The sequence below is a fragment of the Aegilops tauschii genome, chromosome 2 (assembly GCF_002575655.3).
Source record: "Aegilops tauschii subsp. strangulata cultivar AL8/78 chromosome 2, Aet v6.0, whole genome shotgun sequence".
NCBI lineage: Eukaryota > Viridiplantae > Streptophyta > Magnoliopsida > Poales > Poaceae > Aegilops > Aegilops tauschii.
In genome coordinates, this window is record NC_053036.3 from 193,383,943 (window position 1) to 193,455,023 (window position 71,081).

Here is a 71,081-nt window from a genome sequence, read left to right on the forward strand (position 1 = left end):
GTTTTGCTTTGAGCTGGATAGTACTTCGCTTAGATAATATACCGGCCTCTGGACTAGTTGGGCTCGGCCTTCTTCCGGGCGCTGGACCACGATAACTGTACTGACCACTCGGCTAGTTGCGGCAATGTAAAGAAGCATGGGCTCCTTCTCAGTCGGCGCCGCCAGGACAGGTGGAGTAGTCAGCATCTTCTTCAACTCATGGAAGGCTTGGTCTGCTTGGTCATTCCACTCGAAATGAGTGGATTTCTTCATGAGTCAGTATAGGGGGAGAGCCTTCTCTCCTAGCCGGCTGATAAGCGGTTTAAGGAGGCCAGGCACCCGGTGAACTTCTGCACGTCCCGCAACTTGGTGGGAATCTCCATTCTCTCAATGGTCTTGACCTTCACAGGGTTGCACTCAATGCCGCGTTCGGAGACCAGAAAACCTAGAAGCTGGCCGGCTGGTACTCCGAACACGCATTTTTCGGGGTTGAGCTTGATCTGGAATTGGCGCAAGTTGGCAAATGTTTCTTTGAGGTCCTCCAGCAGGGCACCGCGCTTCTCTGTCTTCACCACAATATCGTCTATGTAGACGTGGGCATTTCTGCCGAGTTGCTTGAGGAGGCATTTCTGCATGCAACGCTGAAAAGTGGCACCGGCATTCCTCAAGCCGAATGTCATAGTCAGGTAACAGAAAGCTCCGAATGGTGTGATGAAGGCAGTCTTCAGGCGGTCTGCTGGGTCCAACTTGATCTGGTGGTATCCTGAGTAGGCATCCAAAAAACTCAACAGCTCGCATCCGGCCGTGGAGTCTATCACTTGATCAATCCGTGGCAAAGCAAACGGATCTTTGGGGCAGGCCTTGTTAAGGCTGGTGTAGTCTATGCACATACGCCATTTGTTGTTCTTCTTCAACACCAAGACTGGGTTGGCAAGCCACTCTGGGAAAAATACTTCCATAATAAAGCCGGCGGCGAGGAGCCGGGCTATCTCTTCTCCTACGATTATTCGCTTCTCTTCTGACAGTCTGCGGAGGGGCTGCTTGACCGGCTTCGCGTCGGCTCGGACGTGCAATTTGTGCTCGGCGAAATCCTTCGGAACACCCGACATGTCCTTTGGGGACCATGCAAAGATGTCTCGATTCTCATGGAGGAAGTCGACGAGCTCGCCTTCCTATTTACTGTCCAGGTTTGCACCAATGACTGCAAACCTTTCCGGGTTCTCCGGGTCCAGAGGTATCATCTTCGTCTCCTTGGCCTGCTGGAAGGAGCCCTGCGCATCATAATCCTTGGGGTTGGGAGGCAAGGCCGGCTGCTTGCCGGCCATGGCCACAACTCGCTCCAGCATCTTCTTCTCTTCTGCCACTACGAGGGACTCGGCCAACCGACTGCTGGCTGCGGCGCACTCGATGGACTTCTTATAGTCGCCAGCTACAGTGATGATCCACTTCGATCTCGGCATCTTCATCTTCAGGTAGGCATAGTGGGGCACAGCCATGAACTTGGCCAGAGCAGGTCGGCCAAGCAAGGCGTGGTAAGGGCTCTCCAGATCTACTACCTCGAACCAGATTGCTTCTCGGCGAAAGTGATCCTTGTCTCCGAAGAGAACATCCATCTTGATCTTGCCGATCGGGGAACAGGACAGGCCGGGTATGATGCCATGGAACACGGTCCGGCTTGGCATGAGCTGCTTTGCCTTGAGGTTCAGCTTCTCCATGGTATCGCGGTACAGTATGTTGATACTGCTTCCGCCATCAATTAGAACGCGGGAGAATCGGGCAGCTCGCCTCTCCGTCGCGAGGGTGACATCCAATACTAATGCGTAGGAGCCAGGGGACGGCATCACCTCTGGGTGGTCGGCCCGGCTCCAATTGATTGGCTTTTTGGACCAATGCATGAACTCGGGGTTGCTGGAGGCGACTGCGCTGACCTCTTGGTGCTGTCGGCGCCGGCTGCGCTTGTCTTCAACTTGGCTCGTGAAGACGACGTAGGCGGCGTGCTCTTCAGGGAACTCATCTTGAATGGCTCCGACTGCTGGTCGAGGAGCCGGCTGCTGGGGGGCTGGAGGCGGCGGGCCGGGAGGTGGAGGCGGCACCAGCCCCTCGCCCTTGGAGATCCGTGTAAGCCAGTGGCACTTTCGGGTCGTGTGGTTGGACGGCTTCGCGCCGCTATGGAACTTGCAGGGGGCATCGAGAGTCTGCTCGTAGGAGAAGGCCGGCTGCCAAGCCGGCCTGCCGCCCTTCTTATTGGGAGCGGGCCGTTCTTCGGGCTGCTCATCTTCGACTGTGGCCACCTGCCGACTGGTGGAAGGCGGCATAGGGGCCTTGCGCTTGTGGTCGTTCTGGTAGGGGTGCCGATTGGGGTCGCCAGCCGGCGTCTTGGGAGCCGGAGCGAGCACCTTCCCAGGGGCGTCCACTCAGAGCTCGGTCTTCATCGAGGAGTCGGCCGTGGCGTACTTGTCCGCAATGATCAACAGCTCGTCGAGGGTAGCCGGCTCGTCGCAGAGGAGTCGATGCTTGAGGAGGGTGCCCTCTCGGCACCCGGCGGTGAAGTATTCGATGGCCTGAACCTCGTGCACCCCCTCGCAGGAGTTGCGGAGCTCGGCCCACCGCGTGAGGTAGTCGCGGGTCGACTCGTTGGGCCCTTGGACGCATAGGGAGAGCTGGCGGGGCTTGGGAGGCCGCTTGTACGTGCTGGTGAAGTTGCGGACGAAGACTTCCGTGAAGTCCAGCCAGCTGTTGACGCTGTAGGGCTTGAGGCTGTTGAGCCAGGTGCGTGACGTGCCTTGCAGCATGAGGGGGACGTACTTCACGGCTAAACGCCTGTTGCCGTTTGCTATGCTGACAGCAGTAGAGTAGTCGATGAGCCAATCTTCCGGCTTCACAGAGCCGTTGTACTTGGGCGTGTCTCTGGGGAGCGAGAACCCTTTGGGGAAGGGCTCGTCGCGGATGCGGGGGCCAAAGCATGGCGGGCCGACATCGTCTTCTTCTTCTAGCGCCAGGGATCGAGCTAGGCGGTTGATCCGGTGGCGGGCGTCATTCTCGCCGACTCCTTCGCGGTGGCCTAGTCGGCCACCAAGAGTCGGATGCGTGACAGGTGGCGGGGTGGGATATCTCTCCCCTCGAGGCGGGGGAGGAGGCGGAGTTCCTTGGCGCGTCACTCCTCGAGGGCGGCCTTCCGCGTCGCGCTCGATGGTGATCCGAATCCGGCTGCGGCTAGCAGCCGGCTCCTTGTCTTTCCTTGCGCGGGCGCCGCTCGCAGTCGGCGACCGGGATGTCGTGGCGTGCTCTCGGCGCAGGGGAGGACCCTCAGCGCGGGCGCCGGCTTCATGCCGTTCTGTGGCCGCATCGATCAGCTGCTGGATTCGCCTTGTCATGTAGGGGAGCTCATCAGCTGCCAGCCCATTTAGCTCTTCAGCGGCCGCCTGAGCAGCTCGCAGATTCTCGAGCGGGGTGGCATAGACGGGGCGGTCTGCCCCCAGCATGCTGGCGATGGCCGCGCCGCGCTTCTTGACGAGGTCGGCTCGGCTCGGCCCGCAATAAGGCGGCGTGCCAAAGGCGGCGCGGTCGACTTCGCGCTGGTGAGCCTCGGTGAGGCGTCTCATGGAGGCTATCTTCTGGCCTTCCGCGATGAGGGCAAGGCGGCGTGCCTCCAGGGTCTCGACGTCGGCGTCGGCCGGGATGGGGACTGATAAGTCATGCATCGCCGCTTGCAGGGCGTCGTGGGCGTTCTCGCCCAAGTTGGCGACGTGGCTGATAACCAGCACCTCAGTGACAGCTGCTGCCGCTGTCAGCTCGAGGGAGAGGGTCGTTGAAGACTACCACGTCGGAGGGGTAGGCGTCGAGCGATGCCGTATTGGAGTCGACAAGCATCGGGTCGGTGGAGCCGACCGACTCTAAGTCTACAGCAGGCTCGCTGGAGACGTGAAGTTGGTCGAGGAGGCTGACGAGGCGGCTCTCGGGGTAGTCCGCGCCTGCGTCGGACGCGGGCTCGTCGGAGATGCGAGCCTCGCCAAGAAGATCGGCGAGGCAGCTCGTTGCGCAGGCGCCGTCAACGCCTTGCAGCGCGTCGGGGCAAGCGCCATCGGGTGCAGCGGGCTGGCTGCGCTCGCGGGGGAGGAAAAGGGTTCCCATCCAGAACAGGTCTCTGGACGACGGTGCACCTGGCCCCACGGTGGACGCCAAATGTCGGGTGGTAGGTGCGACATATGCCAACGGGTGGCTTATCATTGTGGGAGCCAGTAAGACGTCGCCGGTGCCTGGAAACGGGATGAGGCGAAGACATGCACGCCGGTGAATCTTACCCAGGTTCGGGGCTCTCCGTGGAGATAACACCCCTAGTCCTGCTCTGCGGGGTTTCCGCATGATCACTAGATCAATACAAGTAGCTACAAGTGCTCCTTGAGCTGTTTGGCTAGAGGAAGAAGAAGGGCAAGGCTAGCTCTCCTTTTCTCTCTATGTGGTGTGTGAAACTCTATCAGACCAACCCTTTGCATGGGTGCCCCGGGGGTTTATATAGGCCTACCCCCCGGGGTACAACGGTAATCCGGCTGGGTGCGGGTCCCAGCCGTCAGTGTCTATGCTCGCCGGCTTCTTCGCCGGTCATTGGGGCCCGCCGACTGGTGGGTCCCGCCGGCTGCCGGCCTCTTGGCCGGTGGGCCGGCCCCACCGCTTGGGGGCTTTGTCGGCGGCTGGTTACTGTTGCCTCGCCTCTGATGACGAGGGCTTTGTTGTGGGAAGCGTGGCTACAGTGTCACCGCCTTGCGGGCTCTCACTGTAGCATCACCTCGTCTTGTCTCCTTAATGAGGCGCATGGTTCGAGGGAGGGAGGTAGCCGGCTATTGGAAGCCGGCTACGCCTCTGGCCGACTAGGGGAGGCCAGGCCGCCTTCGAGTGTCTCTCTGGCTAAAGGGGCCCACCGCCCGCGGGCCGTACTGGCGCCTGTCTTGGGTGACATCGTGGTCAACATGGCTACAGTGCCGCGCCGGACGGGAGATGGCTGACCTGTACGACGCCCTGTGGTCATGCCTGCTTCGGGATTCGGGGGTAGTGGGCTGTACTGCGGCCACGCCCCATCCTATCACCGTTATGTGGGTACAGTCTTAGTGGGTGCAGTCTTGGCCGGCTCCTGGGAGCCGGCTTTCTTCATGGCCGGCTTCTGGGAGTCGGTCCTCTTGGGGCCGGCTTTCTGGAGTCGGCTATCTCGTATCCTTTTTGGGGGAGGTTTCTGAGGCTGGGTCGCCTTTTGGGAGTCGGCCATGGGGATAGCCGGCCGGGGGAAGGCTACGCTTTGATGTTTGAAGGCTTGAATGGCCTGATAATTTTTCAAAGAGCCAGGGGCAGTCAGTTAGGCTACCCGTGGCCATTTACTCCGACAGTTGCTCAAGAAAAATATCTTGCTTGCAGCAGGCAAAGTAGTCCGCCTCGCCGACAAGGAGATGTGTTGGGCCTGGCCCAAGAAGCATGTGTGTTTTCTCTCACGGGGATAGCAGGCCACGGCTTTCTCCTAGGAAGAACACTCGGTTTTCTTCTATGAAACATTTTTTGTTTTCTCAATTCTACATATATTTCAAACATATTGAAAAAATATGAACATTATTTTATTTCACTATTTTTTTGAACGTATCATTTATTTACAACGTTCATCGGGTATTTTAAGAAGTTCAACTTGTATTAAAAATATCATCGTGTATATAAAGTTGAAAAAATGCTCACATGTATATAAAAATGTTCATGCATTTTTAAAAAAGAATTCACATGTTATTTAAAATACACAGTGAACTTTTCTAAAATACACAATGAATATTGTTGAAACAAGAAAACTGTACCCCCCTCTGCCCCCCGCGTCGCTCCGCTCGGGGCGACGCGGTGGGCGACGAAAACCCTAGCCACCGGCCCCCTCCCCCCCTCGTCGCCGCCCGAGGTGGCCTCCGGCGAAGCCCGCGTGGTCGCCCAGGCAGGCGGCGGCGAGGATCTGGCCGCTTCGCTCCTCGCGGAGGGCTTAGGGCGCTGAGGCAGCGGCCTCGGGTTGTGCGGCGGCGCCGTTTCTGCGGCGAGCGGCGTCGCGGGTGTTGTCCCCCGTCTACCTGGTCACGCGGGCGGCGAGTGACGACAGGCGCTGGCGCCGGTCGCAGCGGGGGCGCGGCCTCCCTGTACGCGTCTTGATCTGAAGGCGGCTTCCACTTTCCCTCAAAGCGCTCCTCCTCGCCGGATCTGGTCGCTGGCGGCCTCTGGACGCCAGATCCGTGGTAGGTGGGGATGCCCAGAGCTGCGGAACAGGACCGGGAGAAATCCTTGGCTGGTTCTCCGGCCACGGCGTCGGCGACACAGGCAGGTGTCGTTTCCCTCCTCGGAGGCTTCGTCGAGGTTCGTTTACTCTCCCTCCCACTCCATGACCCGGGTGAAAAGCCTTGTCTTTTCAAGATTGGACGGCAACGGCACGACTTGCGTCGCCACCTTCTTGAAGGTGTTGTCGGGCATGGTAGGAGAGTGCAGAGTGTTGTGAGGTGGTTGTGGGGTTGGCTGCGTCATCAGCGAGGGAGATGTAGCAGTGATGTTCCACTCTGGCTTGCTCGTTGGATCCTTGTTTTGCTTGCTCGCTGGATTTGGCGCCATTCTTGGGCAGGGAGGGGATAGGGCTCCTCTCTTTTGCTAGCAGCAACTTGATGTGGTGGCTTGGGCACGGTGCCTATCCATACGGGCTTGATCTGCTTCCAGTAAGGTTGCTTCAACTTGCTCGTTGTTCGTTTGTTTAGTGTCAGTGCTTTTGTGCAGTTTTTTCCTCTTGGTGGTTGTAGCAGTGATCTGCGGTGTGGCAATTCGTCTGGTTATCCTCGTGCAGCGCTGTGTCGGGTTGAGAATCTCCCATGGTGCCCGGAATCGTGTCCAGTCCTTGCTCTAGGGTGAGCTTTTCCATCTTCCAGCGGTCCGGCGCCTTTCGAGCCAAGGCGAGGGGCAGGGGTCCCCTCTGGATTTGGAGAGGAGCGGATCGAACAAGGTGTCACCTTTCGGTGTAGATGAGGGCACGACCATCGCTGGACTTTGTCTCCGTATGAAGAACCCCTCGTTTTGCTCTTCTTGATCTACTTCACATGGAGGACTCCATCGACTTCTAGCTAGTGCGTAGTTTGCTTATCTTTATAGGGCTTGTAGTCTTTGGTGCTTGTAAGCTGCTTTGGCAACACCGTGTATCTGCTGTTTTTTTTTCTTTTCTGTTCTTGTTAGCGACTGTTCGCAGCTGTTAAGTGGTTGTAATGATGGCCTTGTGTAATCCCTGGCCGGTTGATGGCTTTGTTAATTCAAAGCCGGGCTCTCCTTAGGCCTTCGTTCTGAAATAAAAAGAAATTGTCGAAACAAACGATGAATAATTTCTAGATACACCATGTAAAAAATTAATACACGATGAACAATTTTGAAAAACAACGAACATTTAAATACAAGATGATGAACATTGATTAGTACGCAATGAGCATTTTTAAAGTATGCCGAGTAAAAATTTAAATATGCAACGTTTTAAAACTGCATGATGAGCATTTCTTAATAAATGGTAAAAAAATATAAATACATGTTGCACATTTTTTAAATACGCTATGAACCTTTCTAGAATACATGATGACCATATTGTAAAAACACTATGAATATTGTGAACCAACCTGTGGTTCAAGTTCTAGATTTGACACTTATGCTCGCATTTTCCTAGATTTATTTCAGACCTTCCGGCGATATGCGTTCAGTGGAAGAAGACGTTCCTGTCGACTAAGAATACGTCTATGACAACTTCATCAATCATCTCATGTGTCAGTTCAGTCTCTTAAGAGTGCTCGTATAGGTATACATTTGTATGAGCGTATGCATCTGTACAATATTTTCTATATGTGTTGAACGAAAAAGATAAAAACTAAAAATAATAATAAAGAACAGAACAGAAAGCGAAGGAAACAAATGAAATGGAAAAAATACCTGAGACTGCTGTCCAGTAGGAGCAACCGAGAAAATCAGAGTTATTAGTTTTAGAGGTTTTTTTTGTTGTTCCTTGTTGCTGTGTTATTTATGGAAGCTTAGATGTGACATCCTTAGAAAACATCTAGATGTGAATTAGACAAAGTATTAGTTTTACTAGACTTGAAAAGGCTTGCATCCTCATATATCTCTATCTCTACTTATATTACTTAAAAAATAGCAAGTTCCCTTTTAGGTAGAACTCGCGTCGTTCAACTCTACATATGTTCCCCGCCTTCTCTTCGTTTTGAATTTTTTTTCATCTTTACGTATGTCCCCGCCTTCTCTTCGTTTTGAATTTTTTCTTCCTATCGCTGGTTTTTCACCGGTTTTTCTTGAAAACGTCTTAACTGTCCTGCATTTTATTGACTTATACCAAATAAAATTATGGTTCTTATCAAATAAAATTCTAAATTTATTTAGGTAGGTAAATCACGTGCAAGATTTGATAAATATTTATTTACACAGTCACATTAATATGGGCAGATAAATCACAGACTAAAGTACTAGAATATGTATATCCCGTTGTAAGGCCCGGGCAATGATTTAGTTGAACAGAAAAATTGGCATTCTTTATAATCTATCACGCTATACATGAGCTTTACCATGACTTCTGTTGCCCACTCTTGCCAGTTGCAATCACTATTAATAGCATCTTAGCAGTTCTACTTACATCCACAGTGCAAAGATTCAGTAATAGACACCGATACAGCAGGGCCTCTTCCTCCTCCCAAGATCATTTCCAGCAACTTAAGATACTGGCATACTGTACGGTAAGAAGCACTATACACAGCTGGTTCAGTTAACTGCTTCAAGCTAGACTCATCTTGGCGAAAGCTCCGTGATGGACACTTGGTTCGAAGACATCACAGTTGAATTTTCTGTGAGCGGATATGCTTCCGAATAGGCAGTCGAGGTTCCACTGACACTGACCTCCTGGATGCAGAATGCCGGCCTGGACAGAGAAGGGAGACGGACGGTGTGGCTGCTGAACATGATATTCACCGACGACATCGTCGGCCTGCTCGCCGGTTTCCTCTGCACGCACAGGAGCCCGACGTGGATGCACTTGAGCACCTGGTCGACGGGAGGATGGTTGCTCAGGGATGGATCCATCAACTCGACGACGTTTCCCCGGGTCCAGTGCTCCCATACCTGCAGCAAATTTTGCAAGGGTATTCAGACATTGTTACCAGAAGTTAGCTGCGTGCAGAGTTTATGGACAGGCTTCAGGTGCTCACAAGATTCAGGAGATCCACGTCTTGCTCGGTGTTATATGAGCCACTGTTTCTTCTCCCTGTGACGATCTCCAGGACCAAGACGCCGAAGCTGAACACGTCCGACTTGCTGGAATACTGCCCGCGCATGGCGTATTCCGGCGCCATGTATCCGCTGTGACAGAAACAGAACTTTACAACCCGACTAAAAACTTGGTGTTTTGTCAGACAAAATGTACTCGACATGCTTACTATGTGCCGGCGATACGACGAGTCACATCTTCTGATTGATCACCTCCGAATATCTTCGCTAAGCCGAAGTCGGAAATTTTAGGATTGTAGTCGACATCTAGTAGTATATTGCTCGCTTTAAGGTCACGGTGAACTATCTTCAATTGAGAATCTTCGTGGAGGTATTGCAAGCCTCGAGCGATTCCATTGATTATCTTGAACCTCTTTCCCCAGTCCAGCTCTTTGTTTTTTTCAGAATCTGTGGTTCAAACAAGTGTATCATTGTAGCAAAGATTTTACTAGTATTAGTCAAGTGAATAAAATTTCAAAGCAAAAAAGAAAAATTATTAGCGAGAAAATCTTACCAAAAAGAATCATATCAAGGCTTCTATTGGGCATATATTCATAAACAAGTATTTTCTCTTGTTCTTCCAGGCAAACACCAACAAGTCTCACAAGATTCTTGTGGTGAAGCTTGGCAACCAGAACCAGTTCACTCTTCAGCTCTCCTATTCCTTGTCTGGAAGTCTGACCAAGCCTTTTCACGGCTATTTCTTCACCGTCAGGTAGGACTCCCTGTCAAAGTAAAGATACTTAGCCCTCTGCAAAAAACATTAACTGACAAAGCTACGTCCCCCCCCCCCCCCCCCCTAAAACATAAGCTATAAATGGTGTATTTCTGTACCTTATAAACCATACCAAATCCTCCTTTACCAAGCATTTTGCTGTTGTCAAAGTCATCGGTGGCAATTCTCAGTGTTGCTAGATCGAGAAGAAGCGAATCGATGTGTTGAATATCATCTGAGGCAGCTGAATATGTTGAAGAATAAGTAGACAATGATGAAAAACAAGGTTTTGAGCTCTTTACGAAATATATGCTTCTGCTCCAATGTACGGATAACCTTTGGTACTAAGATTTAAGAAAGTGGTAACCTACTAAACAAGTTCTACTGGTCTAATCACCATCTGATGGATAATCAATTGAGTCATCACTTGACTGGCTATTATTCCATAATTTAAAGTGCTTAAGAGGCCTTACAAGGTAGATACGCATCTTCTTCAGGTCTTCTCTTCCTCCAACAGAAAAAGTATACCACAGCGATGGCCAATATCACAGCAATTGTAGGCATCAGAATAGCTAGAACTTTACCTGCACTATTTCTCTTTTTCTCTGCAAGTAAATATATACCTTGTGAGTTTCAGAGCACACAAACCATTTGCAAGATTGACTGTATTCAAGGATCATGTTCTTTCTGTATTTGCATCACACTGACAAATAGTTAGCTAGTTTGCAAATGTATATAAATATAGTTCTTTCCAGTCGAGCAATTCTATGACTGACACCTCAAGTACTCTGACGAAGCCATGATTCATGTCTTACGATGAGCAGGAATGGAACAAGCCGGTGTTGTTAACTGATTCAGAAGCTATATCAGGATAATTCTGATTAAATCCTTTTTTTTCCACAGAAAGTCGAGAGGGATTCCCCCTTATTCCTAAACGTAATCATTTGTTGTTGCATGTTGCACGCAATTGCATATCAAATAACCAATAAAATTCAGATTGCATAAGCAGACAAAACCACGAGTAAATGATTTCCCTTCGTACAGCCAACTCACCTTCTCCTCCGGTCACCGGTGGCGCGGAAGCAGGCGGCCTCTCTACGAACCGGGGAAGCTGCACCAGCGGACGGCCGGGGAAGAAAGGGTACACCTCGTACCGGAAGTTGCACCACACCCCGAACATGCCCCCTCCTGTCCTGCCTCTGAACGAGTTCGGCAGCTGCCCAATTATGACGTTGAGGCAGCTCCGGCAGACGTCCGCCGTCTTTTCCGGCGCGCACTGCGCCAGCGCGTAAATCTTGGGGTTCCTCCTGTCGTCGAAGCCCTCTTCCCCCGTGCCGAACCGCCTGGAGGAGTCCTCCACCGCGTGGTCCGCGGTGGCGTTGAGGAGCAGCCCGACGGCGGCGTCGAACGCCGGCGTGCCCACGACCCGCGAGCGCAGGAGCGTGTAGGTGGTGACGAGGTAGTCGTCGTCGAGGAAGAAGTTGCGGTTGGAGAAGCGGAGCTGGCAGAGGTCGTAGAAGATGATGACGTCCTTGTAGAGCGGGCACGCCCGCCGCGCGCCGCGGAAGGCGGCCGCGACGCAGGCCTCGCAGGCGGAGGCGTTGGCGACGTCGCCGCGGCAGAGCGCCTGGCCGTAGACGATGTCCGGCACGTCGCCGACGTCTCCGGTGGCGTAGAGCGCGGGAGACAAGGAGGCGTTCCTGGGGAGGGTGGCGGAGAGAAGATCGATGTTGGCCCGGTAGGTGCTGTTCTGCGTGTAGTTGCCGCTGGGGGGATAGGGCCCGCAGATCGGCCACGGAGGCGGCTCGTCGTCGGCGGCGGCGAGTGGCCCGTGGAGGACGGAGATGAGGAAGGTGGCAGCGACGCCGGCGAGGTGCGGGGAGAAGCAGCGGTGGGGTTTGGCCATGGCAATCCCGTCAGCGGTGGCTCACTGCCTCGGTAAACTGTACAAAAACAAAAACAAAAAACAAGAAGGAAATCAAAAGGAGAAGGGGTTGTTCGGGTGTCGGTCGGTGTATCATTAGCAGGTGGGGTCGGAGGGGTTGACCGGAGCAAAGCATTTGTTGACTGCTACTGTGGCGACCATCTGACGGCTAATGGCGAGCAACTATTTCACGTTGATTTGACGTTTCTTCAAGCTTTCTCTGTTGATCAGAAGAATTTGTAACCGAATACGTAATTGCGAACCATCCTAGTACTACTACTGTACAGTTTATTTGACGTTTCTCCAAGTTTTCTCTGTTCATCTTGACACTCACCAGTAATCAGGCCGTACCTATCCATCACCGCCAGTAGTCCAGCACGCCGTAGCTATCTAGAACACCTGACGCAGAAAATGGCCAAAGAAACAAATGGTCAAGCCACCTCACTTGACCAATCCCACCATGTGCGACGCCACCTAACCGCGTCCGCTCGCTCACGACCACGACCTCACTCTGCTCATCGTACTCCTTTCGACATCAGCTGCTGCGCCAAGGCAGCAACAGTTCGATCGGTCTGTTCGTTCGTCAGCGTCGGCCGTGGAAAATCCACACTTCGATTTACTTGGAAACTACCAGTACGCCCGTGCTGTACATCTACTCGGCGACACCACCCAGCAGCTCAACTCCATGGCGACGGCGGCCATGCGCATGCGACGCAGCCTTGCTCTCTGTTACCACCTCACCGCCGCCCTCCTCCTCCTCGCGTTCCTCCACGCGCCGCTCGCCGGCGCGCAGCCGCTCCCGTGGCAGCTCTGCGACTCCGCCGCCGGGAACTACACGGAGGGCAGCGCCTACCAGGCCAACATACGCGCCCTCGCCGGCGGCCTCCCCAGGAACGCCTCCGCGTCCCCGGCGCTCTTCGCCAAGGGCGCCGCCGGCGCCGCGCCGGACGCCGTCTACGCGCTCGCGCTCTGCCGCGGCGACACCAACGCCTCCTCCTGCGCGGCCTGCGTCGCCGCCGCCTTCCGGAACGCGCAGCAGCTCTGCGCCTTCAACCGGCACGCCACCATGTTCGACGACCCCTGCATCCTCCGCTACTCCGGCCAGGACTTCCTGGCCAACGTCACCGACAACAGCGGCAGGTTCGTCGCGTTCAACGGCAACAACGTCAGCGCGGGCGCGGCCGCGGCGGCGTTCGACGCCGCCTCCGGCCGGCTCGTCAACGCCACCGCCGACTATGCCGCCGGGGACCCGACCCGGCGGTTCGGCACGGGGGAGGAGGGGTACGACGCGACGTACCCCAAGATTTACTCGCTGGCGCAGTGCACGCCGGACATGGAGGCGGCCGACTGCCGGAGCTGCCTCAGGGACATAATCGAGAAGTTTACCCCACAGTACTTCGTCGGGAAGCCGGGTGGGAGAGTGTTCGGCGTGCGATGCAACTTCCGGTTCGAGACCTACTCCTTCTTCTCCGGACGCCCACTGCTGCAACTCCCGGACGTGCTGCCGCCTGCACCAGCGCCAGCGCCAGCGGCGGCCGAAGAAGGTGAGTTTCTGAAACAAAAGTGACTCTTCAGGCGCATATGGTTGCTGTTCTTTGGTGCTTGATTGGTGTCACTTGGATGGTGGAATACAACTTCTCTGCAGTCTGCACTACACGTGTCTGAAATCCATGTCATTTGTTTGCAGAACGAACAAGAAATAGGACAGGGTTGATCTTGGCCATCACACTACCTATAGTTGCTGCACTACTTCTCATTTCAACGTGCGTTTGCTTTTGGAGGAGGAGAAAATCGGCAGAAAGAAAGCCGTCAGTACCACTACCATGTAAGCCACTAGTCCCTCTACACTGCTCTTAACACCGTCAATGTATCAACTGGCCTAACAGCAGGGGAATGGTGATTCACTGGTTACCTATAAATTTACTCAAAGTCCAAGTTCATGATGGCCTCTTCATAGTATTAGTTAAACACGCAGCAGCCATTCAACCAATGATGCACTCGCATTACCTTTTCCAAAAACATTCTAACTATCGGAACCACTGACTGCATTTCAGTTATATGCTGATCATTGTGCACCTTCCTTGTTGCTACAGATTCAGCTACTAATCCAGATGACATCCAAAGCATCGATTCCCTCCTCCTCGACCTATCGACGCTGCGGGCTGCAACAGATAACTTCGCTGAGAGCAACAAGCTTGGCGAAGGAGGGTTCGGTGCGGTTTACAAGGTGCCAATCAACATTCATACAGTAGTATTATTATGCAAATTTCATGTTGGTTGGTTGTTCACATCTTTGTTGGTTGCCGGATTGCACAGGGTGTCCTTTCTGAAGGTGAAGAGATAGCCGTGAAGAGGCTGTCACAGAGCTCCACGCAAGGGATAGAAGAGCTGAAAACAGAGCTGGTTCTGGTCGCTAAGCTTCAGCACAAGAACCTTGTCAGGCTCCTTGGCGTTTGCCTGGAAGGACAGGAGAAGCTGCTCGTGTACGAGTACATGCCGAACCGGAGCCTCGACACCGTTCTATTCGGTACGTTCCATCGTCGTTTTTTATATGAGAGCACTAGCAGTTCTGATCGTTTCCTCGTTGTTCCGTTGGCAGATGCAGAGAAAAGCAGGGGCCTGGACTGGGGGAAGAGGCTCAAGATCGTGAACGGGGTTGCCCGGGGCCTGCAGTACCTCCACGAGGACTCCCAGCTGAGGATCGTCCACCGGGACCTCAAGGCCAGCAATGTGCTCCTGGACTCGGACTGCAACCCCAAGATCTCGGACTTCGGCCTGGCAAAGCTGTTCGGCTGGGATCAGTCGCAGGCCGTCACCAGCCACATCGCCGGAACATAGTAAGCACGGCCTGCATTTCGTTTAGCACGTAGTGGTACAATACTAATGCGCAGACGTTTATTTACACGACGGGATTTTTGCTCGTGTTGCACTTGCACGCAGCGGATACATGGCGCCGGAGTACGCGATGCGCGGGCAGTATTCCGTCAAGTCGGACGCCTTCAGCTTCGGCGTTCTGCTACTGGAGATCGTCACGGGGAGGAAGAACAGCAGCTTCGCTAGCCCGGACTCGGAGCCATCCCTTGACCTCTTAAGCCTCGTCAGTAGTACTACCTCTTATTTCTGCTCCTCAAGATTGTGATACAAAACTGTCTCACTTCTTGGCACATGCATGCAGGTATGGGAGCACTGGACTACCGGGACAGTCGAGGAGCTGGTGGATCCGTCCCTGGGAGGCCGTTCGCCGGGAGGCCAGATGCTGAAGCTGGTCAACATCGGGTTGCTGTGCGTCCAGGACAGCCCCGCGGACCGGCCCACGATGTCGGCGGTGAACGTCATGCTCAGCAGCAGCACGGTGTCTCTGCAGGCGCCGTCGAGGCCGACGTTCTGCGTCGACGACATGGAGGGTTTCTCGGGCATGTACTCGGGTGCGTATCCAAGGGGATCCCAGTCCACCGGGGACAGCAAGCCCCAGGCAGCGATGTCGCCGTCGCCGAACGAGGTGTCACTCACGGAGATCGAACCAAGATGATGAGCGCCTAGGCCCAAGATAAACTTGCGGTGTCCATCGCATATATAGTCCTGAACCTGCTTGTAATAACTAAATCTCCTGGATCATTGTCTATGGTGGTTGTAGCTTGCAATAATGTGTCACGGCTTACTATTACTAGTATTTTTATCAGAGAATGTTGGTAGTAATATATTTTCTTTGTTCTAATCAGTCACTTAGGGACTGTACTTGCTTCAGGGACAGCAAGACCACTTCATAGCAAATTGAGGTTCAGTTTTGACATTTGTTGTACTACTAAACCTGGCAATCAAACCAAGTTAAATTGTCTGAAGAGAAGCCACACAAGCGTTAGAAAGCCGAGAATAACGGTTGGTGGGCCCAGTGGACTGTCCAGATGGCCGAGCTGACCTAGCTAATAAGTAAGTTGTTGCAAGTAGCACATGATGTCAAGATGGCCGAGTTGGTCTAAGGCGCCAGTTTCAGGTACTGGTCCGAAAGGGCGTGGGTTCAAATCCCACTCTTGACAATTTTTTGTTCCTTTTTCTTGTATTTTTTGAATTGATGACCCATATGCTAAAAAATATGTAGATTTTTATTTTTCAATTTTTTTTTGAAACGGAGGCAAAAGTTTTGCCTCATCGATTAATTAAGAAGAAGAGAATTGCCCAGTTAATTTATGGAAAACCGCCCGCCAAACTCTCCAAAAACACAACATCCACAAACCCCTTCACTGCTACTACGCCAAGTGACTCCCCACGAGAACACCTCGACACAAGACATCAAGCACCTCACAACCCACAACGAGAACCCAAACAAAGAGGACAAGCCGAGAGACCAAAGATCACCCATCAAGCAGCCATAGACACCTTGCTTTTGGCATCATTTTTGCCTTTGCCCGCCTTTTTTTGTTTGCCCCTTATTGGCGTCCCCATCAGGAGACAAGCAATTGACCTGCCCAAACCAGGTCTAGCAACCTCCACGCTGGCTAGCAAATCGCAGAGTTCCTTCGCGAAAAGAGCATTTGGATTTGGAGTAGGTGCCAACACAAGTGGCTCAATGGTCATGCCACTCACATGCATCACCTGCCCAACGGTCGCAGAAGAGGGAAGGGCAGCAACATCTAAAACTCCATGCTCCACGCCGAGAGATAGGTTGTCTGACCCCTGACAAGGCTCCACGGGTGGTGGTGAGGGCACCAAGTCCACCTCCGAAGCCTGACAAGGCTCCACGGGGGGTGGTGAGGACACATGGTCCACCTTCGAAGCCTGGAGAGAGCCCAACTTGAGCTGCTCCATCGACACAGGCGAAACATGTTCCCCACACAACACCTACAACTCAGGCATGATCTGCAGCACCGGAGACACAACCTCGGCAGATGCCTCACCCACGGAGTCCGGCAACACAAGGGGCGTCGAACTAGACCCAACACGGGGCGAGAAGCTACCAAAGAGCTCCGTATCCGCCTCATCCATGAAGCCAACAGAAGACTCAACCACGGGAGCCTGTGCAAGAGGGAGCCTTTGCAAAGTAGCCTCCGCGCGCTCCAGAAAGCTCCCAATACGCACCATCCAGCCTTGCAAGGAGTCGGCGACCTCGCGATGCGGCTTAATTGCCTCCTTCATCTGTGAGGAAGTCATGCAATGAAGATCAGATCCTAGCAACTTCGAGTGCACCCCTAGAGCAGACTGGAGTGTCACATCTATCGGGACAGAAGGAGTCTTCATGTTGGACGGGGCCTCATGTTTCTCAGATGTTGATGAAGGCGCAACAATCGAAGCCCAAGAATGAGCCAGCGGCCGAACAGAACTTGCAGAAGGCCGCGGCTGCACCGGCTTGCAGCCATCCCGTGCACGGTGTCCCGAGCGAAAGCATTGGTTGCACCGGATTGGATCCCTGCACACGACCGCTCGATGACCTTTTCCGAAGCAACGAAAACATCTATTCCAGAGCCACGCGGGCGACCGGGGGCGCTGATGAGGCATGAAAGCCGAAGATGGCCGAGGTGCCAGCCGTGCACGGCAGGACTGGACAAGCTTCCAGCCTGCAGCGTCCTCCATGAGCCCCACACATGCCGCATATGGCCCGACGAGGAAGTCTGCATCTGCGTCTGCACCAGAGACCAGGGGGCTGGAGCTCAACAAGGCAGCAGGTGGCCGGCCGCCGCCCAGGCAGGGCAGCTGTGCCGGCGACCCGTCAATGGTCTCCGGCACCTCCACGACGACGTCCTCAGAACACAAACGTAGCTCCGGCGGCGAGACACAGGCCCCCGATCCATATCAGGCCGGGGCGGTTGGGAGCTTGGCGACGAGCAGAGGAGGCCGGAGGGCGCCGTCGGCCGGCCGGAAGAGGCGCCGACAAGGAGGATGGGGACGGTTGGCAGAGGAGGCAGAATGGCCGACACCGATGGCATGCACGGGAGCTTGCGCGAGGCGGCGAAGCATCCCTGAATGGCCGGATCGGCCTTGCGGGCGGCGAGCGAGGCCGCATCGAGCGTGATGGCCGTAGTCGGAGGGGCCGCCGAAGACGGCGCGACCGCCGTGAGCATTGGGCCGTCACGGGCGCCTGAACAGACAGCGACGCAGCCGTAGCGGGGGGCGGACCTTCGAGGGGCAGAAGAAAGAGGGCGCCGTGGTGGTTCCGGATCTGGTCCCGGCGGCAGCAGGGGACGCCGGAGGAAGGAGATCGGGCGGAGCCGCCGGAGACGCTCACCCAATGCGAGAGCCCATGAGCGGCAGCCTGCTTTCCGTTCCGCACGTCTTTTGAATGTGTGGACCATTTTTCAATCTTTTGAGTTACTAGCAAGATGCACGTGCATTGCACGGAACATTAATATTTTTTTCATAAAACACCTGTTGTGATTGACCCATGCGGGAGTAATCATGTGTAAAAACTAATATCTCGAGAAAAAGGAGAGATAAGGTGAAGAGGAGTGGGGCGTGGTGGTGATTGGTGATCGGAGTATCGGAGTATGGCACGGGGATGGACGACGCCGACAACGGCCATCATGCCAGATTATTCAGAGGCTTCCTTTTTTAATTGCTCAACAATGAGGTTGTGGGAGATAAAGATAAACGAGGGAAGGCCTTACCTGTAAATGTGGAGAGAGGTGCGGGTATCTTTTTGTAAAATTGCCATAGTTTGCTTTCTATCCATCAATCGGACGGTCTATATTGTAAGATGGTAGGCACACCATCATCACTAACTCGGTTTTTTATAAGTGTAGAGAAAAATGGCCCACATCAAATGAATACGAAAACAGTACATATGATCAAAATCCGAAATATGAATATGAATGTACAACCAAAATACGAAATGTGAATATGAATATGAATGTATGATCTAAATGCGAAATATAAATACAAAGAAACAGGTGGTTGTTGGCTCTTTACTCTTCAAACACAAAAGTATCCAGATGGTTGCAGTACATAAATCAATCTGTAATAGGCGGTGATCAGCAATTTTAGGGCATCTCCAACGTTGACTTTCAAATCAGATTTAGATCATATGTACTGTTTTCGTACTCGCATTTCGTATTTAGATCATATGTACTGTTTTCGTATTTAGATCATGATGGCCCATATGCTAAAAAATATGTAGATTTTTATTTTTCAATCTTTTGAGTTACTAGCAAGATGCACATACATTACACGGAACATTAAGATGTTTTTTTTCATAAAAGACCTGTCGGACGCCACATCCGTTCGCGGACATTGATGCAGGAGCCGTCCATCCAACCATAGTCGCATACATTTCAAACTGAATTTTAACTAACCAGATGATTTTCATCCAACATGACGTAATTCATCAAAATTAGGATAGAAATTAACACAAATCATCCATAAAGAGCATGAAAATATGTCTAGTATAACAGTAGTTCAAATTCAATAAGATTAATCGGATGTTCCACAAGATTTTCATGGATGGATCATGTCACCAGACACATACTGCCCTGGAGCTTCATCCGACAATGTATGTGCGTGAATGGTCCGCCTTCTAATCTATAGTACATCACGGCAGCACGTGCAGAGTACACAACGTGTAGAGCAGCATTGAGTGAATGAAAGAAGGAAGGTGGCGTAGTCCAAGGACGTCGAAGGCGTTGGTGGGGGTTGCGATGTCCTACCTTGGTGGAGATCGGAGAGTTACAACAACGGTGACGAACGAGGAGGATGCGGATGCAAAGCAAGGGGGAGCAAGGACGTAGTGAAAGAGAATGGGACCGAGGAGGAGGATTTGAGTGGACCAGTTAACTTTCAATTTGCGGGAAAACGGGCGTCAGGACTGCTCAGCAGACCGATAAGGTATAACGTTGGATGATAAAACACGTCCGGACAGCTCGGTCTGGACGCATGTAGATGGTTTGTGGGTCTATGTTGAAAGTGCCTTTACTGCACCAATGTAACCTTTGCGTTTTTTTCTAAAAAGAAAAGAAACAAGTATGGGATCAGCTAGGAGTAAGAGGTAACTGAATTTAGATTTTGAGACAATTTTTTTCTCTTAGTAATTAATGGCAACACGTACGGCCGGCGGGATCGTTAACCAGCAAGCGATATATGCTCAACTAAGAGCAACTCTAACACACCCCGCAAAAATGGCAAACCCATAAAATTCCGATGAGTATATAGACTCGGCCTAATTTTCTTGCCAGAACAGAGCCTGTATATTTGCCCGGCCCATAATTTTTTTTACCGCTGCACGCAAACTGCCCCCCTCCCACCAGTATATCTATGGGTTCGCGGTGCTTTTGCGGGTCGAAACCCTATCCCCCGCCGCGGTGTCTCTCCGCAATTCCCCACTCCACTCCTCACATTTCTCGCCGTCGGTGCGCCGCATTCCGCCTCCAGCCGCCATGTGGGGTCGCATGTGGAGCTCCGGTCGCGGCTCCGAGAGTAGATCTGTCGGCGGCGGCGACCCCGAACACGAGCGGCGTGTCCGCTCGGACGGCGCGAGGAAGCGCGGGGCGAGGAAGTGGACGAACCGGGGCCTCTCGCCGCCGCCGAGCTCCCGCGTCCGCGAGACGGAGGAATACGACCCTCCGCCGTGGGCTCGTCCTCCGCCGCGAGATCTTCCTTCGCCGCGAGCTCTTGCCACGCCGCGAGCTCTTCCTCTTCCGGCACGAGCCTTCTCCCCGTGAAGAGGGAGTTGTCAGAGGAGCCGAAGGAGATCGAGGTCGTCGCCGTCACGCAGGAGCCCGAGAAGATCGTGCATCGCGGTGTCGTCGGGCCCGAGGACTTCGTCGCCGATGTCGACGCGGTCGCGGTCGCCATAGCCGAACGCAGCTTGCGCGAGGAGGCGGAGCGTCGGCGCCACGACGAGGAGCTCGACGACCTCGTGTTCCAGCAGGCGGTCGCGGCGAACCTTGCCGCCAAGGAGAAGGACGACAGTGGCGGCGCATCCGCGAGGAGCAGAAGTAGAAGTACATCGACCTCGGCAGCTCCGACGAGGAGGATTGAGCTCCTCCACCGCGTCGTCCATGGCCGCGAGCTCGCCGCTGTGAGATCCCCACCCCCCTCTAGTACTAGTAGTGAACTAGATCGGGTTCGCGCCTTGGCGCAAGGGTGCCGGTCAGAATGTTTAGACAGATTATGAAACAATTTGTTGGTAAGAGCCCAGGAATAGCATGTGTAGACAACCAATTGTGTTAGAAGCAAAACATAATGGGACTGAAGATGAACATCAGGTTATAAGACAAAATTAAGGTCGGTGCTTTCATACGACCAGACAAAACACAAGACCATATATTACTTTTTACGACAGAGAGATAGGAATTAAAATCTGAAGTCTATACATGCCTTGTTCAGAACAAAGTGAAAATAGCAACATACCACCAGGTGGTACCTTCCACTCCAAAGACAACAACAAGAATATAAAGGCAGATATCGAGGTTGGAACAAGCAAACCAGCAAACAATTGTAATGATGAATTAAATGTAACCGCCACAGGAGACTTGCTGCCCGGACATGTCTTGTGATAGTAAATTGCAGGGGCAGCTTTAGAGCTTGCAGCATGAGGGCAAAAAATGTGGGAATATGGAATCACCATTAGATAGTCATCATCCTGTAGAGGAAAGGATAAAATAATTTTTTTACAAAAGGATATGCAGGCAAGAGTACTGCTGCTGTAAAATTACTGAAACTACTCTATAGAATTAATAAAATTAACATGATCTCCTGGAGTAGTTCAAGCAATACTGGAGTAGTTCAAGATACTAATCTTGGTGCAGCACTAAGCATGAGATACAATACTCCACAAAATTAACACAATCAAGAAAGCATCAGCAAGTTAACAATCTAACAAGACAAGTTTCAGTACAGCACCAAGTCAAAATCCACTGCAATCTTTAAGCTACTGGAAATTCCAAAACAGTGAAGTTCCATTTTAAGTTACTGCAGTCTTTCTCTTAAATCTAGTCATGCATATGTGGAACTTGGCAGCATTCATTTAAGAATGGAGTAAATTAACTTGGCAGTATACAAACTTTAAGTAAGTTGACTTAGCATTCTACTGAAATTCCACTGCAATCTTTAAACTACTATAACCTGTCGGAAATATACTGGAAACCCCCACAAAAAGTTCATCTTTTGTACTGAGTACCTTGAAGATGGCGTCGTAGCCGGCGAGGACCTCCTCGATCTACGTGCACTTCCTCTCCGGCTTATTCTTGTCATCCTCGCTGGCTTCCTCGAGCTTGGTCTTGGCCTTGCCGGCAGCACCGGGCTTGGACTTGGGCTCCCACTTCCACTTGCGATCGAAGCGGTCGTCGTTGGGGGAGGCGAGCTCCGCCTCCCACTTGAGAGCACGGCCCCACCGTGCGGCTTCTCCTCGGCCGTCCACTTCACCTTGCAGCCCCCCGGGGAGGCGGCGGCGTAGCTGTACTTGCGGCGAGCCGGCTGGGCGCCTTGGTGCAAGGGCGCCGGTCCAAATGTTGTAATTAAGCAGATAATGGTCAAGTTAGTAGGAAGGTTTGAGAAACTATTTACATCTAAAAAAATCTAAGTAACCATCCATGATAGATGAGTTTACTATAGGCCACAAATAGCAAAATAAACCAATGCAAGGTAAGCACGGCATAGTCAATCCATAGGATAATTGATTTGCATGGTCATGACAAAAGCAGTAAGAGAATTGGCAGTGAACTGGACACTAAAACTAAACATTTTTATGATATTATAAAAACTTTCATACACATAAACGATTCATTTCACACTGAAATATACCAGGCAAGGAAATGTGAATACTGATCGAAGATGTATTAGTTATAACCTTTCATAGCAAACATTGGAGCAGAAAGTTCCTACTTGAGCTAGATGATATCAGATATAACCTTTCATCTCAATGTGAATACTGATCGAAGATGTATTAGTTAGTTATGTCACATGCAGAATGAGATACAAAAAGAGCATGTAGTATGCAAAAAAGGGAATGCAGCAACAGCGGAAAGAAACGCTAAAAGGGAACATAGAGAGCAGAAAACCAACCCAAAATGCAAGCAAGAATCTTTAAAAGGAAACATAGAGCAGCATGTGCATGAGGCATAGAAAAATGGGGTCACCTTAAGATCAAGAATCAGTGGCCCTCTCTCAGTTCAAATCAGAAGGAAAGAATCACTATTATTGATTAGAGTTATTTTTAATTAGGCAAAGCATTACAACACTGGATCCTAAGCTACAGTTGAGGCATACAAAACTACAAGTGTCTATAATTTTCATATATAAACAATCTTTAGTATCTCAATCAGAATCAAAGCAAAAAAAATCATGGTTAAGTAACCAGGAAAGGAAGAATGAACCTTTTTGGAATTTTAAAGTAGCAAGACATGAAAAGTTCTCTTTTGCCTTCAATACTACACACATTAGGGGAGGTAGCTGCAGTTTTATTGCATAGTGGGCTCAGATTCTCCTTTCCTCGATCATATAACCTACCCCCGTCATCTCTTATCACCAGATCAGTCTGTTTATACAGTAGAGCTGCCCTGGTTATAACTCAACAAGAATGACCATCCAAGGACAACAACAAGTATCACATGACCAAAAAGGATTCTAGAGACAAGAGGGAGGATCCAACTTGATACCGACAAGTGCCTCGATTGCTCAAAGGCACACTAATTCCAGCCAAGGTAATCATCATCGCTCTAGCACGAACACCACTTGAGCATAAATAAGCAACACCTTTAAATACAAATAAAAATGGCTCAGGGTTCATTGCATAGCCGCCACGGACGCCATCACCGGCGCCGCTGATATGCCGCCCTCCTCCGTGGCCGTTGCCGCCGCCGTCGTGGTTGGTGGGAGCCACCTGCGTGGGAGGGAGGGAGGCAGCTGCAGGAGCGAGTGAGAGAGGAGGCGGCGGCTAGGTCTCCCATGGCAGCGGGCCCCTTTATACCCCCCTAAGCAAAATGACCGAAATGCCCTGGTGGGGGCACGGTATTTACAATTTGTTGCCATTAGAATTTTATCCGACGACCCAGGTCGATCGGGGTCAAAATCGGATGGCTCACGGCGATCAGGCACGAGATCGGATGGTCGGTATCACGAGGGACTTTTGATCGGACGGCCAGAATGCTCTAATCGCTGAGAACGCTCAGGTTTCGATCCGTCTCATGTTTCTGGTTTCAGGGTTCATTGCATAGCGGTCTCAGATTCACCTTTCCTCGATCATATAACCTACCCCCGTCATCTCTTATCACCAGATCAATCTGTTCATACAATGGAGCTGCCCTGGTTATCACTCAACAAGAATGACCATCCAAGGACAACAACAAGTATCACAGGATCAAAAAGAATTCTAGAGACAAGAGGGAGGATCCAACCTGATACACACAGGTGCCACGATTGCTCAAAGGCCCACTTATTTCAGCCACGATTAATCATAATCGCCCTAGCACGAACGCCACTGATCAATCTAGCAAATCCAGGAGCATAGCTATAGGAACAGGGCATCCACATGTAAAGTAGAGCATCACATGAGCTCCTATGATAGCAACTAAACATGAACAACAGCCTGTGATATGTCTCCGTCGTATCTACTTTTCCAAACATTTTTGCCCTTGTTTTGGACTCTAACTTGCATGATTTGAATGGAACTAACCCGGACTGACGCTGTTTTCAGCAGAATTGCCATGGTGTTATCTTTGTGCAGAAACAAAAGTTCTCGGAATGACCTGAAATTTCACGGAGATTATTTTTGGAAATAATAAAAAAATTGGCAAAAGAATCAAGGCCAGGGGGCCCACACCCTGTCCACGAGGGTGGGAGGCGCGCCTGCCCCCCAGGGCGCGCCCCCTGCCTTGTGGGCCCCCTGGTGCTCCACCGACCTCAACTCCAACTCTATATATTCACGTTCGGGGAGAAAAAAACCAGAGAGAAAGATTCATCGCGTTTTACGATACGGAGCCGCCGCCAAGCCCTAAACTCTCTCGGGAGGGCTGATCTGGGGTCCGTTCGGGGCTCCGGAGAGGGGAATCCGTCGCCATCGTCATCATCAACCATCCTCCATCACCAATTTCATGATGCTCACCGCTGTGCGTGAGTAATTCCATCGTAGGCTTGCTGGACGGTGATGGGTTGGATGAGATTTATCATGTAATCGAGTTAGTTTTGTTAGGGTTTGATCCCTAGTATCCACTATGTTCTGAGATTGATGTTGCTATGACTTTGCTATGCTTAATGCTTGTCACTAGGGCCCGAGTGCCATGATTTCAGATCTGAACCTATTATGTTTTCATGAATATATGTGAGTTCTTGATCCTATCTTGCAAGTCTATAGTCACCTACTATGTGTTATGATCCGGCAACCCCGAAGTGACAATAATCGGGACCACTCCCGGTGATGACCGTAGTTTGAGGAGTTCATGTATTCACTATGTGTTAATGCTTTGGTCCGGTACTCTATTAAAAGGAGGCCTTAATATCCCTTAGTTTCCGTTAGGACCCCGCTGCCACGGGAGGGTAGGACAAAAGATGTCATGCAAGTTCTTTTCCATAAGCATGTATGACTATATTCAGAATACATGCCTACATTACATTGATGAATTGGAGCTAGTTCTGTGTCACCCTATGTTATGACTGTTACATGATGAACCGCATCCGGCATAATTCTCCATCACCGATCCAATGCCTACGAGCTTTTCACATATTGTTCTTCGCTTATTTACTTTACCGTTGCCACTGTTACAATCACTACAAAACCCAAAAATATTACTTTTGCTACTGTTACTGTTACTATCATACTACTTTGCTACTAAATACTTTGCTGCAGATACTAAGTTATCCAGGTGTGGTTGAATTGACAACTCAACTGCTAATACTTAAGAATATTCTTTGGCTCCCCTTCGGTCAAATCAATATATTTGGGTTGAATACTCTACCCTCGAAAACTGTTGCGATCCACAAGTATTTCTGGCGCCGTTGCCGGGGAGCATAACTCTATTCTTTGAGTCACTTGGGATTTATATCTGCTGGTCATTATGAAGAACTTGAAAGACGAGAAAACTAAAATTTATCCCTCAACTACGAGGGGAGGTAAGGAACTGCCATCTAGCTCTGCACTTGATTCGCCTTCTGTTTTGAGTAAGCTTGCGACACCTAAACCCGCTTCTGCTATTAATTCGGATATGTCGCATGTTATTGATGATGCCACTTCTGCTATGCATGATAATTATGATGAAACTACTTCTATACTTGATACTACTGTGCCACTTGGTGAATTTCTTGATGAACAACTTGCTAGGGCTAGAGAGAATGAAATTATTGAAACAGATAATATTGATGAAAGTGATGATGAAGACTCTCCCCCTAGATATGAATTGCCTGTTGTGCCTAAGGGCTATGTTATGGATGAAGAAACTGCTAGAGACTTTCTTGCTTGCAATGATAGAAGCAATCTTAAGAATAGTTAAGCTGAAACAAAAATCTCTAAATGCTAGAATGAAATATGATCCTGCTTATGCTACTTCACCTATCTTGTTACTGATAAGGATTATGAATTCTCTGTTGATCCTGATATAATTACTTTTGTTGAATCTGATCCTTTTTATGGTTATGAATCTGAAACTGTTGTGGCACATCTTACTAAATTAAATGATATAGCCACCCTGTTCACTAATGATGAGAAAACTCGCTACTATTATATCCTTAAAATATTTCCGCTCTCATTAAAGGGTGATGCTAAGATATGGTTTAATTCTCTTGATCCTAGTTGTGTGCGTAGTCCCCAGGATATGATTTATTACTTCTCTGCTAAATATTTCCCTACTCATAAGAAACAAGCTGCTTTATGAGAAATATATAATTTTGTGCAAATTGAAGAAGAGAGTCTCCCACAAGCTTGGGGGAGGCTTCTCCAATTACTTAATGCTTTGCCTGATCATCCTCTTAAGAAAAATGAAATACTTGATATCTTTTATAATGGACTAACCGATGCTTCCAGAGACCACCTGGATAGTTGTGCTGGTTGTGTTTTCAGGGAAAGAACTATGATCAAGCTGAAATTCTATTGAATAATGTTGACTAATGAAAACAATTGGACACTTCCTGAACCAACTCCTAAGCCAACTCCGAAGAAAAGGGGTATTCCATTTCTAAGTCCCGAAGATATGCAAGAGGCAAAGAAATCTATGAAGGAAAAGGTATAAAGGCTGAAGATGTTATTACCTCCTGTTGAAGAAATACATGGTCTTAATTTACTGCCTGTTGAAGAAACACATGGTCTTGATAACCCGACACAGGTAGTAAAGGTAAATTCTCTCTATAGATATGATAAAGCTGAAATCCCTCCTACTAAGTTTGCTAGCCAATGTTTAGATGAGTTTGATAACTTTATGGTTAAACAAGAAAACTTCAATGCTTATGTTGGTAGACAATTAAAACACAATGCTTATATGATTGAACACTTGGGTGATTATATGTCTAGAGTTAAAGGTGAACTTAAACTCATTAGTAAACATGCGTCTATGGTTACCACTCAAGTAGAACAAGTACTTAAAGCTCAGAATGATTTGCTCAATGAATTAAATAGTAAGAATAATGACTTTGTTGTTAGAGTTGCAACTAGAGGGGGTAAAGTGACTCAGGAACCTTTGTATCCTGAAGGTCACCCCAAGAGAATTGAGCAAGATTCTCAGAGAACTAATGTAGATGCACCTAGTCCTTCTAAGAGGAAGAAAAAGAAAAATGATAGGACTTTGCATGCTTCTAGTGAACCTGTTGTAGACACACCTGAGAATCCTAATGATATTTCTATTTCTGATGCTGAAACACAATCTGGTAATGAACATGAACCCAGTGATAATGTTAATGATGATGTTCATGTTGATGCTCAACCTAGAAATAACAATGATGTAGAGATTGAACCTGCTGTTGATCTTGATAACCCACAATCAAAGAATCAACGTTATGATAAGAGAGACTTTGTTGCTAGGAAGCATGGTAAGGAAAGAGAGCCATGGGTTCAGAAGCCCATGCCTTTTCCTCCTAAACCATCCAAGAAAAAGAATGATGAGGATTTTGAGAGTTTTGCTGAAATGATTAGACCTATCTTTTTGCGTATGCGTTTGACTGATATGCTCAAAATGAATCCTTATGCTAAGTATATGAAAGAAATTGTTACTAATAAAAGAAAGATACCGAAAGCTAAAATTTCCACCATGCTTGCTAATTATACTTTTAAGGGTGGAATACCAAAGAAACTAGGAGATCCAGGAGTACCAACTATACCATGCACCATTAAAAGAAACTATGTTAGAACTGCTTTATGTGATCTTGGAGCCGGTGTTAGTGTTATGCCTCTCTCTTTATATCGTAAACTTGATTTGAATAAGTTGACACCTACTGAAATATCTTTGCAAATGGTCGATAAATTAACTGTTATACCTGTCGGTATTTGTGAGGATGTGCCTGTTGTGGTTGCAAACGTTACTATTTTAACGGACTTTGTTATTCTTGATATTCCCGAGGACGATAGTATGTCTATTATTCTTGGAATACCCTTTTTGAATACTGCAGGGGCTGTTATTGATTGCAACAAAGGCAATGTCACTTTTCATGTTAATGGTAATGAGCATACGGTACACTTTCCGAGGAAACAACCTCAAGTTCATAGTATCAACTCTATTGGAAAATTTCCATCGATTATTTTTGGAGGTTTTGAATTTCCTCTTCCTACTGTCAAAAAGAGATATGATATTCTTATTGTTGGGGATGTGCATATCCCCGTCGAGGTAACCTAGTGTTATTCGAAATTTCTCTGGTTTCATGTTATTCGAAATGAGTTTGTTAACAAGACCTGATCAACCTTGTTAGTGGATTCCTTTTGATGAACATGAGATGGATGAAGTTAGAAAGCAAAACCTTCTGTACCCTCCTTTTGCTTTCTGTTATTTAGAATGAATAAAGTAAAAATAGTATTTTCTGTCAGTTTTCTGAATTATCCGTGCAATAAAAAATACCTCGAAAATAAAAGTTCTCCAAATGCCCCAAAATTGAAATATGATTTTTTCTGGAATATTCGAGAATATCTGGCACTGAGAACACAGCAGGGTGAGCAAGCACCTGGCCACGAGGGTCCAGGGCGCGCCCCCTGCCTCGTGGGCCCATGGTGGCTCCCCTCCACTTATTCCAGCCACCACACACTCCTTCTTCCTCCAAAAAAAATCACCAACCAGCTCAAGCACGAGTTCTAGCTCATTTTGCTGCGATTTTCGATCTCCTTGCTCAAAGCACCTCTCACAAAACTGCTTTGGGGGATTGTTCCTTGGTATGTAACTCCTCCAATAGTCCAATTAGTTTTTGTTCTAGTGCTTTATTCATTGCAAATTTTTGCTGCCTAGGTGACCCTGTTCTTGAGCTTGCATGTCAAATTTATATGGTCCCAAGTAGTTCTAATGGATGATATAGTCTCTAGGCACTTGTGGGAGTAGTTGCTATCAGTTTTGTTGAGTTTGGTTCACTTTTATTTGAAGTTACTAATATTTTCAGAAATTTTTTAGAGGAAGAAATATGTTTAGGAAAATGTACCAAGGTGGCCCTTCAAGGAAGCAAGGACCCAGGCTCGCAATGCGCGATGCCGACGATGAACCACCAAGGGAAGCTCAAGTGCGGGCTTGTGAATGGCCTTCAGAGGACTTCATGGATCGAGCAGGAATCAAGAAAGAATTTAACGCATATGTGTGTAATGCTGATCTTGTGAGCTTCGAGGCAGATAAGTGCCGTCAGTACCACTATCTCACTGATTCTTTTGTGAGGAGGTTTGAATTTTCATCATCACGCAATTCTCAAACTGTCCTGTTTGATCTTTATGAAAATTCTTATACTATGGACTTAGAGGATTTTAATACTGCTTGCAAACTTCCATAATGGGGTAGTCCTAGTGAACCTCGCAAATCTGAGTTTAGAGATTTTCTTGCTAGTATAACTGTTGGGGAGTCTAGAGATATAACACAAGCTACCATAGGGAGCATTCATTTTCCTGCTCTACATTATTTTGCTCTCTTCATAGGTAGGTGCCTAAATGGTAAGGATGAAGCATGCCACATGTGTGTCCCTGATCTCAGTGTTCTCAGGAGTGTTGTATTAGGAGATAAACATTATAATTTGGGAGCCATTATTGCACGTAGGTTGCATAATAATAGATTTAATGGAGATTTCTTTGGTGGAATTTATGCAACCCGTTTAGCTAATTTTCTTAATATACCCATTCGTGATTATGATATGGAATTGCCTCCTTATTATCTAGATTTTAATGCCATGGTTCAGCATCTGTTTGTTGAGAGGAATGAACCGCCTCTCCAGTACCGACTAATCTTTGACAGGCGTCACACCGTCAATATTGTCCTCCCTGCTCCTACTCTCTTTGACTTTCAGGCAAAAGGGAGACATGCTATAACCAGAGAGGAGGCAAATGAGTACGAGAGGAGGACGAGGGCAGCTCGCCTCCAAGCTGCAGCCCACGATGCAATAGCCGCTGCATCTCAGTACGACCCCAGTTACAACTTTGGGTATCCGCCAGGCCAGCCATGCCAATAGACCAACCTAGGCCAAAAGCCTAAGCTTGGGGGAGTACGTACTTCTCACCGACATTACATTCATGTTCACACACTCATGCTAGTTGTCGGTGTTCATACTTTTTCACTGTAATATCCATGCTAGTTTATTTTCCTTTTTATGCTTTCTTCTTGTGTGTTTGAAAAACCTTAAGAAAAATAAAAAAAATTTAGTTGTAGCTTTTAGCTAGTTTACTTTTCATGATGTAGTAGTAATAATTAAAAAGAAAACCCAAAAATATTTCATGTTCTTCTTTTGCTTGTTGGGAGCTTTCCTGTGTAAATAGTTTTATTTCTTTTCTTTTCTTTGGGGGTCGATAGGAGAAGACCATAATAAAATTGTTGAAGTGGCTCTATTATGCATTATTGTTGATTTAACCAAGAGCCCATATTGCCTTGTCTTCTCCTTTGTATTGAATGCCGGCAGATTCCAGCCTAGTCCAATGCACGTACACTATTATTATTATTCACATCATTCGGTCGTGCAAGTGAAAGGCAATTATGATGATATATGATGGACTAATTGAGATGAGAGAAGCTGGTATGAACTCGACCTCTCTTGTTTTTGTAAATATGATTAGTTCATCGTTCCTGATTCAGCTTATTATGAATAAACATGTTTGCAATGACGATTAGAGATTATAGTTGCTTATGCCATGCTTAATTAGCTAGGAGTTTATAATGGTTTACCTTGTGTGCCAACATGCTATTAAAATGGTTGTGATGTGGTATGATAGGATGGTATCCTCCTTTGAATGATTCGAGTGACTTGACTTGGCACATGTTCACACATGTAGTTGAAACAAAATCAACATAGCCTTCACGATATTTATGTTCATGGTGGATTATATCCTACTCATGCTTGCACTCAATATTTACTAATTTTAATGCATGTTCATGACTGTTGTCGCTCTCTAGTTGGTCGCTTCCCAGTCTTTTTCTAGCCTTCACTTGTACTAAGTGGGAATACTGCTTGTGCATCCAATCCCTTAAACCCCAAAGTTATTCCATATGAGTCCACCATACCTTCCTATATGCGGTATCTACCTGCCGTTCCAAGTAAATTTGTATGTGCCAAACTCTAAACTTTCAAATGAGATTCTGTTTTGCATGCTCGAATAGCTCATGTATCAACTAGGGCTGTCTGTATCTTCCATGCTAGGCGGGTTATTCTCAAGAGGAGTGGACTCCGCTCCTCACTCACGAGAAAATGGCTGGTCACCGGGATGCCCAATCCTATGCTTTATGCAAACCAAATCAAAATAATCGCAAACAAAACTCCCCTGGGACTCTTGTTAGTTGGAGGCACTCGTTGTTTCGAGCAAGCCATGGATTGATGTTTGTTGGTGGAGGGGGAGTATAAACTTTACCATTCTGTTTGGGAACCACCTATAATGTGTGTAGCATGGAAGATATCGCCATCTCTCGGTTGTTATGTTGACAATGAAAGTATGCCGCTCAAAATATTATTCATCTCTATTTCAAAATCGAGCTCTGGCACCTCTACAAATCTCTGCTTCCCTCTGCGAAGAGCCTATCTATTTACTTTTATGTTGAGTCATCACCCTCTTATTAAAAAGCACCAGCTGGAGAGCACCGCTGTCATTTGCATCCATTACTATTAATTTATATTGGGTATGACTATGACTGGATCTCTTTTACCATGAATTACAATGTTTAGTCAGTCCTTGATCTTTAAAGGTGCTCTGCATTTATGTTTTGCGGTCTCAGAAAGGGCTAGCGAGATACCATCTTGTTATATCATATCATGATTGTTTTGAGAAAGTGTTGTCATCCGAGATTTATTATTATTGCTCGCTAGTTGATTATGCCATTGACATGAGTAAACATGAGACCTAAGTGTTATTGTGAATATGATTAGTTCATAATCTTTGCTGAAAACTTGAATGCTGGCTTTACATATTTACAACAATAAGAGCAAACAGAGTTTGTAAAAGTTTTTCTTTATCACTTCCAGTTTATCAACTGAATTGCTTGAGGACAAGCAAAGGTTTAAGCTTGGGGGAGTTGATACGTCTCCGTCGTATCTACTTTTCCAAACACTTTTGCCCTTGTTTTGGACTCTAACTTGCATGATTTGAATGGAACTAACCCGGACTGACGCTGTTTTCAGCAAAATTGCCATGGTGTTATCTTTGTGCAGAAACAAAAGTTCTTGGAATGACCTGAAACTTCACGGAGATTATTTTTGGAAATAATAAAAAATATTGGTGAAAGAATCAAGGCCAGGGGGGCCACACCCTGTCCACGAGGGTGGGAGGCGCGCCTGCCCCCCAGGGCGCGCCCCCTACCTCATGGGCCCCCTGGTGCTCCACCGACCTCAACTCCAACTCTATATATTCACGTTCGGGGAGAAAAAAACCAGAGAGAAAGATTCATCGCGTTTTACGATACGGAGCCGCCGCCAAGCCCTAAACTCTCTTGGGAGGGGTGATCTGGGGTCCGTTCGGGGCTCCGGAGAGGGGAATCCGTCGCCATCGCCATCATCAACCATCCTCCATTACCAATTTCATGATGCTCACCGCCGTGCGTGAGTAATTCCATCGTAGGCTTGCTGGACGGTGATGGGTTGGATGAGATTTATCATGTAATCGAGTTAGTTTTGTTAGGGTTTGATCCCTAGTATCCACTATGTTCTGAGATTGATGTTGCTATGACTTTTCTATGCTTAATGCTTGTCACTAGGGCCCGAGTGCCATGATTTCAGATCTGAACCTATTATGTTTTCATGAATATATGTGAGTTCTTGATCCTATCTTGCAAGTCTATAGTCACCTACTATGTGTTATGATCCGGCAACCCCGAAGTGACAATAATCAGGACCACTCCGGTGATGACCGTAGTTTGAGGAGTTCATGTATTCACTATGTGTTAATGCTTTGGTCCGGTACTCTATTAAAAGGAGGCCTTAATATCCCTTAGTTTCCGTTAGGACCCCGCTGCCACGGGAGGGTAGGACAAAAGATGCCATGCAAGTTCTTTTCCATAAGCATGTATGACTATATTCAGAATACATGCCTACATTACATTGATGAATTGGAGCTAGTTCTGTGTCACCCTATGTTATGACTGTTACATGATGAACCGCATCCGGCATAATTCTCCATCACCGATCCAATGCCTACGAGCTTTTCACATATTGTTCTTTGCTTATTTACTTTACCGTTGCCACTGTTACAATCACTACAAAACCCAAAAATATTACTTTTGCTACTGTTACTGTTACTATCATACTACTTTGCTACTAAATACTTTGCTGCAGATACTATCCAGGTGTGGTTGAATTGACAACTCAACTGCTAATACTTGAGAATATTCTTTGGCTCCCCTTGTGTCGAATCAATAAATTTGGGTTGAATACTATACCCTCGAAAACTGTTGCGATTCCCTATACTTGTGGGTTATCAGCCTACAAACCCTAAAATGGCATGGATCCACAACTACAGAGCTCAAGTAGGAAGCGATGTATGAGTAGGGCATAGAGCATCAACCAGACGAGCACCACATCAATATAGCCATGGCCATGTCCCATACAGTAGCCAAAGCAGAGGAGTGGGAGGAAGATGGACCTCACAAAGGGAGGTTGTAGCCGAGGCAGTACTCAGTGCGCGCCGGGGTTGCGCCTGAACACCGACCAACCGGCAAGGAACCGCATCGGAGTTGCGCCTTGCACCGTCCCACCGACGAGCAGGAACGCATCAAACAACCTGTGTAAAAAAGGCATCGTTGTTTATCAGAAACAATTATTTAGGAATTAATATTTAACATAAATGCATTTTTTAGCACAAAGATATACACAGGAAAAATACATGAGCAGATCCTTCTATCAAAGGTTACAGAAAACAACAATATGAAATCAATATGTTAGTTAGAAAATGTTTTGGTAGAACATATTCAAAACATCCATGTGCAGTAAAAAAGGAACTTGACCTTGCTGCAATCATCTCTGAACCTGACACTACAGTCTGAACCAGGGAAAAGTAATAACAATGCAGCTTTCTAGTCCTGACTGCTTTTCTTGTGAGCAAATGCATAATAATTTAGACTCAGGTGGAACTATACAGAACAAAAACAAAATGGCTCCAATGAAGCAAGTATTAACCAAATAAACATATAAAGAGTTAGATAAACAACTGAACGCCACCAAGGCATATAAAATTAAGAGGACGCCAGATATGCAGTAACCCACCTGCACTGGAGGTCAGCGAAAAATCTATTTATACAATCATGTAAGCATCATAGAACTCCTAACCAAACCCACTCATATTTCCATTTCCTCTTCTAAATCATGTCGGGTCAAAACAGATATACAGCTAGAAGCAAAGACTGGATAAAAGGGAACAAACCTTGAGGCTGAACCCACTTGAGTGGTCTGATAAGGAGCAAATAATCAAAAACATCTAAACTGGCATCAGAGTGGTCTGATAAGGCCTAAATCCTCAGGCTCGGCGGTAGCATCCAGATTGGTGAGGCATCACTAATCTAGCTCCAAACCCAAGAATCTAGCATCCAAATGAACCAAATATTAACACGTAAATAACTCTGGATGACACATGGCCTGAACTTGCTAGAGAAAGATCAACAGTAGTACTGCCTAGTTTCCTAATTCATAAGATTGAGCATATACCTTTGTCTAAGCGAGAGTTATTGCCAAACATGATGTCTTCACCTCTTAATTGATCGCAATCAATGATATATAGGGACACTGATGACCTGGTTATAAAAATGAAAAACATGAAGTTCAACTACTTTCAATACAATTTTCTTCAGGTTTCTAGTTTTTCTTAGGAGAGAACAAGTAACACAACTGAATAAATCAAATCAAAGGTGATTAAGGGCTGCTGCGGTACAAGGAAAGAGAAGAGGAGGAGAGGAGGACGGACCTCCCTGGACATGCATATCGCCCCACCTCCCTTGCCCTTCTTCTTCTGGTCCTTCTGGTCCTTGCTCATACATCCCCTTCTTCTCCTTTTCTCTGCAGCACATGGACAGGGGAAGCACCAAATTGATGCCCCCCAAAACACAAATCGGTCTAAATCACAAGTATTATAAAAGGTAAAAAAAACAATTTTTCGGTAAGGAAAAGAAGAGGGTAGATAGAGGGAGAGTGCCGAGGATACCGTGGCTGTCGCTATGTTGTGTTGGGGAACAAGCACACCTCCTCTACCGCTGAGTGGTGGTGGAGAAGCTGCTCCTAATATAAAGCTATTCCTGCAACCTGTAATAACACACTCAAGTTAATGGGATAAGCACACAAATTATTTTCAGTGTAAACAAAACTGATTTCCCTTAAAAGATAAACCAAGTGTAGTAATTGAAGTGACTATAAGCAAATATCATTACTGCGCTTTTGAACCTGCAGCTACCAAAAAAGACAGATCAGAATGCCCGTTAAGATACACTTGTCGGTCAAAAGTGACTATAATTAAGTTAGTTGAGGAAACATGAGTAACACCCAGATTGCAGATTTATATGAACAGGAAAGGACAGTGCATATGGCAACAGGGCTCTGTCATGTAGTTCTAAATCAACGGTTCATTTAGGAAAGGAGACAACATCAATAATGCTCATTCATATGAACCAAATAATGTAATTTTTGCCAAGAACACAAGGGTGTAAAATTAGAATAACAGCATGAATTGCCATCTCAATCAATAACTTAAGCTAGGAAAAAAGAGTACATCATTCCTCTATTGGAACAATTTTGAGCCACTAACCGAAAATGTTAAGGTTCTAAAAATGTCCAGTTTCTGAAAATGTCCAGGTTTAGACTTGTAGCTGTACTTTACAATTTAGGACAACATGGATCTGATCAACAATAGAAAAATAGAACAACAAAAAAACAGGACAACACAGAGCTCTACAAACTGAAAATTATACAGGCTGGCTCATACAGTAAAATTATGGAGCTGGATCCGATCTCCAATTTTGACAGGAAAATTCAGTACATATGATATTCCTGAACCCCATATACCTAAGTTGCACACAGAAAAAAAGAACAGCTTCTAACCGATTTTTTTGCATCTAAGTATACCTCATGGATTGTCCTAAATACTCCCTGTCAATGATTATGCTACTAACTGATTGGCAACTATTTCTTTTGCTGCACAGTTAAAAAAATGGCAGTACAAGCAGATCTTCAGTACTCCAATTTATTTCAGTTTTGACAGCTTATTTTCAATTTCAAAATGGAAAATACTCACAAGAGTACCCTGTATGAATAAACCTATAGATCAACATGTGTATCAACTTTTTTGGCAATAATTTTGTTGATCAACAAGGTCTGAAGAACATGTATTGTACAGTTCCTAATTTTATTCACACATGATAAGTCCAGGTCATAAACATTCCCTGATGTTCCTTACTGCTCCACAATCAACAGGATTGTACACATGGACAACTAACCAATGTGTCAACCAATCTGGGCCAGTACAACCAAGGCGAAGCTCCTGCTGCTCTCAAACTGCACGCTGCTGCTATAAGCTTCAATGATTTCATGTCAAGGTAGTGCAGATTAAATATATATATCGTTAGTATAACATTTTTCACTGCTGCTAACATGTAGTACATTAGCTCATCTGAAAAAAGTCAAACTACGAGTTATCAATATTTGCCCCTGCAAGCATTACCACAGGCACCTATCAGGCAAAATCCCATCAGATGTGAACTCGAACATGCAGTGGGAAAAGCACGCGGCAACTACTACTCATCCAGAAACAGTCGTCGTTGCATACATCCTCACGACACCCAATCTACCACAGCAACCACTCGTCCGACACAAGAGTCAGGAAAACATAAATTGAACGGACAAGAGTCGTGGTGAAGGAAGAGGGAGGAGGAAGGAGCGTTGGGGCTACCTGCCTATGGACCCGTCGGTGGCGCTGCTCCGTGCGGCGGGACCGGCCGCGGCAGGGAGGGAGGGAGGCACTGCTGCCAGCCAGCCCCATGGCCAGCGGGAAGTGGAGCCGCGTGTGGGGGCGAGCAAGGAGACGGAGAGGAGCCGCCGGAGTCCACCGGAGCCGCGCCGGCGACGAAGGCGATGCCCAGCCTGAAACCCAAGCCACGGTTGAGGGTTGCGAGCGAGCGCAAGAGACCGTGCACCGCAGATCTGGACGGATGGGAGGAAGAGGCGGAGCACCTGCCGTGTGCACGCAAGGACGACGGCGGGGATCCGGAAGGCTAGGTGAAGGAGACGGCGGCGGCGTGGGATGCAGCTAGGGTTAGGGTTTGGGTGGAGGCGGCGCACACGAGGGGCTGGGACGTGAGGACGCGCAGGCGGGTGGGGGGAGTGTGGGGAGGAGGTGGCTAGGGCTTGCCACGGGAGCTGCTGGCTTTTATAGGCCTCTATGTGAAATGACCAAAATACCTTGGTGGCGATATGGTATTTACAATTTGTTGCAATTGGAATTTTATCCGACGACCTAGGTTGATCGGGGTCAAAATCGGATGGCTCACGACGACCGGGCTCGAGATCGGACGGTCAGTATCGCGAGGGACTTTCGATCGGACGGCCGAGAGGTCCAAATCGCTGAGGAGCCAGGGATTCCGATCGGTCTTGTCTTTCTGGATGTAGTATGTAGTATGAACTAGTGGTTGTAATGAATTAGTGTTTGATCATGTAGTATATGTAGTATGTGATGAACTACTACAGTTGAAATTTCTCCCGCAAAACTTTTTTCAAATTATGCAGTTCCATATACGGATTTTGTTCGGATGCGCACGTTTTCGACCCGCAAACGAGATCTGCGTCGAACTGTAATCGTGTTTTACGGGTCGGGATTTTGCAGGGTGTGCTAGAGTTGCTCTCAAACTGATTATTTTTCACTCATGCATGCGTCTATGTTACACCGTACGGGACCAAACAATCAGAGAGACCCAACCGAGTTGCTACACCATGGACCTAGCTGCTGCATGCATGTGAGTGATCATTTTTTTCTCCTAGGGTATGTGAGTGTTTGTTGTAATCCTTGCAATGGTTCTGGTGAAAATTAGTTGGGCTTGTGATGTGTTGATTGGTTGAGCTTAGCATGCAGGTTTCTAAGTCCTGTAGATTAATATACTGTTGGAAATATGCCCTAGAGGCAATAATAAAGTGGTTATCATTATATTTCCTTGTTCATGATAATTGTCTATTGTTCATGCTATAATTGTGTTATCCGGAAATCGTAATACCTGTGTGAATACATAGACCACAACATGTCCCTAGTGAGCCTCTAGTTGACTAGCTCGTTGATCAATAGATGGTTACGGTTTCCTGACCATGGACATTGGATGTCGTTGATAACGGGATCACATCATTAGGAGAATGATGTGATGGACAAGACCCAATCCTAAGCATAGCACAAGATCGTGTAGTTCGTCTACTAAAGCTTTTCTAATGTCAAGTATCATTTCCTTAGACCATGAGATTGTGCAACTCCCGGATACCGTAGGAATGCTTTGGGTGTGCCAAACGTCACAACGTAACTGGATGGCTATAAAGGCACACTACGGGTATCTCCAAAAGTGTCTGTTGGGTTCGCACGAATCAAGACTGGGATCTGTCACTCCGTGTGACGGAGAGGTATCTCTGGGCCCTCTCGGTAGGACATCATCATAATGAGCTCAATGTGACCAAGGAGTTGATCACGGGATGATGTGTTACGAACGAGTAAAGAGACTTGCCGGTAACGAGATTGAACAAGGTATAGGGATACCGACGATCGAATCTCGGGCAAGTATCATACCGGTAGACAAAGGGAATTGTGTACGGGATTGATTGAATCCCCGACATCGTGGTTCATCCGATGAGATCATCGTGGAACATGTGGGAGCCAACATGGGTATCCAGATCCCGCTGTTGGTTATTGGCTGGAGAGATGTCTCGGTCATGTCTACATGGTTCCCGAACCCGTAGGGTCTACACACTTAAGGTTCGGTGACGCTAGAGTTGTTATGGGAAATAGTATGTGGTTACTGAATGTTGTTCGGAGTCTCGGATGAGATCCCGGACGTCACAAGGAGTTCTGGAATGGTCCGGAGGTGAAGATTTATATATGGGAAGTCATCATACGGTCACTGGAAGTATTCGGGGGTTTGCCGGTATTGTACCGGGACCACCGAAGGGGTTCCGGGGGTCCACCTGCCCCGGAGGGCCCTATGGGCTGTATGTGGAAGGGAACCAGCCCCTAAGTGGGCTGGGTGCCATCCCCCCTAGGGCCCATGCGCCTAGGGTTGGGGGAAACCCTAAGGGGGGCGCCCCCCTTGGCTTGGGGGGCAAGCCCCCTCCCCCTGGCCGCCGCCCCCCCTCTAGATCTCATCTAGAGGGGCCGGCGACCTTCCCCCTTCGCCCTATAAATAGAGGGGAGGAGGGAGGGCAGCAGCACCTCATCCAAGGCGCAGCTTTGCCCCTCCTCCTCCGTTGAGCTTGGCGAAGCCCTGCCGGAAAACTGCAAGCTCCACCACGACGCCGTCGTGCTGCCGGAGTTCTTCCCCAACTTCTCCTTCCCCCTTGCTGGATCAAGAAGGAGGAGACGTCCCTGTGCTGCACGTGTGTTGAACGCGGAGGCGCCGTTGTTCGGCGCTTAGATCAGAATCAACCGCGATCTGAATCGCTGCGAGTACGACTCCTTCATCCGCGTTCTTGCCACGTCGCGATCTTCAAGGGTATGAAGATGCACTCCCCTCTCTCTCGTTGATAGTCTCTTCATAGATTGATCTTGGTGATGCGTAGAATTTTTTTTGATTTCTGCAACGATCCCCAACAGTGGTATCAAAGCTAGATCTATGCGTAGTTTCTATGCACGAGTAGAACACAAGTTGTTGTGGGCGTTGATTTTGTCAATTTACTTGCCGTTACTAGTCTTATCTTGATTCGGCGGCATCGTGGGATGAAGCGGCCCGGACCGACCTTACACATACGCTTACGTGAGACAGGTCCCACCAACTGACATGCACTAGTTGCATAAGGTGGCTAGCGGGTGTTTGTCTCTCCCACTTTAGTCGGATCGGATTCGATGAAAAGGGTCCTTATGAAGGGTAAATAGAAATTGGCATATCACGTTGTGGTTCTGGCGTAGGTAAGAAACGTTCTTGCTAGAAACCTATAGCAGCCACGTAAAAACTTGCAACAACAATTAGAGGACGTCTAACTTGTTCTTGCAGCATATGTCGTGTGACGTGATATGGCCAAAAGGATGTGATGAATGATATATGTGATGTATGAGATTGATCATGTTCTTGTAATAGGAATCACGACTTGCATGTCCATGAGTATGACAACCGGCAGGAGCCATAGGAGTTGTCTTAATTTATTGTATGACCTGCGTGTCACTGAAAACGCCATGTAATTACTTTACTTTATTGCTAATTGCTACCTCTTGAGCACTGCGTTGGTTTTCCCTTGAAGAGGAAAGGGTGATGCAGCAAAGTAGCGTAAGTATTTCCCTCAGTTTTTGAGAACCAAGGTATCAATCCAGTAGGAGGCTACACACGAGTCCCTCGTACCTACACAAACAAATAAATCCTCGCAACCAACGCGATAAGGGGTTGTCAATCCCTACACGGTCACTTACGAGAGTGAGATCTGATAGATATGATAAGATAATGTTTTTGGTATTTTTGTGATAAAGATGCAAAGTAAAATAAAAGGCAACGGAAATAGCTAAGTGTTGGAAGATTAATATGATGGAAAATAGACCCGGGGCCATAGGTTTCACTAGTGGCTTCTCTCGAGAGCATAAGTATTTACGGTGGGTGAACAGATTACTGTTGAGCAATTGACAGAATTGAGCATAGTTATGAGAATATCTAGGCATGATCATGTATATAGGCATCACGTCCGAAACAAGTAGACCGACTCCTGCCTGCATCTACTACTATTACTCCACACATCGACCGCTATCCAACATGCATCTAGAGTATTAAGTTCATAAGAACAGAGTAACGCCTTAAGCAAGATGACATGATGTAGAGGGATAAATTCATGCAATACGATAAAAAAACCATCTTGTTATCCTCGATGGCAACAATACAATACGTGCCTTGCTACCCCTACTGTCACTGGGAAAGGACACCGCAAGATTGAACCCAAAGCTAAGCACTTCTCCCATTGCAAGAAAGATCAATCTAGTAGGACAAACCAAACTGATAATTCAAAGAGACTTGCAAAGATAACCAATCATACATAAAAGAATTCAGAAGATTCAAATATTGTTCATAGATAAACTTGATCATAAACCCACAATTCATCGATCTCAACAAACACACCGCAAGAAGATTACATCGAATAGATCTCCACAAGAGAGGGGGAGAACGTTGTATTGAGATCCAAAAAGAGAGAAGAAGCCATCTAGCTAATAACTATGGACCCGAAGGTCTGAGGTAAACTACTCACACTTCATCGGAGAGGCTATGGTGTTGATGTAGAAGCCCTCCGTGATCGATGCCCCCTTCGGCGAAGCTCCGGAACAGGCCCCAAGATGGGATCTCACAGGTACAGAAGGTTGCGGCGGTGGAATTAGGTTTTTGGCTCCGTCTCTGATCATTTGGGGGTACGTAGGTATATATAGGAGGAAGGAGTACGTCGGTGGAGCAACGTGGGGCCCATGAGGGTGGAGGGCGTGCCCAGGGGGTAGGCGCGCCCCCCTACCTCGTGGCTTCCTGGTAGCTTTCTTGACGTAGGGTCCAAGTCCTCTGGATCATGTTCGTTCCGAAAATCACGTCCCCAAAGGTTTCATTCCGTTTGGACTCCGTTTGATATTCTTTTTTCTACGAAACTCTGAAATAGGCAAAAAAAACAGCAGTTCTGGGCTGGGCCTCCGGTTAATAGGTTAGTCCCAAAAATAATATAAAAGTGTATAACAAAGCCCAATAATGTCCAAAACAAAAGATAATATAGCATGGAGCAATCAAAAATTATAGATACGTTGGAGACGTATCAAGCATCCCCAAGCTTAATTCCTGCTCGTCCTCGAGTAGGTAAATGATAAAAACAGAATTTTTGATGTGGAATGCTACTTGGCATAATTTCAATGTAATTCTTCTTAATTGTGGTATGAATATTCAGATCCGAAAGATTCAAGATAAAAGTTCATATTGACATAAAAGTAATAATACTTCAAGCATACTAACTAAGCAATTATGTCCTCTCAAAATAACATGGCCAAAGAAAGTTCATCCCTACAAAACCATATAGTTTAGTCATGCTCCATTTTCGTCACACAAGAATGCTCTCATCATGCACAACCCCGATGACAAGCCAAGCAATTGTTTCATACTTTAGTAATCTCAAACTTTTTCAACCTTCACGTAATACGAGCGTGAGCCATGGATATAGCACTATGGGTGGAATAGAATATAATGATGGGGGTTATGTGGAGAAGACAAAAAAGGAGAAAGTCTCACATCAACGAGGCTAATCAATGAGCTATGGAGATGCCCATCGATTGATGTTAATGCAAGGAGTAGGGATTGCTATGCAACGGATGCACTAGAGCTAAAAATATATGAAAGCTCAACAAAAGAAACTAAGTGGGTGTGCATCCAACTTGCTTGCTCACGAAGACCTAGGGCACTTGAGGAGGCCCATCGTTGGAATATACAAGCCAAGTTCTATAATGAAAAATTACCACTAGTATATGAAAGTGACAAAATAAGAGACTCTCTATCATGAAGATTATGGTGCTACTTTGAAGCACAAGTGTGGTAAAAGGATAATAACATTGTCCCTTCTCTCCTTTTCTCTCTCTTTTTTTGGGCCTTCTCTTTTTTTATGGCCTTTCTCTCTTTTTTTTGATTCCTCACTTGGGACAATGCTCTAGAAAATGATGATCATCACACTTCTATTTATTTACAACTCAATGATTACAACTCGATACTAGAACAAAGTATGACTCTATATGAATGCCTCCGGCGGTGTACTGGGATATGCAATGAACCAAGAGTGACATGTATGAAAGAATTATGAAAGGTGGCTTTGCCACAAATACTATGTCAACTACATGATCATGCAAAGCAATATGACAATGATGAACGTGTCATGATAAACGGAACGGTGGAAAGTTGCATGGCAATATATCTTGGAATGGCTATGGAAATGCCATAATAGGTAGGTATGGTGGCTGTTTTGAGGAAGATATAAGGAGGTTTATGTGTGAAAGAGCGTATCATATCACGGGGTTTGGATGCACCGGCGAAGTTTGCACCAACTCTCAATGTGAGAAAGGGCAATGCACGGTACCGAAGAGGCTAGCAATGATGGAAAGGTAAGAGTGCGTATAATCCATGGACTCAACATTAGTCATAAAGAACTCACATACTTATTGCAAAAATGTACAAGTCATCAAAAACCAAGCACTACGCGCATGCTCCTAGGGGGATAGATTGGTAGGAAAAGGCCATCGCTCGTCCCCGACCGCCACTCATAAGGAGGACAACCAAAGAACACCTCATGTTTCAAATTTGTTACATAACGTTTACCATACGTGCATGCTACGGGACTTGCAAACTTCAACACAAGTATTTCTCAAATTCACAACTACTCAACTAGCACAACTTTAATATCACTACCTCCATGTCTCAAAACAATCATCAAGCATCAAACTTCTCTTAGTATTCAAAACACTCATAAGAAAGTTTTTACTATTCTTGAATACCTAGCATATTAGGATTATTTAAGCAAATTACCATGCTATTTAAGACTCTCAAAATAATCTAAGTGAAGCATGAGAGATCAATAGTTTCTATAAAACAAATCCACCACCGTGCTCTAAAAGATATAAGTGAAGTACTAGAGCAAAAACTATATAACTCAAAAAGATATAAGTGAAGCACATAGAGTATTCTAATAATTTCCGAATCATGTGTGTCTCTCTCAAAAGGTGTGTACAGCAAAGATGATTGTGGTAAACTAAAAAGCAAGGACTCAAATAATACAAGACGCTCCAAGCAAAACACATATCATGTGGTGAATAAAAATATAGCTCCAAGTAAAGTTACCGATGAAAGTAGACGAAAGAGGGGATGCCTTCCGGGGCATCCCCAAGCTTTGGCTTTTAGGTGTCCTTAGATTATATTGGGGGTGCCATGGGCATACCCAAGCTTGGGCTCTTTCCACTCCTTGTTCCATAATCCATCAAATTTTTCACCCAAAACTTGAAAACTTCACAACACAAAACTCAGCAGAAAATCTCGTGAGCTCCGTTAGCGAAAGAAAACAAAAGACCACTTCAAGGTACTGTAATGAACTCATTATTTATTTATATTGGTGTTAAACCTACTGTATTCCAACTTCTCTATGGTTTATAAACTCTTTTACTAGCCATAGATTCATCAAAATAGGCAAACAACACACGAAAAACAGAATCTGTCAAAAACAGAACAGTCTGTAGTAATCTGTAACTAACGCAAACTTCTGGAACTCCAAAACATCAGCCAAAATAGGACGACCTATACAATTTGTTTATTGATCAGAAGCAATTGGAATCAATATTTTATCACGTTCTGGTGATTTTTAACAATTATTGTCGTGAACAGAAAGTTTCTGGAATTTTCTGCAAGATCAAATAACTATCATCCAAGAAGATCCTATAGGTTTAACTTGGCACAAACACTGACTAAAACATAAAACACATCTAACCAAAGGCTAGATCAAAGATTTATTCCTAAACAGAAGCAAAAAGCAAAAAAAAACTAAAAATAAAATTGGGTTGCCTCCCAACAAGCGCTATCGTTTAACGCCCCTAGCTAGGCATAATAGCAAGGGTAGATCTAGGTAGTGCCATAGTAATAGGATAGATCATTAAAACTCATTTCATATTCTCTACATTCAGTAGCAAGTTTCCTTTGAGGCAAGCAAAAGTAATCAAAAGGGCTAAATTTAATGGGACAAAAGTCCCCAAGATCAATTTTAGGAGGTATAGGTTCCTCCTTCGGCCCTTCATATTGCACAACCAATTCATCATTATAAGCATTCCTTTGACAGAACTTTGTGAGCCTATACTCGAGAGAATATCCTAGCTCATTATTTTGAATAGCCAAATCATCATTAAGTTCAGAAATTCTATCAACTAGAACATTGGTAGGGACCTTTTTTCTAAGGTTTTCATTGAAAGCAACATAGTCTAGAGATTGAAAACGCATTATTTCTTCTTGATCAAAGAGGATAGTCTCTATGGGAGGACGGCCAGCGTCCACCCTATAATGCGCAAAGATTTCCTTGGCCTCTTTTATTATAAATCTGAACTCATGAGCCAAAAAGATAGTAGCGGCACGCTTAACAGAAGAATGCTCTATATTAGAAAATTCTAGGAAAATCCTTTGTATGCCAGGGTGCAAGTGCATAAATTGCCTTTCAAGTTCAACTATAAGCATGGCAATAGCGTCAGCAAGACTACTAGTTCTATGAAGAATGGAACTGCCCATAGAAGGCAAAGCACCGGCACAAGTAAAGAAATCTTGAATAACCCCTTTTCCAATAATATTACCACTACCAATTCGAATTTTTTTGTATGCAAGGTAGGGCGTTCTTCAGCAGGAGCATCAGAATTTTGCATGATATTATTATTGTCCATATCAATGATAATTTCCCCAATTTCATTCATAACGGCAGAAAGAGCGAGGGGCAAAAAGGAAAGAAGAAGGCGAATAAAACGACAAGGGTGAAGTGGGGGAGAGGAAAACGAGAGGCAAATGGCAAATAATGTAATGCGGGAGATAAGGGTTTGTGATGGGTACTTTGTATGTTGACTTTTGCGTAGACCTCCCCGGCAACGGCGCCAGAAATGGCTCGTTGTCGGGAGTCCAAATCTTGACTCGACTTTGCGTAAGCCTCCCCGGCAACGGCGCCAGAAATCCTTCTTGCTACCTCTTGAGCATTACGTTGGTTTTCCCTTGAAGAGGAAAGGGTGATGCAACAAAGTAGCGTAAGTATTTCCCTCAGTTTTTGAGAACCAAGGTATCAATTCAGTAGGAGGATACACACGAGTCCCTCGTACCTACACAAAGAAATAAATCCTCGCAACCAACGCGATAAGGGGTTGTCAATCCCTACACGGTCACTTACGAGAGTGAGATCTGATAGATATGATAAGATAATGGTTTTGGTATTTTTGTGATAAAGATGCAAAGTAAAATAAAAGGCAACGGAAATAGCTAAGTGTTGGAAGATTAGTATGATGGAAAATAGACCCGGGGGCCATAGGTTTCACTAGTAGCTTCTCTCGAGAGCATAAGTATTTACGGTGGGTGAACAGATTACTGTTGAGCAATTGATAGAATTGAGCATAGTTATGAGAATATCTAGGCATGATCATGTATATAGGCATCACGTCCGAAACAAGTAGACCGACTCCTGCCTGCATCTACTACTATTACTCCACACATCGACCGCTATCCAGCATGCATCTAGAGTATTAAGTTCATAAGAGCAGAGTAACGCCTTAAGCAAGATGACATGATGTAGAGGGATAAATTCATGCAATATGATAAAAACTTATCCTCGATGGCAACAATACAATACGTGCCTTGCTGCCCCTACTGTCACTGGGAAAGGACACCGCAAGATTGAACCCAAAGCTAAGCACTTCTCCCATTGCAAGAAAGATCAATCTAGTAGGCCAAACCAAACTGATAATTCGAAGAGACTTGCAAAGATAACCAATCATACATAAAAGAATTCAGAAGATTCAAATATTGTTCATAGATAAACTTGATCATAAACCCACAATTCATCGATCTCAACAAACACACCGCAAAAGAAGATTACATCGAATAGATCTCCACGAGAGAGGGGGAGAACATTGTATTGAGATCCAAAAAGAGAGAAGAAGCCATCTAGCTAATAACTATGGACCCGAAGGTCTGAGGTAAACTACTCACACTTCATCGGAGAGGCTATGGTGTTGATGTAGAAGCCCTCCGTGATCAATGCCCCCTCCGGCGGAGCGCCGGAAAAGGCCCCAAGATGGGATCTCACGGGTACAGAAGGTTGCAGTGGTGGAAATAGGGTTTTGGCTCCGTATCTGATGGTTTGGGGGTACGTAGGTATATATAGGAGGAAGAAGTACGTCGGTGGAGCAACGAGGGGCCCGTGAGGGTGGAGGGCGCGCCTAGGGGGGTAGGCGCGCCCCCTGCCTCGTGCCTTCCGCGTTAATTGCTTTACGTAGACTCCAAGTCCTCTGGATCACGTTTGTTCTGAAAATCACGTTCCCGAAGGTTTCATTTCGTTTGGACTCCGTTTGTTATTATTTTCCTTTGAAACACTGAACTAGGAAAAAGAACAACAATTTGGGCTGGGCCTCCGGTTAATAGGTTAGTCCCAAAAATAATATAAAAGTGTATAACAAAGCCCAATAATGTCCAAAACAGAAGATAATATAGCATGGAGCAATCAAAAATTATAGATACGTTGGAGACGTATCACTAACCGTTAGCCATAGTAGTAGAAGTAACAGTTGGCGAGACAACTTCATGAAGACACGATGATGGAGATCATGATGATGGAGATCATGGTGTCATGCCGGTGACGATGATGATCATGGCACCCCAAAGATGGAGATCAAAAGGAGCAAAATGATATTGACCACATCATGTCACTATTTGATTGCATGTGATGTTTATCATGTTTTTACATCTTATTTGCTTAGAATGACGGCAGCTTAAATAAGATGATCCCTCGCTATAATTTCAAGAAAGTGTTCCCCCTAACTGTGCACCTTGCGAAGGTTCGTTGTTTCGAAGCACCACATGATGATCGGGTGTGATAGATTCTAACGTTCGAATACAACGGGTGTAAGCCAGATTTACACAAGCAAAACACTTAGGTTGACTTGACGAGCCTAGCATGTACAAACATGGCCTCGGAACAAGAGAGACCGAAAGGTCGAACATGAGTCGTATAGTAGATACGATCAACATGGAGATGTTCACCGTTGATGACTAGTCCGTCTCACATGATGATCGGACACAACCTAGTTGATTCGGATCATGTATCACTTAGATGACTAGAGGGATGTCTATCTGAGTGGGAGTTCATTAAATAATTTGATTAGATGAACTTAATTGTCATGAACTTAGTCTAAATATCTTTACAATATGTCTTGTAGATCAAATGGCCCACGCTAATGTTGCCCTCAACTTCAACGCATTCCTAGAGAAAACCAAGCTGAAAGACGATGGTAGCAACTATACGGACTGGGTCCATAACTTGAGGATCATCCTCATAGCTGCCAAGAAAGCATATGTCCTTGAAGCACCACTAGGTGAAGCACCTGTTTTCCCAGCAACTCAAGACGTTATGAACGCCTGGCAGTCGCGTAGTGTTGATTACTCCCTGGTTCAGTGCGGCATGCTTTACAGCTTAGAATCGGGGCTCCAAAAGTGTTTTGAGCACCACAGAGCATATGAGATGTTCCAAGAGCTGAAAATGGTTTTCCAAGCTCATGCCCGAGTCGAGAGATATGAAGTCTCCGACAAGTTCTACAGTTGTAAGATGGAGGAGAATAGTTATGTCAGCGAGCACATACTCAAAATGTCTGGGTTGCACAACCGCTTGTCTCAGCTGGGAGTTAATCTCCCGGATGACGCGGTCATTGACGGAATCCTTCAGTCGCTTCCACCTAGCTACAAGAGCTTTGTGATGAAGTTCAATATGCAGGGGATGGAGAAAATCATTCCTGAGGTATATTCAATGCTGAAATTAGCGGAGGTGGAGATCAAAAAGGAACATCAAGTGTTGATGGTCAATAAAACCACTAGTTTCAAGAAAGGCAAGGGTAAGAAGAACTTCAAGAAGGACGGCAAGGGAGTTGCCGCGCCCGGTAAGCCAGTTGCCGGGAAGAAGCCAAAGCATGGACCCAAACCTGAGACTGAGTGCTTTTATTGCAAGGGAAACGGTCACTGGAAGCGGAACTGCCCCAAGTACTTAGCGATAAGAAGTCCGGCAATACCAAAGGTATATATGATATACATGTTATTGATGTGTACCTTACCAGCACTTGTAGTAGCTCCTGGGTATTTGATACCGGTGCGGTTGCTCATATTTGTAACTCAAAACAGGAGCTGCGGAATAAGCGGAGACTGGCGAAGGACGAGGTGACGATGCGTGTCGGGAATGGTTCCAAGGTCGATGTGATCGCCGTCGGCACGCTACCTCTACATTTACCAACGGGATTAGTTTTAAAACTCAATAATTGTTATTTAGTGCCAGCTTTGATCATGAACATTGTATTTGGATCTCGCTTAATGCGAGATGGCTACTCATTTAAATCTGAGAATAATGGTTGTTCTATTTATATGAGAGATATGTTTTATGGTCATGCCCCGCTGGTCAATGGTTTATTCTTGTTGAATCTCGAACGTGATGTTACACATATTCATAGCGTGAATGCCAAAAGATGTAAGGTTGATAATGATAGTCCCACATACTTGTGGCACTGCCGCCTTGGTCACATTGGTGTCAAACGCATGAAGAAACTCCATGCAGATGGACTTTTGGAGTCTCTTGATTATGAATCATTTGACACGTGCGAACCATGCCTCATGGGCAAAATGACCAAGACTCCATTCTCCGGAACAATGGAGCGAGCAACCAACTTATTGGAAATCATACATACTGATGTGTGCGGTCCAATGAGCGTTGAGGCTCGCGGTGTTATCGTTATGTTCTCACCCTAACTGATGACTTAAGTAGATATGGGTATGTCTACTTAATGAAACACAAGTCTGAGACCTTTGAAAAGTTCAAGGAATTTTAGAGTGAGGTTGAGAATCAATGTGACAGGAAAATAAAGTTCTTACGATCAGATCGTGGAGGGGAATATTTGAGTCACGAATTTGGCACGCACTTAAGGAAATGTGGAATTGTTTCACAACTCACGTGCCTGGAACACCTCAACGTAATGGTGTGTTTGAACGTCGTAATCGCACTCTATTAGATATGGTGCGATCTATGATGTCTCTTACCGATCTACCGCTATCATTTTGGGGTTATGCTTTAGAGACTGTCGCATTCACTTTAAATAGGGCTCCGTCGAAATCCGTTGAGACGACACCGTATGAATTATGGTTTGGGAAGAAACCTGAGCTGTCGTTTCTGAAAGTTTGGGGATGCGATGCTTATGTCAAGAAACTTCAACCTGAAAAGCTCGAACCCAAATCGGAAAGATGCGTCTTCATAGGATACCCTAAGGAAACTATTGGGTATACCTTCTACCTCAGATCCGAAGGTATAACGCCCCGGACACACCCGCCGGTGGTCGTTACTCCTGGCGAGATCTAGACTGGCCCCACAGATCAATACTAGTCTTTTCTGCGCACTTTGTCCTCACTCGTGCGCACCCGGGAGCAACTTCCCGGTCGGTCACCCATCCTGAAACTACTCCAAGCTGAGCACGCTTAACTTTGAAGTTCTTTCCGAATGGGCTCCCGGAAAAGAAGGAATTCCTTATTGATATGAGTAGTCTATCATCCCTATTAAGCCAGGCTATCACAGAAGGCAAGATCTTTGTTGCCAAGAATGGATCCTTTCTAGAGAAAGAGTTTCTCTCGAAAGAAGTAAGTTGGAGGAAAGTAGAACTTGATGAGGTATTGCCTCTTGAACGCGCAGCTCAGGAAGATGTTTCTGTGGTGCCTGCACCGACTAGAGAGGACGTTAATGATGATGATCATGAAACTTCGGATCAAGTTGCTACTGAAATTCGTAGGTCCACAAGGACACGTTCCGCACCAGAGTGGTACGGCAACCCTGTCCTGGAAATCATGTTGTTAGACAATGGTGAACCTTCGAACTACGAAGAAGCGATGGCGGGCCCGGATTCCAACAAATGGCTTGAAGCCATGAAATCCGAGATAGGATCCATGTATGAAAATGAAGTATGGACTTTGACAGACTTGCCCGATGATCGGCAAGCCATAGAGAACAAATGGATCTTTAAGAAGAAGACAGACGCGGATGGTAATGTGACCATCTATAAGGCTCGGCTTGTCGCTAAGGGTTATCGACAAGTTCAAGGGGTTGACTACGATGAGACCTTCTCACCCGTAGCGAAGCTGAAGTCCGTCCGGATCATGTTAGCAATTGCCGCATTCTATGATTATGAGATATGACAAATGGACGTCAAAACGGCATTCCTTAATGGTTTCCTCAAGGAAGAATTGTATATGATGCAGCCGGAAGGTTTTGTCGATCCTAAGAATGCTGACAAGGTATGCCAGCTCCAGCGCTCAATCTATGGGCTGGTGCAAGCATCTCGGAGTTGGAACATTCGCTTTGATGAGATGATCAAAGCGTTTGGGTTTACACAGACTTATGGAGAAGCTTGTGTTTACAAGAAAGTGAGTGGGAGCTCTGTAGCATTTCTTATATTATATGTGGATGACATACTATTGATGGGAAATGATATAGAATTCTTGGAAAGCATAAAGGCCTACTTGAATAAGTGTTTTTCAATGAAGGACCTTGGAGAAGCTGCTTACATATTAGGCATCAAGATCTATAGAGATAGATCGAGACGCCTCATTGGTCTTTCACAAAGCACATACCTTGACAAGATATTGAAGAAGTTTAATATGGATCAGTCCAAGAAGGGGTTCTTGCCTGTATTGCAAGGTGTGAGATTGAGCACGGCTCAATGCCCGACCACGACAAAAGATAGAGAAAAGATGAGTGTCATCCCCTATGCCTCGGCCATAGGATCTATTATGTATGCCATGATGTGTACCAGACCTGATGTGAACCTTGCCGTAAGTTTGGTAGGAAGGTACCAAAGTAATCCCGCCATGGAAGACTGGACAGTGGTCAAGAATATCCTGAAGTACCTGAAGAGGACTAAGGATATCTTTCTCGTTTATGGAGGTGACGAAGAGCTCGTCGTAAAGGGTTACGTCGATGCTAGCTTCGACACAGATCTGGATGACTCCAAGTCGCAAACCGGATACGTGTATATTTTGAATGGTGGGGCAGTCAGCTGGTGCAGTTACAAGCAAAGCGTCGTGGCGGGATCTACATGTGAAGCAGAGTACATAGCAGCCTCGGAGGCAGCACAGGAAGCAGTCTGGATGAAGGAGTTCATCACCGACCTAGGAGTTATTCCCAATGCGTCGGGCCCAATGACACTCTTCTGTGACAACACTGGAGCTATTGCCCTTGCCAAGGAGCCCAGGTTTCACAGGAAGACCAGGCATATCAAGCGTCGCTTCAACTCCATTCGTGAATATATTCAAGATGGAGACATAGATATTTGTAAAGTGCATACGGATCTGAATGTCGCAGATCTGTTGACTAAACCTCTTCCACGAGCAAAACATGATCAACACCAGAACTCTATGGGTGTTCGATTCATCACAATGTAACTAGATTATTGACTCTAGTGCAAGTGGGAGACTGTTGGAAATATGCCCTAGAGGCAATAATAAAGTGGTTATTATTATATTTCCTTGTTCATGATAATTGTCTATTGTTCATGCTATAATTGTGTTATCCAGAAATCGTAATACATGTGCGAATACATAGACCACAACATGTCCCTAGTGAGCCTCTAGTTGACTAGCTCGTTGATCAATAGATGGTTACGGTTTCCTGACCATGGACATTGGATGTCGTTGATAACGGGATCACATCATTAGGAGAATGATGTGATGGACAAGGCCCAATCCTAAGCATAGCACAAGATCATGTAGTTCGTCTGCTAAAGCTTTTCTAATGTCAAGTATCATTTCCTTAGACCATGAGATTGTGCAACTCCCGGATACTGTAGGAATGCTTTGGGTGTGCCAAACGTCACAACATAACTGAGTGGCTATAAAGGCACACTATGGGTATCTCCGAAAGTGTCTGTTGGGTTGGCACAAATCGAGACTGGGATTTGTCACTCCGTGTGACGGAGAGGTATCTCTGGGCCCACTCGGTAGGACATCATCATAATGAGATCAATGTGACCAAGGAGTTGATCACGGGATGATGTCTTACGAACGAGTAAAGAGACTTGCCGGTAATGAGATTGAACAAGGTATAGGGATACCGACGATCGAATCTCGGGCAAGTATCATACCGGTAGACAAAGGGAATTGTGTACGGGATTGATTGAATCCCCGACATCGTGGTTCATCCGATGAGATCATCGTGGAATATGTGGGAGCCAACATGGGTATCCAGATCCCTCTGTTGGTTATTGGCCGGAGAGATGTCTCGGTCATGTCTACATGGTTCCCGAACCCGTAGGGTCTACACACTTAAGGTTCGGTGACGCTAGAGTTGTTATGGGAAATAGTATGTGGTTACCGAATGTTGTTTGGAGTCCTGGATGAGATCCCGGACGTCACGAGGAGTTCCGGAATGGTCCGGAGGTGAAGATTTATATATGGGAAGTCATCATACGATCACTGGAAGTATTCGGGGGCTTGCCAGTATTGTACCGGGACCACCGAAGGGGTTCCGGGGGTCCACCGGGAGGGTCCACCTGCCCCGGAGGGCCCTATGGGCTGTATGTGGAAGGGAACCAGCCCCTAAGTGGGCTGGGCGCCATCCCCCCTAGGGACCATGCGCCTAGGGTTGGGGGAAACCCTAAGGGGGCGCCCCCCTTGACTTGGGGGGCAAGCCCCCTCCCCTTGGCCGCCGCCCCCTCTAGATCTCATCTAGAGGGGCTGGCCCCCTTCCCCCTTCACCCTATAAATAGAGGGGAGGAGGGAGGGCAGCAGCACCTCATCCAAGGCGCAACCCTCCCCCTCTCCAACACCCCCTCCTCCTCCGTTGAGCTTGGCGAAGCCCTGCCGGAGAACTGCAAGCTCCACCACCACACCGTCGTGCTGCCGGAGTTCTTCCCCAACTTCTCCTTCCCCCTTGCTGGATCAAGAAGGAGGAGACGTCCCCGTGCTGCACATGTGTTGAACGCGGAGGCACCGTTGTTCGGCGCTTAGATCGGAATCAACCGCGATCGGAATCATTGCGAGTACGACTCTTCATCCGCGTTCTTGTAACGCTTCCGCGTCGCGATCTTCAAGGGTATGAAGATGCACTCCCCTCTCTCTCGTTGCTAGTCTCTTCATAGATTGATCTTGGTGATGCGTTAGAAATTTTTTGATTTCTGCAACGATCCCCAACATATACTCCATCCGTTCCTAAATATAATTATTTTTAGAAATTTGAAATGGACTCCCACATACGGATGTATATAGACATATTTTAAAGTGTAGATTCGCTCATTTTGCTCTATATGTAGTCATTTGTTGAAGTCTCTAGAAAGACATATATTTAGGAACGGAGGGAGTACGTATGTAGGCGTGTGTCCACCTAGAAGGTGACCGTAGAGGAGACGGTGCATGTTTTTTTCTGCACCGGGCTTTACCCCTTTCCATTGCAAAGAAAGGAAATACAACCAGTTCCAAGGGAAAAGTCAGGAGGAGAGAAAGAGGTAGAGCGAGTTCAAGCACTACAAGGAAACCCATCACACTTGCTCACCGTCGAAACGAGTGTTATGGGGCGAAAACATGGTAGCACAAAATAGAGTCTACCCTATTACATCTCCAAAAACAGCCATAAGCAAGGCATCGACATGCAAGGCGAATGATTCCAAACTATCCCAGCAAGACGAAACAAAGGTAGCCGTGCATGACACTCATCTCCCCATCGAGGTAGCCGAGCATCAAGAACCTTGGATCCGTCGTTTGGTAGCATCACACATCTTCATCAGCTGCATCGTGTTTGCTCTGATCATCTCCGCGTCCATACGCAACTCCCTGGCAGCGTCTCCTTGCTGCAGCCCTCTCCAATATAGTAGAAAAGAACACAGAGAAAACACTATCTCAAAAGGAGCCTTAATTTGCTTCTTTTCGAAGGTAGCTCGATTACACGCCAACTAGATAGCCCAATAGACGGCAGAGGATACGGTGCATGTATAATAGCGTGAGCGAGTGCTTAGGCTTTTCACGTAAATAATGTCAAAACTTGCACACAATTTACACAGAAATTACAGTTTTTCTAATATGCATATAATTGGTGGCCGAGCTACACAGGAAACGTTGAAGGGGTGAAAGGCAGATACATCAATCGCTGAGGGGGCCAATTTTTTTGTCAAGGTTGAGGGGGGGGGCATGGCCCCTGCAGGAGTACATGTACCTCCGCCAATGCATATAATAATGAAGGTTTTCCAAAACAAATCTAAGAATAATGAAGCTTCCTATGAAATTTTTAAAAATGGAAAAATGAAGTTTTCTAAGAAGCAATGAATTACTGACATTGTCAATACCAGTTAAGAAGAAAGAAAATAAAAAATAATAAAACAAATAATGACAAAATTTTCACACAAATTACAGCAAAATTGCGCCTTTTCATAATTAGCAAGAATAAGCATATAATAGTGTAATTTTCACAAGAATGAAAGTTCCCTAAGAAGGAATGAATTAGTGACATTTGGTATTGCCCTTAAAAACAAAGAAAAAAATAAAAATAAAACAAAATCAAAACAATGAAGTTTCCTAGGGAAAAATGAATTAGTGGTAATGGTATTACCCTTTAAGAAGAAGAAAAATAAAATATAAAATACAAAAAATCAAAATAATGAAGTTTTCTAGGAAAGAATGAATTAGTGTCAATGTTGTTACCCTTTAAGAAGAAGGAAAATAAAATAAAACCAAATAAAATCAAAATAATGAAGTTTTATAAGGAAAAATGAATTAGTGGCATTGGTATTACCCTTTTAATAAAAAATAATGACAAAATTTGCATAGAATTTATACAGGAATTGTGCTTTCTCTAATATGCAAGAATAATCATATAATGGCGAAATTTTGGCTAATAGAAGTGCCCTAAGAATGAATGGGTTGGTGGGATTGGTATTACCCCTTATGAAGAAAGAAACTGGATAAAAACTAAAAGGAATTCAAAACAATAAAATTATCTGAGTAAGAATGAATTAGTGGAAACGCTATTAACCCTTGAGAAGAAGGAAAATAAAATAAATACTAAAACATGATAAAATTTGCACACAATTTACAAAAAATATGCGCTTTTATAATATGGAATTGGTGTTACCTTTAAAGAACAAGGAAACTCTAATAAAAATTAAGATAAAATAAAAATAATATTGTTTATAAGTAAGAATGAAATAGTGACATTGGTATTACACTTTAATACTAATAATATATAAACACACAAATAAAAGTTGCACAAAAATTTGCACTAAAACTTCACCTTTTGTAATATACAAATAATACGAATATAACAGTACAATTTTCACAATAATATAGTTACACACTTATTGTATAGCACTTGCATGAATACATGTACACTCATCAAACATCACAAAAAACTGATAAGAAAAAACACTAAAAACAAAAAACAAAAGCAAAAGGGCATAAACATAAAAAAACAGAAAAGGCAAAGGGAGAGAGGGGATGGCTGGTTTGTCGAGTGGGCTAGATAGAGCTCTTGGTTGCCCAGTTAACGGCCCTCGGCCCATTAAGGTATTGACTCATCCAACAAATTCCCAGCCCAAAACAAGTCACCACACAACAAAAAACAAAAGATAACAGGAATCTTAGAGCAGCAATCAACGGCCGAGAAAAACGACTGACCCAAATTCAATTTTCTGGCAACTTACCTCTCTTGCTAGACTGTACATAAGCATATCGCACACCAAAGCGTTCGCCTTTCTTTAATCCTTCTTCAGATCATCGTTTGGCACTACACCTTCATTGGATCATCGTTTTGACGTTGGAGTCCATCCCAGACCTTAGCAGGTCAGCAGCGGCTGCGCTCATCGAGCGCGGGATGGCGTCCGAGGTAGCCAGCCTTGCACTGGTCTCGGCCGCCGTGGCCGCGGCCATGGCCTACGCGCGCCTCGCCGCCTCGCGCTTGGGCCCCGGCCTCCCCCGCCTCGCGGCGCTCCTCCCGGTGCTCCTCCTCCTCCCCATCCTCCCCTTCACCTTCTCCTCCATCCACCTCCGCACCATCTCCGCCTTCTTCCTCGTCTGGCTCTGCGGCTTCAAGCTCCTCCTCCTCGCCGCCGGCCACGGCCCGCTCCACCCGTCCCTCCCAGCCGTGCGCTTCGCCGCCTGCGCCGCGCTCCCCGTCAATGTCCGGGACAGGGCGCAGACCTCGCGGTCCCTCCCTGCCGGGTTCCTGCTCTCCTACGCGGCCAAGGCGGCCCTCTTCGCGGCGCTCGTCTCGCTCCGTGGCCTCCGGGCGAGGATGCCGGCGTACGCCGTGGTCGCGTTCGACGGCGCGCACGTGTACCTGATGCTCGAGCTCTTCCTGGCGTCCGCCGCGGCGTTCGCCCGGACGCTGCTGGGCGCGGAGCTGAAGCCGCAGTTCGACCGGCCGTACCTCGCCTCGTCGCTCCGCGACTTCTGGGGCCGGCGGTGGAACCTCATGGTCCCCGGGGCGCTCCGGCCGAGCGTGTACCGCCCCGTGCGCGCCCGCCTCGGCTACTCCGCCGGCGTGCTCGCCACGTTCCTCGTGTCGGGCCTCATGCACGAGGTGATGTTCTACTACATCACGCTCGAGGCCGGCACGGGGGAGGTGACCGCGTTCTTCGTCCTCCACGGCGCGTGCGTGGTGGCCGAGCGGCGGTGGGTGAGGCGGGGCAGCGCATGGCGGCCGCCGCGCGCGGCGGCGACGGCGGCCACGCTGGCGTTCGTGACGGGGACCGCGTCCTGGCTCTTCTTCGCGCCCGTCATACGGAGCGGGCTGGACAAGGCCATCGTCGCCGAGTGCGAGGGAATTCTGGCCTTGCTGGAGGCGGCTGTGCGGAGGCTGGCTGCACGCCTGGTTTGGAATTGGAGCTGATGGTGTGCCTCACGAGGAACATGGCGGCAGGCTTTACTTTGCAAGGAAGGAAACGTTGCATTACACTATGAGTATTTTTAAAGTTAAAGGAAGGAAGATTTTTAGGGCTGCAAAAAGAGTAGCAAGGATTGGGTGTGCGATGCGGTGCGCCGATTATTAACTGGAGGCCTAAATTGTTCGGAGAATGTATTTTTTTTCTCTAAACCTTGGCAACTCCCTGTCATTGTTCGGATGTCGTGTTGCTGGTACGCATTTTGGCCTAGCGAAGCAAGGGTTGTCATGCTAGCACATGCACGGCAATTTATTTTTCTGTTGCAACGCACAGGCATATGCCCTAGTAGAACTCATTAAAATTGATCGTCCTTTCAGTGGAGGAAATAGTTTCGTTTTTGTGCTGTAGTTTCCCCCGCAAAAAAAAAAGAACTTATGCCATAGTCTGACTATTGAGCCGTATCCTCCAGTGGAGTCCGCAAGTGCGGTACTTTTACCGTCTCTAGGTTTTAACTGAATTTTAGCAATGCTAAAGAAACATGCACCCTTGTATTGAAGATCACTTCATACATGCCTGGAAACCCAGGCTTGAAAGTCGTAATGTAACCAGATATTATTGCTATTTGGACATCATTGGAGGCTTGCACGAAATCCATGTGCATCATTAAAACTGCCTGAAATGGGACCAAAACTCGATAGATGAAGGATCACTTGCTCCCTCCCATGTTTGAGGAGCACCGGGAAAGAAGGGTTGTACACATGTGCCTGCACGCCTTTCAGCTAAACAAAGCAACAACATCAAGGTCCTTGCACGGTACACCATGTCTAAGATACTCTGGTCAGCAGCTCTGATGGTTCATCTTCCTCCTACTTATGCTTTCGGGGAAGTTCAAAATTCACAACTTCTTTAATCCGAGGACGGGTATTTAACATCAGATGCAGGCCATTGGAGATGGGATGTAAAATGAAGTGTCGCATGGATGTGCCACTGCTGGCTGATCTGGTCTCTTGCATCCCTATGCTGGTAGGTAAGATTCTAACATGATTTGTGCAGGTCGCGGTGACGTAATCTCGACGAGAAGAAACGTGAACTTCCATGTCCTGTCGGAGCTATCTTTGAACATCTCCGCAAAGACCTTTCCAGCTCCATGCGGCCCTCGGATGTGAAAGCCTACCTGAAATGATGCATGTGAATTCCAACTGATCAACCAGCTTCAAAGACTTGCCGATACAACTATGTAAATTACTACATGAATTCATATCAATATCCTAGTGCCCCTTGCTTGCGGAATTAGTAGAGCATCTGAAAGCATATAAACTTGTCAGGGTCCACTACATACTAAAACTCTCTTTACTAGTAAGTATTATCATTAATCATGACTTGAGACTGATTTTAGAAGAAAAAAGTTGTGTTTGCTCTCATCTCTGTTTCTCTCCCTATGTTGTCATTTGCAAGCTTGCTCCTGGCCAAGGGAAGTCATTGGCTCATTGCCATATGCTGCTAACAAATTGTCAGAGAATAAGTGTCACCCTAACTGTTGCAGCCCCTCACGGTAAACTTGTCCATTTTCATTCACTTAGTTACCATTATCTTGATGTGCAAGTAAGCTGCATAATTAAAGAACACACGGCTGTATAGACTAGAGAGGAAATTATGCTACCTCCACATGTTCAACACCATCCTCATCTGTCCAAACCCTGTTTTGGATGCGCTGCCGAGCTGCGCGGTTTCTGGATTCCGTACCATAACCAGTTATAGGGTAACCAATTTTGGCTGTAACCTGACAAACATGCGATAGACAAAGTATACTAAGAGAGGAACAGCAAGTATGCAAGGGAAAAATGGAAATAACACGAACAGCCACAAACCTGACTATCACTCTGAACTCTTACTAGAGCTTTCCCAAAAATCTTGTACCTGTAGAAGGGTAGCAACATTAGGCAATTTCCCATTCACATTGCAAGGGAATACCACAGGCATTTTCCAGAAGAAAAAAAGGTGTAAACTACAGAGGCATGCTTAGGCATAGAGCAACAAAAACAACCATGTGATACAAAAAAAGAAAAAGAGGCGATAAAAAATACAAAACTTCTTACTCCCTCCGTTTCAGAACACAAGGTGCATCGCTTTTGTGAAAGTCAAACATATATGGGTTTTTATCATTTATGCCACTAGTTGTGTCCCACTACTCAGTTTTGCTACAAGGAATTTCAACTGCTCAAAAATGTCATCGCTTTGTTAGGCACATGCTAAAAAATGCCAATGGACACCATTAATGCCAGCTCAAATCTCGTTTGCCATGTTATAATGACATAAATACCTATGGACCAACATGTCAGCTCTCCCTCTCTCACTACAATAAAGTGCGGGTCCCACTTGATCCCAACAACGTTCTTATTTTCCCGTAAAATTATCTGCATGCTTACTCCTGACAAGTGGGTCCCACACTTATCATTGTGAGATAGAGAGAACCAGTGGCGAATCTACCGGTGAGGCTTCGATAGGCTCGAGCCTACCCTCCAAAATCGCGATTATTTTTTTTTACTACTATGCATCGATAGGCCCAGCCCAGGAAGAGCAGGTCAGCCGGCCTATCTAAGTGAATTTGGCACAAGCCCACAAGCAGAAACAGCAGCCGCACCCGCACGAGCTGGGTAGCGAGGCATGGAGGCAGCCCTCACGGCCGCACGCTCCCCTGCTCTCAACGACCTAGCCGCCGGACGGCCGGAGCAGGCGGAGGCGCTGAGCTTGCCAACCGAGCAGGTCGAGGCTCCGAGCTCGCCGCCCAACGAGGGAGCCAGCACGGCAGCACGGGGAGGCGGACAGCTCGTAGCCTGTCGCCCGTCGGCCAGGCCTTTCGGAGCTTGCCGGTTCCGCCACCGCCTGGCCGTCGCCCATCGCCTGACGCAGCCAAGGATCCAGGGAGGACCTGGACCTCCGAGGCTCCCTGCGAGCCGGTAGAATTCTTCTCCTCTGTCTAATTTCTTCTCTGGACGATTGGACTCTGCCTATTTTGTAGTTGGCATAGCTAGTTTAGTTCTAGTCGGTAGCTACTAATTCAGTTCTAGTTATAATTAATTTGCTGTAGGCTTTAGTTCTAGTTATAATTAATTCAGTTCTAGTTATAATTAATTTGCAGTAGCTAGTTTAGTTGTCTGTAGCTAGATTATCCAAAAAAATCTATTACCTAGTAATTCAGGACGGAGGGAGTAGTAAATAGTACTCCCTCTGTAAACTAATATAAGAGCATTTAGATTACTAAAGTAGTGATCTAAACGCTCTTATATTAGTTTACGGAGGGAGTACATGTTTCCAGTAATGGAAAAGTTTGAGCTTATTTAGACGAATGGATTTGGAGATAATGGCTATTTTGCTAAACAAATTCATTTTTTGTGCAAAATTTGATATTTTTAAAAAATCCAAAAAATTCTAGTAAATACTAAATGTTTCAGTTTATTTGTACAAAAGATTAGGAGACAATTGTTTTTCTTCAAAAGAGGGTTTAGTTTTCTGGGCGTAAACTTTGAGCCAACCTCCATTTTCTTTCTAGATTCACCACTGGAGAGAACTGAAATGTGGGTCTAGGGGCATTTTTGTCATATAACATGGTCAATGGGTTTGACCTGACATCTAATGGCATTTTTGAGCAAACATCTAACGGAACGATGGCATTTTTGAGCAAGCATCTCACGGAACGATGTCATTTTTGAGCAGTTGTAGCTTCTAATGGCAAAACTGAGTAGTGGGACACAACTAGTGGCATAAATGATAAAAACCCAACATATATATGTTTGACCTAGACTATAGAATAAAATATCGACATTTACAATATAAATAAATATATGAAAATATTTTCATGGTAGATCTAATGATACAAATTTGGTATTGTAGATATTGACGCTTTTTTCTATAAACTTGGTCAAACATGCACAAATTCGACCTTCGACAATACTAATACACCTTATATTTTGAAAGGGAGGGAGTATCAGATACACAAGATAATAAGTAAATCACGCAGAATTATCAAGTATGCTATGATTGACAACCTGCTAAACAAAATCTACACCACCAAGTTATTTACTTGGTCAGCTTCAGGGAGAAGCTGAGTACCATGCATAGGTGGCAGGAGCAGACTAGGTTAATAAGTATGCCAAGATATGCCAACCACAAAGTTGGTTATGAAAGAGCGCTTAGTTTGCCGCAAGTTTGGACTATCTACCGTCAAGTATATCAACCAAGCGATGGGGGGTGACACAAAGTACAAACCAATGGAAGAAATAGCATACATGTGTCGGCAATAAATATACTAAGAGGAAACCAGTGACGGGGACTCCAAATTTTGGCAGTAAACATGCCCATATGGCCATATGTATTATCATGTTTCTTACTAATTGTGCTATTTGGCATCTTAAGTTCAATCAGAAAAACACAAAGGACATACTCTTTTGGTTCAAATATAAGCTCTTTGAAAACAGCATATCCAGCCAATGCAGCAACTCCAAGCCCAGCAAGTATTACAACACTGTAAGAGGCGCCCTCGACAAATGTCACTGGCTTCTCAGGTATATTGTAGGTAGGGGCATTAAAGGGATCTTCAACAGTCGTCAAGTCTGTTCTCTCCTGAGGATAAAGGTGGCAGTCTTCTATAAGCAATAAAAAATGACCCAGTGTGGCATGCACCATAAGAAAAATGAACCAGTGTGGCATGAAATAGGAAAAAGGAAACAACAGAACCATATAAAGTTTACTTTAAATTTAAAGTGTAGACGAAGAAATGCATGAACAATGGGCCTCAAAAACTGAAAATGCAAGGTGTTACGTGATAAATATTGTTGAGGGGAGAGTTAGTACAAAATACTCAGCCTTTCTGCGGCAAATGTTGTCAATGAATAAACGAAGAGAATAGACAAGATTCCAGACTTTCAGGCAAACTATAGTCTATAACTAACATAATTAGTTTCCCCTATCGGATGAACAATTCATGCCTTATCAAGAAATCTGGTGTAGGTAAAATGAGGAACTTGTTATCTGATATCACAACATCAAGATGCTTTATCGAAAAGACAATTAAGCACCTAGCAACTACCTATACTGATATGAACAATAAAACAGAATTTTCAGTATATGCAACATCGTTCCATTCTCATAGCATTTGAGGAACACCTAACAATCTATTCTGCAAAAATAGTTCAAAACCACATTATAGGTGCTAATGCATATGCATTGATCAATAAAGATGCAGCAGCTTCCTGATGCACTGATCCCAACAGCATTTAATCTAATGAACATGAAAAGAAAACTAGTAAAGCTTATGCATGTGTATGCACAACTGATCATTAGTCACTACTGCAGATGGTAACAAGGTGACAATGACATGGTTAATAGTTTCCAATATTCCACAGCCAACACACAATTTATAGTACTCCCTCCGATCCATATTAGTTGTCGCTCAAACGGATGTATCTGGCACTGAAATACGCCTAGATACATCCATTTCGGCGACAATTAATATGGACCAGCAGGAGTAGCATGTTCAAAAAATTGACAACACTGTCAGTCAATGCTGAAAACTACCAAGGGTCATCACAACCAGGAAAATACACAAGAAAATAGTATTCAATAAACTAAATCGGCGAACAGAACTAGCTAACAAACCTGTTTTGGTCTTTTTTCTGAGGCTTCTGTGGAGTAAGATGCAGATGGCCTTATGAAAGAAGGAAGCACTTTGCGGTATTCTTTACGCACTGTCAAAGGACCTGAACGGTTTGCATTGATCATATACCACCTTGAATTTTTTACAGATGATGCTGGAAGGTTTGCCAAAAGAGAACCCCATCAGCATTTAATAAGGTTAATAGGATGCACGATATTGAAATAACTGTTATTTAACAACAAAGAACAGAAAAGTCAAATAGTTATTTAACACCTTTTGAATGGAAACAGGGAGCAATTCACATGGCAGACCCAACTTAACCGAAGGATAGAATAGGCAGAACAATCATACATGATATCCATCTAACATTAGTTTGGTACAGAAGGCAAACAGAGCAAGTTTTATATTTGCCTTCTAATTTTGCTTCTAGAGTTTTAGATTTGCCTTTTCATTCTAGCTGGTCTGATCAAGGGTAGAACACTCATACTTGTACTATTGCAATTGTCAAATATTTTCAAGGAAGATTCACTAAACAAGTATTTGGAAGCTATTCTTAATGATTCTTGTGGCATATTGAAAAGAGTACATGAATTTAAGGCATAAATTATGCATAGACACATGATAATGGCAGAATATGCCATTATACCAGGGATTAGTTATAGCTAAAAGGTGTTAGCAGAAAACAACAAAATCCTGACTGCATTATATTCGTGCAATAGTTCTGGTAAAATTGAATGGTATTGCATGAACTCAAGACATAAATTACTGTTGCCTTGGCGCAGCGGTAAAGCTGTTGCCTTGTGACCATGAGGTCACAGTTTCGAGTCCTGGAAACAGCCTCTTGCAGAAATGTAGGTAAAGGCTGCGTACTATAGACCCAAAGTGGTCGGACCCTTCCCCGGACCCTGCACAAGCAGGAGCTACGTGCACCGGGATGCCCTTAGTTCTGGTAAAATTGAATAGTATTGCATGAACTCAAGACATAAATTACTGTACTTTGCTATATCTGCTTGCTGCACTTTAGTCCTCAAATATGTCAGAACCAGTGCACGAATACAGCATGTGAAGAATGAATGTTTAAATGTATAAGAAAAACATACCATGCACAACTTCACCAGACTTTGCAAAAGCTTCCCTAAGTCCATCAGTTGTTGTTCGCTTGCTTAACCCTATAAATCATTGTTAATACTATCATAATCCAGACGTTACGTACACCAGAAGGTTAAACATGAAAGGAAACAAATCAAACAGGGGCAACAAACATAAACTTCCAAGTGTAATAAAAGACACAAAATAGAAAGCGGAACTATATGATGAAATACATTTAACGCATTTAATTACAACTTATGATAAATTTTAGGAATCACTACACTGTTACTGCAACATCTTTAAATGGTACTCACCAGGGTGTTTATATAACTACACTGGCTTTAATTGGTACTTACTAAAGTATTTTCTGGTTTTCATGTTATAAAGTTCCTTGTGTGCACATGCAGGATCAAGCAAGAACCAAGATTGGAGAAGTTTCAGCCTCAAGTTAAGATAACCGAATATTTGGTTTAATTTCACGATCTCCACATGAACTGCTCACCTATTTGGTATTTGCTAGTGGGAAACATCACTGGTCTAATTTCTGATGCTTCACCACCTACGCTGCTGATGATGGTACGTTAAATGAAAATAATAAAGTTGACAGTGAGAAGCAGAAGAAACCAAAGATGGAATAGAGGCGCCTGAAGAGAAAGTGGAGTATTGGGATTGCTATTGTAGTTAGAATCAGGATTATGCATCCTGCAAACTGGGCCGCTGTTCTGCTAGTCCATCATTGATTCAACCAATCTTTCAGTTTCAATATGTAGTCTCAGCTCAAACAGTTGAATGATAGGATCTCAGAGGAGTGGTCAGCTTCCATTCCATGATCATGCAGATTTTTATGATTCCAAGAGAAAGATGCTCATCTAACATCACAGTGCTCTGCTGTAGGCTTTGTCACAGATAAACAGAAGACCCATAGAGTTTGCCAGGACGCGGTCTGGTGTGAGACTGAATTGAAAAAATGTGGTTGGATTCGTGTATAGGTCCATCTTTATGTACCATCTAAGCAATGTTTGGACTATCTTTCACAAGGTCTAACTCTTCCAGAAAAATCAGACGATTTGATCATATGGTTCATAGTTAGTTATCCATGGATGCAGAACAGAGTTCATTTCCTATGGTCACTTGATACCCTTTTACAACTCTCCCGCTAACTAGTTTATAAGAACCATTTGTGCGATTAGTTCACATCACATGAACAATGCCAGAACATGTATATGCTCGGGTTACTCAACATAAGTCGTGTCTATGATTTGCAACTACTCCATGGTACCCTCTGTATGTTTTTTCAAACGATTAGATCTGTATAAATTGAATAAAAAGGGTAATCATAAAGCAGTCCAAATCCATAAAATAATGCAGGGCTTGAATAAGCAATGCTGCAGCAGCACAACTCAATATGTAAGCTTTGTGAACATGCTACCAGAAACTTGTCCAATGTCCGAGACGCCAGCTTATACAATCAAGCCCTCACTAGAGAACTGCCCAGCCAAAACGACAGCTACCTGACCCTAGCCAATTTGTGATAATCCCGCAAGATCACTCCCATTTTAGTAAAGTGTATATCTCTAGACGCGAGGAAAGCTGGGAGTGGTTACGGGGAAATAATGGAAGACGGAGAAGGGGAGGGGGAAGAAAGAATCAAACCGGGGGCGAAGAGGCTGGCGAAGGGGTCTGCCTTCGGGGGAGGGGTCGGCGGCTTCGGTGGCACCAGGGCGGATATGGAGAACAAGCGCCGGGATCCGGACCTTGCCGCAGCCGCCGCCATCGCCGCCGGGATGCCTTTCGCCGTGGAAAGGCGACCGGGGGTTATTAGGGATTTCCTCCCTCCTTCCAGGGGGTTTAGACGACTTTAGATCGTTTTCCAGTTTTTTTTTCCCTTTCATTTTGTGATGGGAGAGCGTTTTCCAGTTGGGCAGTACGAGTCGGCCGCGTAAAGATTAGATCAGATCAGCCGTCTCGCCAGCCCTTGGATGACACTGAGACAGCCGACCGATCTATTACCAAGTCAGCCAGACTTGGCACAAGCACTATGTTGTGCTCGCTTGGTTTGCAACGAACACCTTGTTGCAATGGTCAAACTGTTTCATACGGTTGCGATTCGTCTGCTCTACCGCCGAGTCAGTCATAACCTTAACAATGGTCAAACGGTTTCGTAATAAAGAGAGAGAGAGAGTTTATGCTGGAAGGAAGAGATAGGGATGTTGCTTCCCTTTTGAGGTAAGGTCGATGAGGAAGCCATGTGTGGGGTCCACAAGGACGTGTCGCGCCCCGCGCCCTAGGGAGGCGTCGATGCCCGCATTATTATCAGTCGACTGTGGCTAAGCACTCTTCCTTTCCAGTTTGTTTGAGCTTTCACATCAACTTCAAAAAAACCCCGGTGTCTAGCCGAGTAACTAGCTTCGGCTTGCTACTACCACTAGTGGGTGGATGTATGTGCGCTAGTGATATGTATCCCTTAGATCGCTTAATAGCGTCGAAAAGTGGACCAACCTATTAGGAACCACGAGCGCTTCGCCAATAGCAGGAACGAGAAGGTTTCTTGTTGGTTTTAGAAATCTTTCATATGTTTCTTTTTTCTTTTTCAGTGTTTTTTTTCTATTTTTTGTGTTGAAAGTGCAACTAATCCCCGGGTGGTTTGGTAATTCATAACAATATATATCTCATTGAACTAATGTCCATTCAAGATAAATATTTCAGGATGTTCAATGATTGGCATGGCATGAACTAGAGATGTGGACCCCTCAAAATGCTAAGGACAAAGATTGGTAAAAGCTCAAGACTCTACATTTTTAAGTGATCCAAGATCACATTAAGTCCATAGAAAAGTCAATACTATTAAAAGGGGGCGAGGTGTTGCTTAATGATCTATTTGCTCAAAGTGCTTAGTGATATTACTCCAAAACCCTCAGCCACTTTCTCTATCCAAATATGTCCAACCCAAATTCCCAACTCAGCCCCACCAAAACTTCTCATCTGGAGCCATCGAGTTCTTGTGGACTTAGCCACTGCCAAAACCCTAACAATTCGGTCTCACTGGTATAGATCTCGGTCCCACCGAGATGGCCTTGCCAGCTCCGTGACTTGTTGCAATTACTTTGGTCTCACCAAGATGTTGCAATCGGTCCTACTGAGTTGGCTTGACTGATTCTCTGTTGCTTATTGCTTCACTTCGGTCCCACCGAGATGATGCGATCAGCGCCCCCGAGATGAGATTTGCCCTAAGCCCTAGCACATCGGTCCCACTGAGTTGTTCCTATTGATCCCACCGAGATTCCTAACGTTCATATTTTGCACAGATCGGTGTCACCGAGATGGGTCAAAAGTGTGTAACAGTTGAATTTTGTGTGGAGGCTATATATACCCCTCCACCCTCCTCTTACTAAGAGAGAGCCATCAGAATGTGCCTACACTTCCACCGTTCATTTTCTGAGAGAGAACCACCTACTCATGTGTTGAGATCAAGAGATTCCATTCCTACCATTTGAACCTTGATTTCTAGCCTTCCCCAAGTTGCTTTCCACTCAAATCCTTCTTCCACCATAGCCAAATCTGTGAGAGAGAGTTGAGTGTTGGGGAGACTATCATTTGAAGAACAAGAGCAAGGAGTTCATCATCAACACACCGTCTATTACCTTTCGGAGAGTGGTGTCTCCTATATTGGTTAGGTGTCGCTTGGGAGCCTCCGACATGATGTGGAGTTGAACCAAGAAGTTTGTAAGGTCAAGGAGATCGCCTACTTCGTGAAGATCTACCCGAGTGAGGCAAGTCCTTCGTGGGCGATGGCCATGGTGGGATAGACAAGGTTGCTTCTTCGTGGACCCTTCGTGGGTGGAGCCCTCCGTGGACTCGCACAACCGTTACCCTTCGTAGGTTGAAGTCTCCATCAACATGGACGTACGATATCGCCACCTATCGGAACTACGCCCAAAATCTTCGTGTATCCATTGTGTTTGCCTTCTCCAAACCCTTCCCTTTACGTTCATACGCAATGTTTTACATTCTGCTGCTATATCTTAGAATTGCATGTATAGGTTGATTGCTTGACTTGTCATAATTGCTAAAATCTGCCCACAGCTAAAATCGGGAAAAGGAAAGATTTTTATTTGGTCAAGTAGTCTAATCACCCCCCTCTAGACATACTTTCGATCCTACAAGTGGTATCAGAGCTTTGGCCTCCATTAGCCTTGATTTTCATTGCTTTGGTGATCAAAGCCTTGGTTTCACAACCTAGGAGAGTATGGCGTCTAGTGAGGGTAACCATCACCGTAGAGGTCCTTACTTTGATGGTACAAATTTTGCTAGTTGGAAGCATAAGATGAAAATGCATATTCTTGGTCATAACCCCGCCGTTTGGGTTGTTGTCCGTATTGGCTTGCAAGGTGAATTCTTTGAGGACGGTAGAGAACCAGATCATGGAGCGACCGCGGAAGAATTGAAGATGTTGCAATAAAATGCTCAAGCTTGGGATATTCTCTTCAATAGATTGTGCCCCAAGAATTCAACAAAATCAGCCGCCTTGAAAATGGAAAGGAAATTTGGGATACTTTGGTTGATATGCACGAAGGTATCGAGTCCGTCAAGGAGTCCAAGTTGGATGTGCTTCAAAGTTAACTTGACAAGTTCAAGATGAAGGATGGTGAAGAAGTCGCCGAAATGTACTCTAGGCTTGCTCTCGTCACAAATGAGATTTTCGTCTTAGGAAGCGAAGAGATGACCGACAAATTCATCATCAAGAAGATCCTTAGAGCTTTGGATGGCAAATATGATACTGATACGTCCATTTTGCATCATGTTTTTATGTTGATATTTATTGCATTATGGGTTGTTATTACACTTTATGGTGCAATTGTCATACCTTTTCTCTCTTATTTTACAAGATTTACATGAAGGGAGAATGTCGGCAGCTGGAATTCTGGACCGGAAAGGAGCAAATCTAATATCCCTATTCTGCAGAACTCCAAATGTCTTGAAACTTTACGGAGAATTATTTTGAAATATAAAAAATACTGGGCGAAGAAATACCAGGAGGGGACGCACCAGGTGGCCACAAGCCTGGGGGTGCGCCCTACCCCCCAGGGCGCGCCTCCTGAGCTTGTGGTCCCCCTGGCCAGCCTCTGGTGCCTATCTTCTGCTATATGAGGCGTTTTGACCTAGAAAAAAAATAAGGGGAAGGCTTTAGGGATGAAGCGCCGCCGTCTCGAGGCGGAACCTAGGCAGAAGCTATCTAGGGCTCTGGCAGAGCGATTCTACCGGGGAAATTTCCCTCCGGGAGGGGGAAATCAAAGCCATCATCATCATCAATGATCCTCTCATCGTGGGAGGACCAATCTTCATCATCTTCACCAGCACCATCTCATCTCAAACCCTAGTTCATCTCTTGTATTCAATCTTTGCCTCAAAACCTCAGATTGGTACCTATGGGTTGCTAGTAGTGTTGATTACTCTTTGTAGTTGATGCTAGTTGGTTTATTTGGTGGAAGATCATATGTTAAGATCCTTAATGATATTCAATACTGATACGTCCATTTTGCATCATGTTTTTTATGTTAATATTTATTGCATTATGGGTTGTTATTACACCTTAAGATACAATTCTTATGCCTTTTCTCTCTTATTTTACAAAATTTACATGAAGAGGGAGAATGCCTGCAGCTGGAGTTCTGGACCAGAAAGGAGCAAACTTGAGATACCTATTCTGCATAGCTCCAAATGTCTTGAAACTTTACGGAGAATTGTCTTGTAATATATAAAAAATATGGGATTTTTATTTCTGTGCCCCTGGTTCCTTAGCTCTACTCATTCATCCCCACTCTGTTAACTTTTGCTCACTTTTCCCCACTTCCTTGCCCGAAACCCTCATAACTGGTTATAACGGACGTTGCCGTCGGGTCAATGCCTTCGACCGTTAGCTGACGAGTGGGGCCGCGTATACGTGGGCGCATGCAAGACCGCGGTCGTGGGGTAGCACGTGTCCATCGACATGCCCGAAACGTCCCATCATATAAAGAGGGCAACCACCTCCATCGCCCCTACCATTTTCCCCAAATCCCCTCGCTGTCCCATCATATTTGTCTGTCCTTAAATTTGCATGTGGTTTATT

General features: G+C 46.1%; 4 protein-coding genes and 1 non-coding gene across 6 annotated transcripts; 3 read left to right on the forward strand and 2 right to left on the reverse strand.

The window, feature by feature from the left end:
- Window positions 1–8,519: 8,519 nt before the first annotated feature.
- Window positions 8,520–11,963, reverse strand: LOC109744977 (cysteine-rich receptor-like protein kinase 6). Its single transcript, XM_020304115.4, has 7 exons — window positions 11,042–11,963; window positions 10,462–10,593; window positions 10,108–10,232; window positions 9,788–9,998; window positions 9,444–9,681; window positions 9,216–9,366; window positions 8,520–9,129 (listed from the first exon to the last, which is right to left on the reverse strand). Exons 1-7 carry the CDS (start codon window positions 11,892–11,894, stop codon window positions 8,797–8,799), a joined length of 2,043 nt encoding a protein of 680 aa, XP_020159704.1. The 5' UTR covers window positions 11,895–11,963; the 3' UTR covers window positions 8,520–8,796.
- Window positions 11,964–12,391: 428 nt separating this feature from the next.
- On the forward strand, window positions 12,392–15,627 carry LOC109744976 (cysteine-rich receptor-like protein kinase 10). Of its 2 annotated transcripts, XM_020304114.4 has the most exons (7): window positions 12,398–13,456; window positions 13,600–13,737; window positions 14,006–14,139; window positions 14,229–14,439; window positions 14,512–14,749; window positions 14,853–15,009; window positions 15,088–15,627. In XM_020304114.4, exons 1-7 carry the CDS (start codon window positions 12,598–12,600, stop codon window positions 15,439–15,441), a joined length of 2,091 nt encoding a protein of 696 aa, XP_020159703.1. In that variant the 5' UTR covers window positions 12,398–12,597; the 3' UTR covers window positions 15,442–15,627. The 2 variants fall into 2 exon arrangements, with proteins under 2 accessions (XP_020159702.1, XP_020159703.1); XM_020304113.4 differs by having other exon boundaries at window positions 12,392–13,456; window positions 14,229–14,749.
- Window positions 15,628–15,865: 238 nt separating this feature from the next.
- Window positions 15,866–15,946, forward strand: TRNAL-CAG (transfer RNA leucine (anticodon CAG)). Its single transcript has one exon. It is a non-coding gene; the product is annotated as a tRNA-Leu (tRNA).
- Window positions 15,947–56,527: 40,581 nt separating this feature from the next.
- Window positions 56,528–58,442, forward strand: LOC109744983 (probable long-chain-alcohol O-fatty-acyltransferase 5). Its single transcript, XM_020304121.4, has one exon. It carries the CDS (start codon window positions 57,222–57,224, stop codon window positions 58,236–58,238), a length of 1,017 nt encoding a protein of 338 aa, XP_020159710.1. The 5' UTR covers window positions 56,528–57,221; the 3' UTR covers window positions 58,239–58,442.
- Window positions 58,443–58,759: 317 nt separating this feature from the next.
- LOC109744981 (probable mitochondrial import inner membrane translocase subunit TIM21) lies at window positions 58,760–66,870 on the reverse strand. The gene is made up of 7 exons (XM_020304118.4): window positions 66,626–66,870; window positions 64,984–65,052; window positions 63,886–64,037; window positions 62,672–62,850; window positions 60,099–60,147; window positions 59,891–60,010; window positions 58,760–59,404 (listed from the first exon to the last, which is right to left on the reverse strand). The coding sequence occupies exons 1-7, from the start codon at window positions 66,744–66,746 to the stop codon at window positions 59,246–59,248; spliced, it is 849 nt and encodes a 282-aa protein (XP_020159707.1). The 5' UTR covers window positions 66,747–66,870; the 3' UTR covers window positions 58,760–59,245.
- Window positions 66,871–71,081: the final 4,211 nt, after the last annotated feature.

Bases quoted from the DNA above. Each gene is read 5' to 3' on its own strand.
- LOC109744976 (XM_020304113.4), top strand. From the start codon at position 12,598: ATGGCGACGGCGGCCATGCGCATGCGACGCAGCCTTGCTCTCTGTTAC. The intron at 13,457-13,599 runs GTGAGTTTCTGA...ATTTGTTTGCAG, and splicing joins GCCAGCGGCGGCCGAAGAAG to AACGAACAAGAAATAGGACA. The intron at 15,010-15,087 runs GTCAGTAGTACT...ACATGCATGCAG, and splicing joins CCCTTGACCTCTTAAGCCTC to GTATGGGAGCACTGGACTAC.
- LOC109744977 (XM_020304115.4), bottom strand. From the start codon at position 11,894: ATGGCCAAACCCCACCGCTGCTTCTCCCCGCACCTCGCCGGCGTCGCT. The intron at 10,233-10,461 runs GTAAGGCCTCTT...CAACATATTCAG, and splicing joins AGAAGATGCGTATCTACCTT to CTGCCTCAGATGATATTCAA. The intron at 9,999-10,107 runs GTACAGAAATAC...TTACTTTGACAG, and splicing joins GATTTGGTATGGTTTATAAG to GGAGTCCTACCTGACGGTGA.
- LOC109744983 (XM_020304121.4), top strand. From the start codon at position 57,222: ATGGCGTCCGAGGTAGCCAGCCTTGCACTGGTCTCGGCCGCCGTGGCC.
- LOC109744981 (XM_020304118.4), bottom strand. From the start codon at position 66,746: ATGGCGGCGGCTGCGGCAAGGTCCGGATCCCGGCGCTTGTTCTCCATA. The intron at 65,053-66,625 runs GTTTGATTCTTT...AATGATTTATAG, and splicing joins CGCCAGCCTCTTCGCCCCCG to GGTTAAGCAAGCGAACAACA. The intron at 60,148-62,671 runs GTATGTCCTTTG...ACCCTTCTACAG, and splicing joins CTTATATTTGAACCAAAAGA to GTACAAGATTTTTGGGAAAG.